Raw genomic sequence first — 72,089 nt, 5'->3', positions numbered from 1 at the left:
CTTTCTTTAGGCCACTGAGGCTGCTGATTGGCCTCAGTGGTCAGATGTGGTTACCTTCCCCCCTCCTTGTACAAACGAGTCATCCTGGACAACCGCTTTAACTTTGTCTTAGTTTTAGACAGTATCAATTAATCTTCCCCAATATGTTTTTGTCCTATATGTGTGAAGTCACCGATTCCTTTACTGTAGGGTGCAGAGAGGACTTCCCTTGGTATAAGCCACAGAACATGCTGTGCCAGACAGCTACAGAGGACACAGAGCATCGGGGACCGGTGTGTGATTTTATTTTTTAATGTAGATTGTGAGCCCCATATAGGGATCACACTGTACATTTTTTTTCCTATCAGTATGTCTTTGTAGAATGGGAGGAAATCCACGCAAACACAGGGAGAACATACAAACTCCTTGCAGATGTTGTTCCTGGTGGATTCGAACCCAGGACTCCAGTGCTGCAAGGCTGCAGTGCTAACCACTGGGCCACCATGTTGCCCCATAGATTTTTTATTTTTTGTTACCTTCCCTAGCCTACCCAAGTACTATAATTCCTGGACATACTCTTTAAGTTTAGTCAAATACTGAAGTATATAAAATCCTTTATATTTATCATGATCAAAGTTATTGCTGATACAATAAAAATATGGCTTGCCAGCCCCGGTATCAATAACTAATGTGATTGTAACTGATCTGCCAATAATATTGGGAGCAGAGTCCATATACAGGTGTCAGCTAAGACATATGCAGTCCTGATATGTGACCTATAATTGCTAAAGTAAGAAAATATTGTGCTGTCACCCAAACGTGCTTTTCCTTCACATCATGCCTTAATGTATTGTCTCTGCTAATATTTTCCTAAGATTAGATGAGGGTGAAAACCCACACTTCAAACGAGATAAGGTTTCCTTACATATGACCTCCTTTGACTTGGCAGTCTGCCATAAGATAACATACGTAGCTGATAATGTACAGTCTTCAGCCTAAAGATCCAGGCACATAGTGGGAAATAAGTTCTGAATTTGTCCAAATTTTGGATCTGTATATGAAAGTCGTGAAAAATCTGCAGCGTATCCCAAGTCATGCAGTTTTTGGGTGTATTTTTTGTGTAATTGATGCAAATTTGCAACATATTTCTCCTTCTTGCATTGTAAAACTTGGTGAAATTTGCAGGGAAAATCCACGTGTTGACTGGCAGACTCTCACTCTTGATTTTTTAACAATGTATGAATAAAGTTTATTTGACTCGCATCCACTTTGCTGTGGCTTTAAACCCTGCAGCATACAATCTATGTGGCATCAGGGTGTATCATTGAAATTCCATGTCTTGGAATTCTAGAAATTCATCAAGATTGGCCACTGGCAGCTCCAATGAAGTCCCTGTTGCTGTTGAAGGACAAGTCAAGGAGTTTCCCCAGGCCATATCACAGTAGTATGAGCAATATGAATGTGGTCTTGTATTGTCCTGTTAAAAAATGGCCATACCACTGGATACACCACCATATCAATGTAACTCCAAGCTGTTAGATTACCTCAAAGGAAGACTAGAAGGAGCTACATTATGTCACCCTACATCATAATCCTAGGAGTAGGAATAGAGTGACATGTCTTGGTGAAGACTTCTTCATGACATTGTTCACATGGTCTCCAGACCAATCTCCAGCTATCATTATGTCTGCGACTAAATCAGGACTCATCACTGAAGAGTATTGGCCTCCATTCCTGCCTCCATTACCGTCTTGCTGTGCACCATCATATCCTTTGAGAGAGGTGACGTGGGGTCAATGGAACAGCTGTTATCGAATCACCTTCTGATGGTTTATGTGCACAATGTTTGATGCCCTAGATTTTGGATATGACCTCTCCAATCACACATCCAATACAGAATGGATCACTATATGTCCTTCTTTCACATGATCTGTCCATGTAGAGGTCCGCCTTTGGTCACGTCTTTGTGTCATTCCAGTTTTTCATTGTTTTCCCAGTCAATGGGACATGCAACATTGAACAGATCTGACATCTTGGTCTAGGTGTGTCGCGATCTCCTGGAGTGATGAACCAACGTCTCTCAGCTTAAGGATTTTGTCCCTCTGTGTTGATAACCGGCACATTGACAAAGACGATCATCCCATAATACTTGATTTTTGAGGTTTTATGTGGCTAAAAAATTCACTTTTAATTAGTTTTTTATGCTCCTCCCACATGCTACAGATTGGAGCTACATCCTCAATTTACGTAATCTTGCAGTTTGTCCTTCGTTGTTCAACAATGTATTTTCTGTCTTAATATGATAAACCTCAAAAAAAAAAATGGAAGAGATCCAATATAAGAATATATCTACCTGCCTTTCCCACATTACGCTGAAACCTTATTACGTTTGTGTTGAGCACTCATGCGGTTCGCTCCCAGCCTGTGACAGTATGCCTCTGTCTTGATCTATATGACCCCCACACATGAACTCTTCATATGTGGTCAGCGCTTCAGGTTAGCAATTGATATCTTTGAATCCAATGCAAAACCGTGAGCACAGTCCGGATTTATCAATTATAGTAATACTAGTAAAACTTGTTTTTTTACATCCCGTGTTGATGTTTTAGTCTTTGCAAGTCAAACCAATTGGTTACATCTATGGAAATAAAAATGGTTGAGTTCTGAAGGCACACATGGAACTCAATGTTGCATTTGTAAGAAGCAAACATATCTAATCTGTTTACATAGTATGCTCTTCTATTGAGCAGGAAACAAGGAACATGTATGGCCTGATGCTTTAGACTGAGGACACAAGGGGTGAGTTGGATTCACTGGTGGAATCACCATCAGATAACCCGTTGTAATGTAAAGTAGTAGTATAGTGGATGGGATTTAAGCAAATAACATGGGGCCTAACTTGTGTTTTATTCCTTTAAATCCCTGCTCTTTTTAGGCATAGGAGTCCAGTGGGCAGTACTATTCAGTGATAGGCAACCTTCCCAGTATGACATACAGAAATACACAGTTAATGTGACCAGCGCCTACTTTTGACGTCAATGTTAAATAACCAATCGCAGAAGGCGCGTGTCATCAGCCATCTGGGTGCACTCATCATTGCGGAAGCCACGATGGATCAAAACAAGTATGCGTTTATTCTTGCGGACCATGTTCACCCCTACATGCAAATTGTTTTTTCTCAGGAGGATGGCATCTACCAGCAAGACAATGCGACGTGTCATAAAGCTCACAGTGTACGTGCGTGGTTCGAGGAGCACCAGGATGAGTTTACCGTACTCCCTTGGCCAGAAAATTCCCCGGACTTGAACCCAATCGAGTATCTGTGGGTCCACCTCGATCGGATTGTTCGCGCCATGGATGCTCAACCGCGTAACCTAGCACAGCTGGCCATGGCACTGGATTCAACATCCCAGTGACTAACATCACAACATCCCCTCTCTTCCTGCACGTCTCGCAGCGGTCCACTCTGCCAAAGGTGGTTAGTCTGGATTTTGACAGGTGGTCACATTAATGTGACTGAACTCTGTAATTGTCACTTACTGAACCACCCACTGGACTCCTAGAATGAACAGGGAATAAAGGGGTTATCCCAGGAGTAATATTGCTTACAAGTTTATTCCCTGCACTGGTTTATTACTATAATACACCCCACAGCCATGTTGTGGAGGGCAGTAGCGGAGACTAGAACTCTCATTCCTCTGCCTCCCTTACAGCCATTCCAACTCTCACTGATATCACTGACTTCCCTCTACTTGAGCCGCAGGTCTGTAGACTGGAGAGTGTCATGGGACCAAGTGTTGGAACGTCAGCTGGGGAGGAGGAGGAATAATAATTTTGGCCTCCCCAGCAGCCTTCTGCTCATCATCTCCTGTTCTATCCCACACTGCCTACCAACAGATATGCATTTTCCATGTCACAGGTTCCCTTTCATACCATGTACTGTACTTAACCCAACGGCATAGACATTTTCAGGTACTAGGAAAAGCCTCTAAATGTGCCCACAGTATAAATACATGAAATTGCAATGCTGAGTGTTAAATACAAGGCAGTTTCCTTTTTTTTTTTTTTTTTTTTTAATATTTGCTTTTTTCCAGGCAGAACTAATCTTGTATATTATGTAAGTTTTATGTTACTGACAAGGTTAAAAGTGCAGGCATCCTCCGCAAGAACCAGGTTTGCAGTTCACCTAAACTTCACAGGAGATGAAAGCAAACATGTAGAGCAGAAAATAGAAGCATGTGGGAGAAATCTCATTGTTAGCCAACTGTATCAAAGGGATTTTTAAAGACCACTCCTCTCTGGAAAATATGCCTGCAAATGAAAGTGCTTCCAATAAAGCTGAGGATATGCTGGTTACAATAACTGAAGCTTCATGCACACGATAATACGCAATTGTGCATAAAAGGACAAACCCATTCATCTGTTCAGGCCTATGCACATAGACATACCTCCTAACCATCCCGGATTCCGCGGGACATTCACGGATTCGGTCTCCTGTACTGTCCTGCAGTCCCGGTCGGCAGGAAGTATGTCCTGGTTTCAACTCATCGGCGTCCAGAGAATGTCGATGAGTTGAATACATAGCTGATTAAACTAGGAGCTGTCACAGCTCAGCTCCTGCTTTAACGCTGCGCTCTGGCTTCTGCATGTGTAGGCGCAATGTGATGACGTTACATCGCGCCTACAAGTCTGAGTGAGACTGCAGAGAGAGCAGCAGGGAGCGTTGGAAGGTAAGTATGAGTGGTTTTTTTGCATTAAACTTAAAAATTAAGGTGGAACATAATGAAGGGGGGATGGCATGATACTGGGGCAGATGAAGGGGGGGGGGAAACAGCATGACACTGGGGGCAGAGATGAGGACATGAAACTGTGGGAAGAGATGGGGGGGACATGAAACTGGGGGCAGAGATAGGGGGGGCATGAAACTGGGGACAAAGATGGAGGGGGGACATTAAACTGGAGGCAGATGAAGGGGTTATATGAAACTGGGGGAGAGATGGAGGGGACATATAATTTACGGGTGACTGTAGGAGGATTATACTGTGTGGGAGCACATGAAAAATGAATGAGAATGGGCAGAGTCAACATAAAAGTGGGCGGTGCTAAATTTGGCGCAGTGCGTTGCACGCACCGCACATTTTGTCCCTCTTTCTGCTCTCAAAAGTTGTGAGGTATGCATAGGCGTAGTTTGTGTCAGGGCCGTAACAAGTCCTATACCTTTACGGATTTGTGGCTAGTTCCAGTCATTTCAATGTATGGCTGAGTGAAAACCACAGATACCAATCTGCACATAAATATGTCTGCATTGCATCAGTCATGGATCCTGTAGAATCCCCTACACTAGTCAGTGCCACAAATGTGAACAAATATAGGACATGCTTCATAATTTGCAGACCCCTTCTATGGCCTAGACACACATCTGCAAAATTTCTATAGACCCGTAGTAATGCATGAATTTGCACTTTTATCTGCAATTGCAGATAACATTATCATTATGTCCATGGGCCTAAGGGTGATCATGCTTAGAACCAACTCTTATGCTAGGTTCACACCTGCGCTCTGGTTTCTGTTCTTTAAGTCTGCTTGGGGACCCGAAAAACAGAAACCCAGCTTGTTTAAAAAGTGGTTATCTGTGGAAATCTGCAGACCCCATAGACTATAATGGTGTCCGCCCGAAAAATGCAGAGAGAAAAGTCCTGCTTGGCGGACGGAATCCCCAAATGGAAACCAAGTGCTAGACTTGAATAGGTCACCTGGATCGAATTGCATCATCGCTTCCATTTTTTTAGTCCGAAAGGTGGAATTTTCGCTTCTCTATATTTTGCTGCAGAGCAACGATCCTCCTGACAGTACTTTGTCATAGCTTTCTACTGACGCTGAGCAGTAAGGCCTACTCTTCCGACAGTGGAGGGGATATCGGTTGCATTAGTTTAATCTCTTGCATCTGGGCACATACTGGCAAAGCTGACAGCCATATGCCCCCACATTATAATGTTTCCCTCCAACTGTCCCACAGTATAAAGTCCCTCTCCGGATGCATCCACAATTTAATGTTCCCTCCAGTTGCCCCCAATTTAATGTCCCTCTCCTGTTTCCCCTAGTTTAATGTTCTCCTCCTGTTGCCCCCACTTTTATGTTCTGCCTCCAACTGCTCCCACAGTTTCATGTCCCCCTCCATCTGCCCCCAGTTTAATGTCCTCCTACAGCTACCCCAAAATTTAATGGCCTTCTCCAGCTGCCACCTGTTTTATACCACCCTTCATCTGCTCCCTCAGTTTCATGTTCCCCTACAGTTGACCACACAACATAATGTCCCCTCCAGCTACCCCCCAAATTTTATATCCTCCTTCATCTGCCCTGACAGTTTCATGTCCCTCTCTAGTCCAGCTGCCCCCCGCAGTTTACAGTCCCCTTCTACCTCCCCCATAATATTATGTCCCTATCTTGGTACCAACCCAACATTTAAAAAAACAAATAAAATAAACACTAATACTCACTCTTCATTGCTCCGCTGCTGCTCTGTCCTGAAGGAATTAGGGAACTGCAGGCGCAATTTGAGTGACATCATCACATTGCGCCTACAACTCCGGAATGGTGAAGCAGGGGGCAGATGGCTCCTGCTTCACCATTGCCAGGCAGATGAGTTAAACCAACTGGGACAGGACCCGGAATCCAGGACTGTCCCGCTGAATCCGGTACAGTTGGAAGGTATGTGTATATTACATAGTGGTAAATGAAATATATATATATTTGAAACTCGTATTTAGAATTGTAACTATTATAACCTGTACATATACAGCATCATTTATGATCATTGTGTATTCTTTTATTATTCAAAAGAAAAATTCATAGAAATTAAGTCCTGCAAAACAAAGCATTGTGCCGATCAAATAAAAATCCAAAGAAATGTAAAATTTTGTTCAGTCCTCAATGTTAAAATTTGCCTAGTCCTCAAAGTGTTAAAATCAGTTATATGTGTGAGCTTTAAGGTAACCCTTCCCTTTAAGGCTGAGTTCCCACACTGCGGAAACACAGCTTTTTTTGCTGCAGATTTGCAGAATGGCTACAAAAGCAGAAATGTGATTACAGCTCTAGGCTATTCTATAAATTGGCAGTACAAGATGAACAATGCAATGTATTTACAAAGTTTCTCAACTTTTGGATATAGATAAGTTCTATGTAAAGTATTAAGTGGTGCCCGGTTGTACAATTTAGGAAACCAAATAAAAGATCCTGTTTACACGTAATATCTGGCAGGAATAAGACGCCGCTAATTGTCCCGTTGGATTAGATTTCATGCCTATTAAAACTCATCCGGGAAGAAAAGTAAATAATTCACATGACGTAGGGCCGAGCTATTTAATAAACCTATGCATTCCACAAGTCACAACCTAAACTTCAGAACGGTGATTAATTGTGACACCATTGTTGCTCTTCCATTGAAAGACTTTCATAGGCTTTCATGGCTGATGTCGTAACTACTGACAGAAAACAGTATAACAATCCCGTGTAGGTGGGTCTCTGGTACAGTCAACAAGTTAATCTGAACTGAATGTATTTTACGTGACGGTAGTTAAGGGTTGGACGCTGATTTTATTGCCTTATTTAAACAGCTGTAGTGTACATTTGGTAATAAGTGGAGCTTTAAGTTAATGTCATGCACACGTACCGCACTCCGCTCCATTGTGATTCTCATGTAAACTCAATGTACATATATAATGTATTTGGCTAGACATACAATACACATGGACGTTCCGTGGAATGACGCAGCGGAACATCTTGACACGGCCAGTCACGTTGCCACACTTTAATCGCCCCACGTTGCGAAAACGCTGCGTTTTAGGCCGGGTTCACATGGGGTATTTTGGACCGGAATTTGATGCGGAGTCCGGTCCAAAAACTGGTAGCTGTGACTGGATGCCGATGCAGTGCACTTTGCTCTGGATTAGACCCAAATAAATGGGCCATAGTCAGGAGGAGGGAGTGTCGCAACATCAGCCTGAAGAATGAGCATCTCGCTTCCTTTTTCTGGCGCGGATTCTGATGCGGAATTCCGCGCAGAAAAAAAGCCTCCCATTGACTTCAATGGGTTCTTTTTTCCGAGTGGTTTTTGAAATCGCAGCATTTCTGCTACTGAATTTTTGAGCCAAAACCAAGAGTGGATTGAGCAGTAGAAGAAGTATAAGAACTTTCTATATATTTCCAATTCCTTTTGTAGCCATTCTTGGCTGTGGCTCAAAAAATGCAACAAAATAAGCCGTTTCCCCAATGTGGGGCCTCAGCCTAAATTAGGTAATTTTCTGATACTATATTACACCTTTCAGTCAGGCTGTTGACAATTAATACCTAGTCAACTGTATACAATTATCCATTAGTACTTGTATGGCTACATGTATTGCCTCTACTTAACTTACTTAGTTACACAGTTGATTTGCAGAAGTCTACAGCGTAACATGGTCTCGGTAAATGACTCAACCAGATGTCACGTGGCCACATTGAGCAGGTAACGCTATGTAAGTAATCAATCACTTGTCCAAGTTCCCCTTGTAGGGCTAGGGATACACGACAAATACTCATTTTTTATACTACCAGTGCAATGTGACTCCACTTACATTAGCAAGGAACTCACAGGGCAACATTGTAATTTTTGGTACCATGGTGGTTGCCTGTAGACCTTCACTAAGGCTGGATTCACACCAGTGCCCGGTTCCGTTGGTGGATTCCACGCCCCATTCCGCTTGAAAAATGCATTTCCACAGTGATTTTTTGCTGCGGCTCTCTAAGTGGGGCCTTAGCCTTAGGCCGGGGCCCCATGGACCAAAAACGCTGCGATTTGCCCGCTGTGGGAAAAATCGCGGCGTTGTACAGTGCAGGCAAAGTGGATGGGATTCATGTTAATCCTATCTCCACTTTGCATAAAAGATCACAGCGCGGACACACTGCGATTTGCAAAGCCGTTGCGGCTTTGCAAATCGCAGCATGTCAATTGTATCTATGGAAACGCCGGCGGCTTCCCCGTAGATATAATGTTAAGAGAAAGTCCGCAGAGGAAAACTCAGTGAACTTTCTCTTAAAAGTGCTGCGGAAAGAACCGCAATGCGTTCACGCAGTGGTTCTTCCCGCAGCGCTTTAGTGCTGCGGATACAGCCTGTGGGGCCTTGGGGGGCATTCACACAGAGTAATGTGGCGCTGATTCTGCCCGATAACTCGCGGCAGGATCAGCGCTGATAAAAAAGACTCCCATTGACTTCAATGGGTTCCGTTTAACGTGCATAACACACTGAAGTCAATGAGAGTCTTGTTATCAGCGCTGATTCTGCCGCGAGTTATTGGGAAGAATCAGTGCCACGTTACTCTGGTGAAGATTTTGGCGAGGAAAAAAATCCACTTCAGGAATTAGGAAATGTTTTTTTCCTCCAGCACAGTGTATGGGCCTTGAAAAAACCACTAGCGGTTTTTGCCAATTCCATGTGGATTTTCCACCTCCCATTGACAGAATTGTTTTTTGCAAGCGGAATCCGCCTGAAGGAAGCTTTTATCCGCTAGCGGGAAAAAAAGCGTGTGGAATAGAGATGAGCGAACACTAAAATGTTCGAGGTTCGAAATTCGATTCGAACAGCCGCTCACTGTTCGAGTGTTCGAATGGGTTTCGAACCCCATTATAGTCTATGGGGAACAGATACTCGTTAAGGGGGAAACCCAAATCCGTGTCTGGAGGGTCACCAAGTCCACTATGACACCCCAGGAAATGATACCAACACCTCTGGAATGACAGTGGGACAGCAGGGGAAGCATGTCTGGGGGCATAAAAGTCACTTTATTTCATGGAAATCCCTGTCAGTTTGCGATTTTCGCAAGCTAACTTTTCCCCATAGAAATGCATTGGCCAGTGCTGATTGGCCAGAGTACGGAATTCGACCAATCAGCGCTGGCTCTGCTGGAGGAGGAGGAGTCTAAGATCGCTCCACACCAGTCTCCATTCAGGTCCGACCTTAGACTCCGCCTCCTTCGGCAGAGCCAGCACTGATTGGCCGAAGGCTGGCCAATGCATTCCTATGCGAATGCGGAGACTTTGCAGTGCTGAGCCAGTTCTGCTCAACTACACATCTGATGCACACTCGGCTCTGCTACATCTGATGCACACTCAGCTCTGCTACATCAGATGATGTACATCTGATGTAGCAGAGCCGAGGGTGCACTAGAACCCCTGTGCAAACTCAGCTCACGCTAATAGAATGCATTCAGCGCTGATTGGCCAGAGTACGGAATTCGACCAATCAGCGCTGGCTCTGCCGGAGGAGGCGGAGTCTAAGGTCGGACCTGAATGGAGACTGGTGTGGAGCGATCTTAGACTCCGCCTCCTCCAGCAGAGCCAGCGCTGATTGGTCGAATTCCGTACTCTGGCCAATCAGCGCTGGCCAATGCATTCTATTAGCCCGATGAAGTAGAGCTGAATGTGTGTGCTTAGCACACACATTCAGCTCTACTTCATCGGGCTAATAGAATGCATTGGCCAATCAGTGCTGGCCAATGCATTCTATTAGCGTGAGCTGAGTTTGCACAGGGGTTCTAGGGCACCCTCGGCTCTGCTACATCAGATGTACATCATCTGATGTAGCAGAGCCGAGTGTGCATCAGATGTAGCAGACCCGAGTGTGCATCAGATGTGTAGTTGAGCAGAACTGGCTCAGCACTGCTAAGTCTCTGCATTCGCATAGGAATGCATTGGCCAGCCTTCGGCCAATCAGCGCTGGCTCTGCCGGAGGAGGCGGAGTCTAAGGTCGGACCTGAATGGAGACAGGTGTGGAGCGATCTTAGACTCCGCCTCCTCCAGCAGAGCCAGCGCTGATTGGTCAAGTTCCGTACTCTGGCCAATCAGCGCTGTCCAATGCATTCTTATTGGAAAAAGTTTATGTCACAAAAATCACAATTACACACCCGATAGAGCCCCAAAAAGTTATTTTTAATAACATTCCCCCCTAAATAAAGGTTATCCCTAGCTATCCCTGCCTGTACAGTCTCTTAGTCACAAAGTTCACATTCTCATATGACCCGGATTTGAAATCCACTATTCGTCTAAAATGGAGGTCACCTGATTTCGGCAGCCAATGACTTTTTCCGATTTTTTTCTATGCCTCCGGTGTCGTAGTTCCTGTCCCACCTCCCCTGCGCTGTTATTGGTGCAAAAAAAGCGCCAGGGAAGGTGGGAGGGGAATCGAATTTTTTTGGAGTTTGCCACGTGATGTTCGATTCGAATCGAACACATCGAACAGCCTGATATCCGATCGAACATGTGTTCGATAGAACACTGTTCGCTCATCTCTAGTGTGGAACCCATAGAACTCTATGGGGAGGTGTTTTTTCCACGTGGATTCTGACACAGATTCAGACCCAAAATCCTCGTCAAAAAACTCTGCATGAATGGACCCTAAGGCTAAGGCCCCACGGGCCATATCCGCAGCACTAAAGCGCTGAGGGAAGAACCGCTGCGTGATTGCATTGCGGTTCTTTCTGCAGTGCTTTTAAGAGAAAGTTCACAGAGTTTTCTTCTGCGGACTTTCTCTTAACATTATATCTAAAGGAAAGCCGCCAGCGTTTCCGTAGACATAATTGACATGCTGCGATTTGCAAAGCTGCAACGGCTTTGCAAATTGCATTGTGTCCGCGCTGCGTTTTTTTTTCCGCAAAGTGGGCATGGGATTCGCATGAATCCCATCCTCTTTGCTTGCACTGTAAAACGCTGCGGCATTTACGTCCCGTGGGGCCCCGGCCTTAAAGGGATTATCTGCCTCAAACAGAGGGATACATTCTATACACAGTTGATGAATGTTCTATTGCTTATTTTTGTTGATTATATGTACCTTGTATTTCAGCCTGTGTGTATATTATACCTACACAAGTATTATTTGCTGTACACGTGGGGTTAGGGTCGTGAGACCATAACAATTAGGGAGCCAGTGAATCAGAGAAGTTCCCCCCCATGCCAATAATTACAGCCTCACAAACCTGTACGGCAGGTTATTTGGAAGGGTCAGGATCAAATTACTCTTTGCAAATTGAAATGAAGTGAAGTGAGAAGACATGTGAGCGACCATGCTGCTTCCCTGATGGATGGATGTGGACAGTAAAGATGAAGAAGGGTTACTGACAAGGCTCAATAAAAATACAAAAAAATAAGAAAAAATATAAATAAATAAAACAGTAAGTGAAAACCTAAAGTTTGGCAATGTGACAAGATAATTGATATCGTTCATACCTATGTTTTCATGTCGTAGCTAGAAAAACAAGCCAAAATGCTGAACCGACGTTGTTTTCTTTTTTTGCCTCTGATAAAGATTTGAATAAAAAATTATCAATGCAATAACAATTCCCCAAAATGGCACCTGACCCTGCAACCCCCCCCCCCCAAAAAAAAAAACCAAAACATGTCCTATGTATTACCCTACACGGAAATATACAAACGTTACGGGGGTCATAATATGGCGACTTTAACAAAATAAATTTTTAAAAATTTTGGGTTTTTGTTAAAGGGTTAAAATGTAAATGAAACCATATAAATTTGGTGTTTCTGGAATTGTACCGAAACATAGAATACAGGTGACATGTCAATTTGGCTATATAAGAAGCCTATAAGAAAGTTGCACAAACGCACTTTATCTTCAATTCCACCCCATTCTGAATTGTTTTCCAGATTACCAGTACTCTGTACAGAATAATAAATGGTATATTTATGAAGAAAAAAATTTCCTTCAAGCTTTAAGCCCTCATATGGCTCTGTGAACAGAAAAATAAAAAAAGTAATGCGGTTTCAAAGGCGGGGAGTTAAATATTAAAATTTCAGTGGGAAGGGTTTAAGGGGGAGAGAAAATTTGGGATTTCATGACCCGTAGTACTTACTACTATGTGTATATTACATTACACCAGATGAAGAGTTCTGACTATTATCTATGTGGTTTTGTTGATAGCAAGTAAGGCTGGGCACACACATTAGAATTTAAATTGCAATCAATCGTACAGAATATTCTAACATTGGTTTAGCAATCCCTCTACACCAAACCCAGCCTTATATATTTCATATATATAAAAATGAGTTTCTGTCTGTCTGTCCATCCTCTATGTGTGACCAAATGACTGGACCGATCTTCACCAAATTTGCCACACAAATACATCAGGTGTACGGAAAGGATTGATACTGAGCCTCAACTGTCTCGGAGGAACCGTTCCTGCGATACAGTATTTCCAAGACAATGACCTGCATTAGCCAATACAAACTTGCAAGTTTTTTACTCATATTCCAACTGCCATACACATGGTCACTCCACATGCGCAATCCAACACTGATATCCAAACTGAGATACACGCATCAGAGGATTAGATACGCAGCTCAGCACACAGTACTGCACACCAGAGGATTAGATATGCGTCTCAGCACACGATACCACACCCCGGAGGATGAGATATGTGGCTCAGCACACAATCCCACACTCCGGAGGATTATATTCGTGGTTCAGCACACAGTCCCACATGCCAGAGGATTAGATACGTGGCTCAGCACACAGTAACACACACCGGAGGATTAGATACGTGGCTTAGCATACAGTCCCACACGCCAGAGGATTAGATACGCGGCTCAGCACACAGTAACACATGCCAGAGGATTAGATACGTGGCTCAGCACACAATCCCACATGCTGTAGAATTAGATACGTGGCTCAGCACACAGTACAACATGCCAGAGGATTAGATACACAGCTCAGCACACAGCACCACACAATGGAGGATTAGATATGCAGCTCAGCACACAATATCATGTCGGAGGATAAGATACACAGCTCAGCACACAGTATCACAAGTCAAAGCTTTACTCCAGGTTTCCATAGCAACTCTGCCATTTTTCTTCACTGCTGTAGGTCAGCTTTAGAGGGGCAGGGTGCTGTGGGTGACACTGTTACACAAGTTCACATAGCTTTACTCAGGTATCACAGATTTTCACTGATATTCAAACTGAGATACATATGATCACATGACGCTAATGGACACACACACAAACGACATACAAAATAGACCAGTGCAAAACTGGGCAATTCTTATGGGGCCAGACACAAACAAAAAATTAAATATTCCTGTGCGAAGCCGGGTCCTCCTGCTAGTTTATTATAAATCATGACAGATATAAAGGTTTTACATTATTTATGTAGTTTAATATGTGTTCTAGGAAAAGGGGGGGGAGACTTGAATTTTTAGAAAATCCAATAATTTTTTAAAAACTTTTTAAAAAGGTATATTTGATAGATCTGGTTAACCATGACCCCTCCACCAGCCACTTGGCAAAAGTAGAGTGAGGAGCGTAAATATTTTCAAAATTGTGCCAAAAAAAGTCACAAAATGCTATTTCACAAATTTTGACACCAAAATTATGAGAGCAAAGCTTGATCATTTGCCGCCATGACAGTTTTAGCTTCAACAATCATGTATTACTACATACAATGACTCTCCTTCCACTTGTGCCATAGTCCAAGTACAGAGTGTTCGAGAATAGCATACAGAAGTCTGTCAGACATAGAGAGAGTGGAATGAAAAAGAAAACAATGGGGTAAGGTCTCTGTATACCTGTATGTAGGTGGATGACCAAGAAACCAGAATATCCAACTCAAAAACCCCAAAGTAACCCTGGCTAACTATAGTAGTGGTAGACTTCCACTACTGGTGGCTACTAGTCTTCATCTAGTCTATAGCACCCCAATCTACTATCATAGAGTGGACTTCACTCAACTCCATATCACCAAAATGCCAATGGTTGACTATGGTTACAGCTTCCCATCTACTACCCAGTCTACTGCTATATAACTCTAAGCAACATATAAGATAATATAATAACATAGCTGAATTGAGGATGAGACTCACTGGCTTGTAACACACAACAAAATGAAAAATCTACTAAAACCCCTTCTCTTAATTGATTTAATAATTAAACCGGCCATCTTAGATAAGTGGATGCACACTGAGCATGTAATGGTATTGTCGAGTTACTCATTCATTAAGAAGACATGGCTTAAAGTCTCCTAACCGTGACGTTCTATACCCTATAATATCGATATTCGGTATTTCAGATTAATACCAATTTTAGTTCAAGGGTTATTCAGGAATGTTGACTGATCGAGTGTGATCTATGGGACCCTGGCGGTTGGGAGAATAGATGCTGTGGTGCCTGAACTGAAGACCCTTCATTTTACTAATCGTGTGAGTTCCAGTTTCGTTGTCCATTAAACATACATTAAAGGGGAATGTGATTGAATAACAAAATAACTATTACTTACCTGGTGACCCCCCCCCCACTCTACCTGCCTTGGTGGTCCCACTGGTCATTGTTAACTATTTTGCAGTGACACACTGACCACGTGCACTGTCCTCAGAGGTCTTGTGCCGTCCGTACAGGCGTCACCACCGGGGACAATGATTGACAACAGACACATGTACATGGTTAACATATCATCAGTGCAGGTCTCTAGGCCAACACCAGTGGACCTCGGAGAAGTAGATCTAAAATGGTAGAGAACTAGTGGGTAATAGTTATATCACATTCCCTTATTAAAGTAATGGAAGCCCCATTTATTTTATGTTAAAGGGATCCTATCATTTAAACACTTTTTGTTCTAGTTGACACGTTGGAATAGCCTTAAGAAAGGCTATTCGTTTCCTACCTTTATCAGTCGCCAAATGAGTTCTTTCGCAGCACTGGAGGCAGGCCCCAGTGCTCAAACAGCACTGGGGGCGTCCCCCATGCTGCCAGAGAACTATCTCCAGCGACGCCTCCATCTTCAACAGCAACCGCCTCATCTGTGTCTTCTTCCGGCTGGGGTCACACTCCGGCGCCTGCGCAGTCTGCTCTGCCATCGGGACGCAGGCAAGAGCTGAGTGCACAGGCCGGCCCGGCGTCCATTTTTTTGGAGGCTGCTGCGCGCGCATGCGCAGTACGCTCCTGTAGTTCTATGGAGAACAGGAGCGTACTGCGCATGAGGGTCAATTATTTAGTGACATACAGTGAAGATAATCTGCCCATGTTATTGGTCTGAACAAGTACCTGGTCACCGGCCCCTTCCCCTCTCTGTATGGTTTGGCACAAGGCCAGTTGACCTCAGAGAGAGGATTTGCTGCTGAGCCTTTGCATGTACTGGTCTTGTTATGAAGACTGTGATGGGAAGTGATGAGCACCTGTTTTTGTGAAGGGAGGTAGCTATAGTTGTGTTCTAGGCCACATAGAAGGACGCCCCCCCTGCTATCTTCTCACCTTAGGTGATTTTTGGTGAAACTTGATTTTACTTTTTGCATGTTTTGGCATTCATATGGATGGGTTGGTCAATCCCCCTTCAGTGAAATACTCTTTATAGGAATCTTCGATACCATTATATACCCACAGTGAATTAGTTCATCATAACCCCTGCTATACAGTGGAGGGGGCTACTGTGCCGATCCTTTTACATGTATAGGTGCAATTTTGGAATACTTTTACAAAACAAAAACCCTTTTGGTAATAACTTTTTGTTTTCATTCCCACTTTCCAAGTCTGATACTTTAATAAATTTTTTGTTAATGGAATTGTATGAGAGCTTATTTTTTTTGCAGGACCTGATGATTTTATTGATGCCATGAAGGGGAACATATCACTTTTTACAATGCTTTTCCGGTGGTTGACGGCACTTTTACTATCTTTTTTTTTAGATTATTTTTAAGTCATTCAGCTTGCGCGTTAAATAACATTACAGTTGTATTGCTCGGGTCCTTATGGATGTGGCAATATCCAATATGTGTGTTATGTTTTTATTTTTCATTATTATTCATGAAATGTTTTTGGATAGAGGATTAATTTGTTAATTTGTTAATACTGTATGAGTTTTCACATTTTATTTTTTTTAAAACATTTAATTTCATTTTTTTTCACACATATTTTTTTTTGGCTTCCTTGGGGAACTTTACTTGCAATCTTCTAATCACTTTTATAATACATTTTACTACCTATGTAGTCCAATGCCTGATACTACCTGTTTCCAGGAGAGAGCCCCTTCCCTCCAAAACCCCTTAGATGCCACAATCGCTATTGGCTGCAGCATCTAATTGGTTAAATGTATGGGTTGTCAATTTGCTGATCCTAGGCGTTAGAAGCAGGTGAGAGGCGGAAGACCCCTATTATTCTGCCGCAACTGGTGTAGAATGTGTGTACATCGATCACTAATGGGTTAAACCGATTTAGCCTACTACGCCCTACAAACACAGCAACTGGGGTATCTAGATCCCTGATGAACATTTACTAATATTTTTTTGCACACTATTGATCATATGGTATAAATAAGATTTATTAACTTTATTCTAAGGATAATTGGGTTCATACCGATACCGGATAAGTATAGTGAGGCAGATTTATGAAGATTATTAATGCCAGGCTTCATAATCGCATCATCAATGAGGAACACCCTCTACCCGGGATGGGGGCACCTGAAGGAAAATCTATGCCTGCTTATATTTGGTGTAGATTTCTGGCATCACTTACACCATTATTCTGGAATAAAATGCATTTTTGTTTTGCCATACTGCAGAAGCCACATAACATTATAAGGGCTTGTTTTTTGCTGGACAAGCAATATCTTTCAAATGTGCACATTTTGGGGTACATATAACTCATTCATTAACTTTTACTATTCTTTACAGAAGGTTAATGGGAAAAAAATGTTCTGCTGACCTTTCAACATGGCTGAATGGGATTATTTGCCTAAATCCATAACATTTACAAAGGGACATGTATGCAACGAATATTAAAATATCTGTACTGTGCAGGGTTGGATTATAATATGTGGGAAATAGATGGTTGCCTGGGACCCAAGGCTAGAAGGGGACCCAACGGCAAGCAACTACCCATTTACCCCCATTATAATCCAATTCCATAATCAGTGGCGTAACTAGGAATGGCGGGGCCCCGTGGCGAACTTTTGACATGGGGCCCCCCCAAACCGACGCCGAAGACCTCAACCGACCCCCTCCTCAGAACTCTATTATGTCCCTTAGTAAGCCCTGCACACAGTATTATGTCCCATAGTGGCCCCTGCACACAGTATTAACCCCAACAGTGTCCCCTGCACACAGTATTAACCCCAATAGTGTCCCCTGCACACAGTATTATCCCCCATAGTGGCCCCTGCACACAGTATTATGTCCCAATAGTGTCCCCTGCACACAGTATTAACCCCAACACAGTAATACCCCCAATAGTGGCCCCTGCACACAGTATTAACCCCAATAGTGGCCCCTGCACACAGTATTAACCCCAATAGTGGCCCCTGCACACAGAATTAACCCCAATAGTGTCCCCTGCACACAGTATTAACCCCAATAGTGTCCCCTGCACACAGTATTAACCCCAATAGTGACCCCTGCACACAGTATTATGTCCCACTGTGGACATCCATAAACAATTATTATACTCTGGGGTCTTTTCAGACCCCAGAGTATAATAATCGGAGACCCGGGGAAATAAAAACATTTTTTAAAAAAACAGTTTCTTACCTGTGCCCGGCTCCTAGGCTGTCGGCTGCCGGCTGCCGCTCTTGTCCTGCATTAATGACGTCGGACGTCACATGACCCAGGAAGCAGACCCGGGTCATGTGACGTCAGAGACGTCAGACACGAATGAGGGAGGCCGGAGGCAGGATCGTGGAGAGGTAAGTAACACTGTTTGTTATGTTCCTTACGTCTCCCGGTCCGCTCATCATTATACTCGGGGGTCTGCAAAGACCCCTGAGTATAATGATAGTGTTTGTGGGGCCCGCGGTGTCACTTGCCGATCCCGGCCCAGCCAGGATCGGCAAGTGAATGGGGCCCGTAACGGACTATTTAAAAAAAAAAAACAACAAAAAAACGCAGCGGTAGCGGCTGTCACCGGGCCCCCTAATGGCCCGGGCCCTGTGGCAGCTGCTACTGCTGCTACCACGGTAGTTACGCCCCTGTCCATAATCAACTGTTTTTGGGTCCGCCAATACAGTGGAATACTGTGATGGGGTACAGGAGACTACAGAAGGTAAGTAGAAGGTAAGCCCCTTGGACCCAGTACAGGTGGTGGGTGACAGAAGGATACTGTCTGTGGTGTCCTCCATGCGGGAGAACAAATCCCACCCCATGTATGAGACCTTGATGGGACTTGGCAGCACTGTAAGTTACCGTCTGCTTCACCCCAAGTGTGAGAAGGAGCTATCGCAGGTCCTTCCTTCCAACCGCGACCAGGCTGTATAATCTACATCAGACCAAGCGAAGATCACTCCGCACAGAGAACTAAATGACTATGAATGTCCTCCTTCTTTCTTCTCTGTTCCTTAGCTGCTATGGACTCCTAGTATATCTTTCTCAGCATTTGTGTGTCTACTACTTGTGTAATATATTACTGTGTATTATCCTGTATCTGTATTACTATGCAGCTGTAACATACTGAAATTTCCCCACTGTGGGACTATTAAAGGATTATCTTATCTTATTTGTTTAGTGAATCTCGCAAAGTTTTGTTCGAACCGAACATGTCTGAACTGCTATTATAATAGTCTGATAATCCCAGAGTATAATAGTTGTTCGTGGATTGCAAACAGCGCCGCACCTCCTATGAGGCGACCTGAATGCCGGGCCCCTGGTGTGTGTGGGGGGGGGGAGGTGGCATTTTTGCTGACCTAAGCCAGTCCAGGACAAGCTGTCCTGGTCTGGTTTAGCGTCACTGTCTCGGCAGCCCGGCACGGAAAGCGAGCGGTGGATTGGGGAGGCCCTGTAGGCACAGCGCTGCTCCACCGGCCTCCCCTGACGCTCAGGTAGAGAGCAGGTCCTCTCCCTGCCTGCTCTCTGCCTGCTAACGCCGCCCGTCCACCACGCCCCCTTCTCTATGCCCCACCCCTTCTGCCCCGTCCCCATGGGGGTGGGGGCGGCTTTCTGTCGTCCGCCTCAGGCGGCATAAAAGCTAGGTTCACCTCTGATTGCAAACCCCAAATATTTCATGTTCAGCTGAACTTGAAATTTTTGGAAAATTTTTAATGAGACATGACATTATACCGTATGAAGGGGCCACTATGGGACATTATACTGTTTGCAGGGACTACTGTGGGACATTATACTGTATATGAGGGGCCACTATGGGACATTATATGGTGTGGAGGGCCACTAAGGGAACTTATACTGTGTGAAGGGCCTGCTATGCCATATCATACTGTGTGGAGGGGACGTTATTAGGTCATTATACTGCGTGGAAGGATCACATTGGGTCATTAACCTCTGTTGAGGGCCAATATAGGATATTACTTTGTCACAGGGATCTTATACATGAATGGGGGAGGCGCATGTTCTAAACAGTCCGGGGACCATGGTACCCTTAATCTGTCCTTGGTACTATGTATAGTGATCCCCAAAAGGCCGTCTGTAAACAATGCAACCCTTAAATTGCTAAATGATAAATTCACATCTGCCATATCCGCAGTGCGAACTGTTACAGTAGGTGGACCTTACACGTCTTGTGTGCAAAAACTTCATTGAATGTCAAGAATTTCCATCCTTATGTAATGGTCTAGACTGTGTTACCCGTGTCATATATTATTCACACCTACTTAATGCTGTAACAATCTTTTCCAAAGAACAGACTGCGATTTCTCCGAAACCTATTCTCTCAAAACACCAAGTCATCCTATAAATCATCCGTCATGAAAGGTAAAGTATTGCATATTATATACTGTAAGTCAAGCAATATAAAAGCCATTTTCTTTTGCAAACAAAACATTGTTCTGCGAAGAATTTTAACATCTCCTCGGCATTATGCTTTCCCCTTTGTACTGACTTTACTGCTAAACCCGACCTGCTGAAAACTAAAGACCGAAGAACAACTTTTATAAACAAAGTAATGTAACCAGTGGGGAGAAAAGTGAGGCCACTAAGCCCCATCTAAATCATTGACAGCAGCTTCATAGGAAGGTAAACAGTAGAAACGCACTCCGCCTCCGTAGGACACATGTAGGTATTGATGTGGATGGTAACACTGTTAATACCGGTATATAATAAGCCCTTTGACCTCTATGAAATTACACACCTTCAACCTGATCGATAAAAAGTGACACCATGTGAGGACTCTTTGATATTCTGCCTTTATAGCTATTTTATACCGTAACCATAATCTAGTTCCGGTTTCTTCCTAAGAATATGTCTACACAAAGCAGATGGGATGACAGTGTATCCAAATCTTTAACCCCATCCTGCTCCGCACCATAATAGTATGCCATAATAGTACGCCATAATAATACGCCATAATAGTGCGCCATAATAGTATGCCATAATACAGTAGTACGCCATAATAGTATACCATAATAGTACGCCATAATAATACACCATAATAGTACGTCATAATACAGTAGTACGCCATAATAGTACGCCATAATAGTACACCATAATAGTATGCCATAATAGTACGTCATAATACAGTAGTACGCCATAATAGTATACCATAATAGTACGCCATAATAATACATCATAATAGTACGTCATAATACAGTAGTACGCCATAATAGTACGCCATAATAGTACACCATAATAGTATGCCATAATAGTACGTCATAATACAGTAGTACGCCATAATAGTACGCCATAATAGTATGCCATAATAGTACGTCATAATACAGTAGTACACCAAAATAGTATGCCATAATAAAGTAGTACGTCATAATAGTACGCCATAATAGTACGCCATAATAGTATGCCATAATAAAGTAGTACGCCATAATAGTACGCCATAATAGTACGCCATAATAGTACGCCATAATAGTATGCCATAATAAAGTAGTACGCCATAATAGTACGCCATAATAAAGTAGTACGCCATAATAGTACGCCATAATAGTACGCCATAATAGTACGCCATAATAGTATGCCATAATAAAGTAGTACGCCATAATAGTACGCCATAATAAAGTAGTACACCATAATAGTACGCCATAATAGTATGCCATAATAAAGTAGTATGCCATAATAATAGCCATAATAGTATGTTATAATACAGTAGTATGCCATAATAGTATGCCATAATAATACACCATAATAGTATTCCATAATAATATGCCATAATAGTATGCCATAATAAAGTAGTACGCCATAATAGTACGCCATAATAATATGCCATAATAAAGTAGTACGCCATAATAGTATGCCATAATAAAGTAGTACGCCATAATAGTACGCCATAATAAAGTAGTACGCCATAATAGTATGTTATAATACAGTAGTATTCATAATAGTATGCCATAATAATACACCATAATAGTATGCCATAATAATACGCCATAATAGTATGCCATAATAAAGTAGTACCCCTTAATAGTACGCCATAATAGTATGCCATAATACAGTAGTACGCCCAGTGGCGTAACTAGGAATGGCGGGGCCCCGTGGTGAACTTTTGACATGGGCCCCCCCCGACCGACGCTGAAGACCTCGACCAACTGACCCCGACCACCGCCGCCACCCCCCCCGCGCATTTCTGCACACACTATATTGGCCCCCATTTTGGCCCCTGCACACAATATTGTGTCCCCATAGAGGTCCCTGCACACAGTATTATCCCCAATAGTGACCCCTGCACACAGTATTATCCCCCATAGTGGCCCCTGCACACAGTATTATGTCCCCATAGTGGCCCCTGCACACAGTATTATGCCCCATAGTGGCCTCAGTACACAGTATTATGCCCCATAGTGGCCCCTGCACACAGTATTATGTCCCCATAGTGGCCCCTGCACACAGTATTATGTCCCCATAGTGGCCCCTGCACACAGTATTATGTCCCCATAATGGCCCCTGCACACAGTATTATGTCCCATAGTGGCCCCTGCACACAGTATTATGCCCCATAGTGGCCTCAGTACACAGTATTATGCCCCATAGCGGCCCCTGCACACAGCATTATGTCCCTATAGTGGCCCCTGCACACAGTATTATGTCCCCATAGTGGCCCCTGCACACAGTATTATGCCCCATAGTGGCCTCAGTACACAGTATTATGCCCCATAGTGGCCCCTGCACACAGTATTATGTCCCCATAGTGGCCCCTGCACACAGTATTATGTCCCCATAGTGGCCCCTGCACACAGTATTATGCCTCATAGTGGCCCCTGCACACAGTATTATGCCCCATAGTGGCCTCAGTACACAGTATTATGTCCCTATAGTGGCCCCTGCACACAGTATTATGTCCCTATAGTGGACACCCATGAACAATTATTATACTCTGGGGTCTTTTCAGACCCCAGAGTATAATAATCGGAGACCCACGGGGGGGATACAAACATAAAAAACTCTCTTACTTACCTTTCTCCCGACTCCCCTCCTCTCCGTCGGCCATTTTCCGGGACGTCATGTGACAGGGCCCTGCGTCGCGGGTCATATGACGTCACGCAAGTAGGCCGAAGCCTGCGCGGAGCCTGGAGAGGTAAGTAACAGTGTTTTTTATGTTTCTTACCTCTCCAGGCCTCCGATCGTTATAATCGGGGGTCCGAAAAGACCCCCGAGTATAACAGTGCTTGTGGGGCCCGTGGTGTCACTTACCAATCCCGGCCCCTGCCAGGATCGGTAAGTATATGGGGCCCGTTACCGGCTGGAGTAATTCCAGCCGGTAACGGCCTATTAAAAAAAACAAAAAAACGCAGCGGTAGCGACTGTCACCGGGCCCCCTAATGTCCCGGGCCCTGTGGCAGCTGCTACTGCTGCTACCACGGTAGTTACGCCACTGAGTACGCCATAATAGTACTGCGCTGTAATGTTGCAAACACAGGAGCTGTGCCTGTGGCATTACATCCAGTACTTAGTTGTATTGCACAGCCGGAGTCCGAGACTAGAAAATGGGATCAGAAGATACCATGAATACAGTGGAATAACCCCTTGGATGCTGTGATTAACAGTGATCACAGTATTCGGGGGGTCCAGGGTCAAAATGGCCCCCCGAGGACATCTTGCAATAAGATTGTGAAGGGTTGGCATGGCAGCTACTGCCTATGCCCATCACACATATTGAGCCTGTGTGCAATTACTTTGTGGACCAGTTAAAAAAAAAAAAAGTTACAAAAAAAATATAAAAAACAAATAAATAATAAAAAGTTTTAAAAAGACACCCTTTAATTGATTAAAAAAAACCCCCTTATAATATAAATGGCCCGCCTGGCAGCAGACACGGTGACGCTAAGCCAGTCCAGGACAGCTTGTCCTGGACTGGCTTAGATCAGCAAAAATGCCGCCTCATGGGAGGTGCAGCGCTGATCCCACAAAAAAAACCCTTCTTCTGTACTGGGGATGGGATAGAGCTGCAATACCATTAAAGGGATACTACCACTAAATCGCATTTTTTTCTGCTTTAGAAAGGCTATTTGTCTCTTACCTTTAGACGTGGTCTCCGCGGTGCTGTTCCTTAGAAATACCGGTTTTAACCGGTATGCAAATGAGTCCTCCGCAGCAATGGGGTTGGGCCCCAGCGCTCAAACGGCGATAGGGGTGTCCCCACTGCTGCCAGAGAGCTCACTCCAGCGACGCCTCCATCTTCAGCTGCAACCCCGCCTCTTCTGTCTTCCATGTCGGTCCAGCCTACAACGTCTGTGCAGTATGCTCCTGTATTGTACTACAAGAGCAAGTGCGGCCTCCCAAAAATGGCTGGCGGCCATTTTTGGGAGGCCGCTCTTGCTCTTGCAGTTCAATACAGGAGTGTACTGTGGCCGGCGGCCATTTTTGGGAGGCCGCTCTTGCTCTTGTAGTACAATACAGGAGTGTACTGCACAGGCGTCGTAGGCTGGACCGACATGGAAGACAGAAGAGGCGGGGTTGCAGCTGAAGATGGAGGCGTTGCTGGAGAGAGCTCTCTGGCAGCAGTGGGGACGCCCCTATTGCTGTTTGAGCGCTGGGGCCCGCCCCCATTGCTGCGGAGAACTCATTTGCATACCGGTTAAAACCGGTATTTCTAAGGAACGGCGCCGCGCAGACCACGTCTAAAGGTAAGAGACTAGAGATGAGCGAGTACTGTTCGGATCAGCCGATCCAAACAGCACGCTCGCATAGAAATGAATGGACGTAGCCGGCACGCGGGGGGTTAAGTGGCCGGCCACCGTCAAAGCGGAAGTTCCAGGTGCATCCATTCATTTCTATGCTGTGTGCTGTTCGGATCGGCTGATCCGAACAGTACTCGCTCATCTCTAGAAGAGACGAATAGCCTTTCTAAAGGCTATTCCGACGTCTAAAGCAGAAAAAAAAGCGATTTAGTGGTTGAATCCCTTTAAGTAAACAGTACAGTAAAGTTTTGTATGCATTTAGATTATCTGATTAAGACTAATTAAGACTAAGGTCCCACGTTGCGGAAATAAAGCTTTTTTTGTTGCAGATTTTGCTGTGGTTTTTGAGCCAAAGCCAGGAGTGGATTGAGCAGAAGGGAGAAGTATAAGAACTTCCTATATATTTACCATTCCTTTTGCAACCATTCTTGGCTTTGCCTCAAAAAAACACAGCAAAATCTGCAGCAAAAATACCTGAGTCCTTAACATTGTTTTGCCCATTTCTTCCGATATATCAAAAAATGAGCGTTTTGAACAAATTAACAACAGTACTTACCTGTTCATAAACTTTTTTTACTTTTCTTTTCAAAGTAGGTAAGGTCCACATCTGCGCCGGAGTCTCTGTAGAAGAAGCAGAAGCTGCAGAAAATCAGCAGAGAAATTGTGTCAATATAAAAACGTCGGAAACACAACAGACACTCGCATGGACCACAACACATTTGTGAACCTCAATCACTGTTAAATATTTTATGGAAATGATAACACTTTCTGTATAACGAGGGGTAGAGGAGGCTCCACAATACATCTATCCTTGTACGGCTCTGCTGTCTTGGCAAAACAACTGCTGCCCCCTAGTGGATATATCTATATATATGGATACGTATATAAATACACTGCTAAAAAAAATAAATAACACCTCCTAGATATAACACCTCCTAGATCTGAATGAAAGAAATCTTCTCATTGAATACTTTGTTCTGTACAAAGTTGAATGTGATGACAACAAAATCACACAAAAATCATCAAAGGAAATCAAATTTATTAACCAATGGAGGCCTGGATTTGGAGTCACCGCTGAAATTAAAGTGGAAAAACACACTACAGGCTGATCCAACTTTGATGTAATGTCCTTATAACATGTCAGTATGCGGCTCAGTGGTGTGTGTGGCCTCCACATGCCTGTATGACCTCTCTACAACCCCTGGACATGCTCCTGATGAGGTTGTGGATGGTCTCCTGAGGGATCTCCTCCCAAACCTGGACTAAAGCATCTGCCAACTCCTGGACAGTCTGCGGAATCGCTGGCGGTTTCTGTATAGGTATGATAGGAGCACAAAATCCGCAGAAGAGAAGTCTATGGACTGTCTGTGAAAAGCGATGCATAAAAAAGTGATGCGTTTCCATGATCTCTTACACAGTTTTTTTTGCGGGTCTGCGGCTCACTACATGGTGCGTTAGCCTGAAGGGGTTTTCTGGCTCCAAGTTGAGTTTTCATACTGTTGACCTATCCACAGGGTCCTGACCCCACACAGATCACCTGTTGTAACAGTCTCTGAGTGCTGGAAACTGTCAGCGGACAGGCAGCTCCGCTCCTAATAGAAGCAGTGCAGCGCCCCCTCCACTGCATAGTGGTGCTTTTGAGGAACTGCAACAATTTCTAGCACCACAAAGAAATGAGCTGTGTGGATTTTGAGTGTCGGACCCCCGTGTGTCAAATATTGATGACCTATCCTATGGATAAGTTATCAGTATGAAAACTAGAGCTGTAGATAGAGGATATGTGTGAGTAGTAGATCCTGACCACATTAAGGCTAAGGCCCCATGTAGCGGGCCGCAGCAAAAAAGACCTACAGGAAAAATCGCAGAGGCTGAGGGCAACACGGTAGCTCAGTAGTTAGCGCTGCAGCTTTGCAGTGCTGGAGTACTGGGTTTGAATCCCACCAGGAACAACATCTGCAAGGAGTTTGTATGTTCTCCCCGTGTTTGCATGGATTTCCTCCCATTCTACAAAAAGACATACTGATAGGAAAAAAATGTACATTGTCATCCCTATATGGGGCTCACAATCTACATAAAAAAAGGAAAAACCGCAGGGGTAAAGCATCGCAGTTTTTCCCACAGCTCTTTACGGAGGACGTCTGCAGAGGTTTCTTCTGTGGACTTTCTGCTTCAATTATACCTACAGGGAAACCGCAGTTTCCGTAGGTGTAATTGACGTAATGCGAATTCCAAAAACGCAAGTTTTCTCTTCACTATGTGGATGGGATTTGCTAGAAATTGACGGAGAAAGAAGTTCTGCACTGAGGACTTTTCTCTCAGCTGGGTTTGGTATAAAAACAACGTAACCACCATCTGCGAGGTCCAGCTCTCATTCAGATCCGCCGGAGACCCGAACAAAACTGAGTTTTATGCAGATGTGAAGCTAGCCTAATAGTTCATAATTACTAATTATTTTCGGAAAATGAGAAACAATATGGCGGCAGATCCAGTTGTCTGTTTACAATTTAAAAAGGTTGACAATTGCTCTATTGTCTGATTTAAAGAGGACCTTTCACCATATCTGGGCACAGGCAGTTCTATATACTGCCAGAAAGCTGACAGTGCGCTGAATTCAGCGCACTGTCGGCTTTCCCGATCTGTGCCCGGTGTAAAGCGCTATTGGTCCCGGTACCGTAGCGCTTTACAGTCAGAAGGGCGTTTCTGACCATTAGCCAGAGACGTCCTTCTGCCTCGCGGCGCCAATCGCGCTGTGCTGTGGAGCCGGGAGGAACGCCCCCTCCCTCCCTGATAATGCTCGTCTACGGACAAGCTGTGTGAGCAGAGGGAGGGGGCGTTCCTCCCGGCTCCACAGCACAGTGTGATAGGCGACGCGAGGCAGAAGGACGTCTCTGGCTAATGGTCAGAAACGCCCTTCTGACCATAGAAGAGCTACGGTACCGGGCCGTAAGCTCTTCACACCGGGCACAGATCGGGAAAGCCGACAGTGCACTGAATTCAGCGCACTGTCAGCTTTCTGGCAGTATATAACACTGCCTGTGCCCAGATATGGTGAAAGGTCCTCTTTAAGGCGGATTTAGACCTGCACCTGTGTCCGCTTTAGGCAATCCAGCTGTTTCCGTCTTCTGCCCCAAGAAACTGGACAGGGGACGGAAACCCGGCAGTCAGTTAAACCCATTAAAATGAATGTGAACAGTGAAAGTCAGCGCCCGTGAGTGTTTTGTACCTGTCCGCAGCAAAACCCGACATGTAGGTTTTTTCTGTCTGTTTGAAAAGTCAGACATCTTTAGGAACGGACAGTTAAGGACAGGCACGGAGTGTAAAACAACGCACCCGATCTCCATTTAAATGAATGCCAAATGTCACGGACACAGCTAGTGTCCGCTGCTAATGTCCGTGCAAGATTTTGAACGGACATTAGCAGTGGACACTACCTGTCGGACACCGACTGTAGTGTGAACGCCCCCTAATACTTTAATACTGCAGTGTATTGTATGAGCGATCAGACCCCCTAGGGTTCACGGTCCCTAAAGGGTCTGAGGCCCGGTTCACATCTGCTTTTGGGCCATTCTGTTCCCCTCTCTGCAAGCAGCACTTTTCTCTCTGCATTTTTCATATGGAAACCGAGCAGAAACCACACGGGTCCCATTATAGTCTAGGAGGTCAGTATGTTTCCTTAGGAAATGACTTTTTATGCGGATTAGGTTTCCAAGCGGACTCCCCGAACAGAAACTCATGCGCATCTGTGACCCAGGCCTGAAAAGTTAAAAAAAAATTAAAATTAAACCATTTTAAAAAGCATAAACCCCCACAAAATCTAAGTTCAAATCCCCACTTTCCCTAGATCACATATCAAAATAAAAAAAAATAAAAAAAACAAGCTCAAAAATGCCTAAATTATTAAAATGTAAAAATATTCATCAGGTGAACAAACATCAGAACTTCCTCAAAATGGTATCAATACCAACGCTATCTTATCCCGCATAAAAAGACGCCATCCCCAGCTCCGTACATATAAATATAAAAAAGTTACAGGTCTTACAATATGGCGTCGCAAAGAAATTTTTGTATTTTTTAAAAGGTATGAAAACATTAAAAATACTCTATAAATTTGGCATCGCTGTGATCGTACCGACCCACAGAATATGTCGTTTTTACCACATAGCAAATGACGTAAAAATGAAATCCATTTGAAATTAACGGAAGTAGTTTTTTCCCCCCAATTTCACCTCATTTTGATTTTTTTTCCAGCTTCCCAGTACATTGTACAGGATATAAAATGGCACCATTATAAAGTACAGTTTGTCTCGCAAACAAAAAGATGGCTCTTGGAATGGGGAGAGAGAAAAACGTATATGCAAAAACAAAAATTAACTCGGTCCTGAGGGGTTAAGCTAATTATTCCATATGCAATTAATATATGTAGTAGTATTTATTAAAAAAAATCATTTTTATTAAAAAAAATATATAACTTATTCACTATAGCATAAGTGTTCAGCTGACACAACTTTATTGAGCACTTCGGCTACAAAATTTCTGACATGAGGGAATTTGTCCGGCCACTCACTCTGTATAGTTCATATCTGACGTCACTATGGCCCCTCCCATCAGTAACTGTTATGATCTATACAGATTCCAAGCAGCAGCGAGACCGCAGAACAGAACTCAGGACTCCCGCGTCACGTGACCCGTCCGCCGCGTAACGACCGAGGCCCCGCCCCCTTGTGCCTGTTCGCGCGATTCTTTGCCGCCACTCACCCACACCACCCGGCAGTTGGCGCTGACGGTTCAACGGTCATGTGACTGTGCAGTCGGCGCCGACTCTGTGCCCATGGCAACTAGGAGGATTGGCTGCAGAAGTTGCAGTGGCGGAGTTGACTTCCTTGTCTATGGCTGTAGAGATGTTACTGAAGTGCCTGATAGTGTTACAGTCATACACTGAATAAAAAGGGAACTTTCTGCTACTTTTCAGTTTTTATTAAAGGAATGGGTCACCTATGAGCGCATGTTTACAGATGTGATGGAGGCTGCATTGAAAGTGTCACACAATCCTATGTCAGTAAAGTGACTGAGACCATCATAGAAAACTGACAGACCCCAGGTCCATTAGCATACCTCCCAACTTTTGAAGAACCGAAAGAGGGACAAAATGTGCCCCGCCCACTTTTGTGTTGACCCCGCCCATTCTCATTAATTTTTCATGTGCCCGCACACAGTATAATCCTCCTACAGTCACCCGTAAATTATATGTCCCCCCTCTATCTCTCCCCCAGTTTCATATAACCCCTTCATCTGCCCCCAGATTCATGCCCTCTCCATCTCTGCCCCCAGATTCATGTCCCCTCCATCTCTGCCCCCAGATTCATGTCCCCTCCATCTCTGTCCCCAGATTCATGTCCCCACATCTCTGCCCCCAGATTCATGCCCTCTCCATCTCTGCCCCCAGATTCATGTCTCCCATCTCTGCCCCCAGATTCATGTCCCCTCCATCTCTGCCCCCAGATTCATGTCCCCTCCATCTCTGCCCCCAGATTCATGTCCCTCCATCTCTGCCCCAGATTCATGTCCCCTCCATCTCTGCCCCCAGATTCATGTCCCCACATCTCTGCCCCCAGATTCATGTCCCCACATCTCTGCCCCCAGTGTCATGCCGTCCTCTCCTTCATCTGCCCCCAGTTTCACGTTCCACCTCCACATTACACTTACCTTCTCCTTCGTTCCCCCGCTGCTCTCTGCGCGCCTCTCTCTGTCTCTCTCACTGGCGCACAGTTGTAGATGCGATGTGACGTCATCACATCGTGTCTACAAGCCAGTAGGCGGCGCTCAGCGGTGAAGCAAGGAGCTGACCTGTGTCAGCTCCTTGCTTTAGCCGCGTATGTGTTCAACTCAGATCTGCGTCCTCTGGACACAGATCTGAGTTGAAATGGGGACATACCTCCCTCCAACCGGGACCGCGGGACATGTCACCGGAATCGTGAATGTCCCGCGGAAATCGGAACGGTTGGGAGGTTTCCATTAGGTCTATCATGTATCGGATCCTTTTGTGCCTTTTAGCGCCATTGTCCCCACTATACTTGTGTAGTATAGCTAACTCCATGGTTTACACTGTCCCAACATGGCTGCTGAGGGCATATGCCCAAACCTATCCAGCTGCGACCTCCATTGGCACTGCACAAGCAACAGTTCACATGATGGGTAGGTCTGGTCACATCGGCAGCCATGTTGGGACCACCAGTACACTGTGTAAATAGTGACGATACCAGAATTGACATACTTTGGATTAAAGGGGTTTTCCAGTCCAAAATAATTGTGTTCCTACTGATAACTACACGATAGGTCATCAGTCTGTGATCTTTCGGGGTCTGACATCTGGACCCAACCCATATCAGTTGTCCTAGCAGCCCCGGGTGACGCAACACTCCTATATAATAGTAATATATAATAATAATAATAATAATACATTTTATTTATATAGCGCCAACATATTCCGCAGCGCTGTACAATTTGTAGAGTTCAAATACAGACAGAAAGATACATTACAAAGAAAGTAATTTTTACACAACGGGACTGAGGGTCCTGCTCGCAAGAGCTTACAATCCATAGTATATAGTATTATATATTTTATATATATATATATAGCTATATAGTAATAGCAGTGGCGTTGCAGTTCACCAGAACTACGGCTATGCAGTGGATGTGGCTGCCAGAGACTGCTGGAATAGACAATATGTGCGCGGTCTGGGTGTCAGACACCGACTGATCACATGCTGATGGCCTATCCTATGGATAGTTCATCTGTATGAAAAATTGAATTGGGGCTGGAAAACCCCTTTAAAAAATCCACAATAGCCTCACAGTCTGATGGAAAGTTTTCTGATACTTGCAGAAGGAATAGTAACTGTTATGCTAGGTATATGCTAGCGTTCGGGTTTACGTTTTTCGGGACCCAAAAAACAGAAACCCAAAATGTTCAAAAATCGCTTACCCGCGGACCCCATAGACTATAAGGGCTAGTTCACACAGAGTTTTTTGGCAGTGGATTATGACATGGAATTCGCCTCAAAATCCACCTACCAAAACGGCTGGCATTGACTTCAATGGGAGCCGCTTGCTTATTTTTTCCGCTAGCTAGTGGCAGAAAAAAGAAGCGAGATGCCCTATCTTGCCGCGGATTCCGCAGCTGACTCAGCCTCAGCAGCCACGTCACAAGACTCCCTCCCGATTAGGCCCATTCATTTGTGTCTATTCTGGAGCGAAAGGCCCTGATGGGATGCTGGTGCACTGCATTGGTATTCCGTTGTGGCTAGCCACGCGGTTTGTTCACACGAGGAATCCATTTTCCGCTGTGTGAACATACCCTAACGGGGTCTGCCAGGTTTCCGCCTGAAATACGCGGAGAGAAAAGTCCTGCTCGTGTGCCACAATATCATCCCTCTCATTGATAAATTCCCCCTGATGAATTTTGCAAACACCATTCAGATTCATGGAACTGATTTTTAGTTGCAGAAATTTCTGTCAAGTGTTAATAAACAATAAAATCTGAACTGTAGGTGAAATTCCATATATATTCTGTCCAGATATATTCTGCAGCATGTGGATAAGATTTCTTAAATAAATCTCAAATAAAACTTTGCTACTATAAAAATGATGGTGCACAGATGAACGATCAAGAACACTTGTCTATAGTAATCGATTCCTGTTCTCATTTATCAATAACCAAGAAAAAACAAGAAAAAATACAGTTATTTTCCTCTGCGTCTCTTTTTTCACATCACATGACAGATTGTCACCCAGCAAAACTTAAAGAAGACCTTTCATGGTGTGGGGCACAGGCAGTTCTATATACTGCTGGAAAGCCGACAGTGCGCTTTACAGTCAGAAGGGCGTTCCCCATTCCTCACAGGAGCACCTACCGCGCTGTACAGTGTGAGCGGGGAGGAACGCCCCCTCCCCTCCTGATAATACTTGTCTATGGACGAGCACTGTGAGCAGCGGGAGGGGGCTTTCCTCCCCGCTCACACTGTACAGTGCAATAGGCGCTGCTGTGGAGAAGGACGTTTCTGACTGAGTGTCAGGAACGCCCTTCTGACTGTAAAGAGCTACGGTACCTGGACCAATAGCGCTTTAGCCAGGGCACAGATCAGGAAAGCCGACAGTGCGCTGAATTCACTGTCGGCTTTCCAGCAGTATATAAAATGCGCCCCAAACCATGAAAGGTCCTCTTTAAAGGGTTTACCCAGTAATAACACTCATTCCCTAGGGGGTCTGACTGCTGAGACACAAACAATTATGAGAATGGAGGCCACGAGTGCCCCACGTGAATGCAGGGATGGCTCTTTTTTTTGTTCCACTTTTTGAGCAAAAATCCTATTAGCACAAAAAAAAAAAAAAATTGGAACAATTTATGCCTTGTACATCATAATAAATCCTGCATTTAGCAACATAAGGATCCAGAAATTCATAAGGATTTTGAAAAAACTCATAATAGAGGACTGAAACATCACTGAATATGGGCTAATACACACAAAATTATCTTCATTACAATTTTATCTACAAGCCTTGGATCATGGTTTTGTTGCTGACACCTGCTGCCTTGTATTTTCTTTTGGGCAATAGTTAATAAGTAGATAGATAGATAGATAGATAGGAGATAGATAGGAGATAGATAGATAGATAGATAGATAGATAGATAGATAGGAGATAGATAGATAGATAGATAGATAGATAGATAGATAGATAGATAGATAGATAGATAGATAGGAGATAGATAGATAAACAGATAGATAGATAGATAGATGATAGATAGATAGATAGATAGATGATAGATAGATAGATGTGTAAATAAATAAATAAATAAATATATATAGAAAAAGCAGCACCGTGCACACAGCACAAAGGTACCTTTGTGCTTTATGCAGGGTGCTGCTACATTTTCTATATTTATACATTGCCATGGTAGTTAGCACCTGTTCATATTGGGATTGGGAAGTGCTGTCCCAATTCTCTTTTGTGTACGTATATAAATAGATAGATAGATAGATAGATAGATGTGTAGGTAGGTAGATAGATAGATAGATAGATTAGATAGATAGGAGATAGATAGATAGATAGATAGATAGATAGATAGATAGATAGATAGATAGATAGATGTGTAGGTAGATAGATAGATAGATAGATAGATAGATAGATAGATAGATAGATAGATAGATAGATAGATAGATAGATAGATAGATAGATAGATAGATAGATAGATAGATGTGTAGGTAGGTAGATAGATAGATAGATAGATAGATAGATAGATAGATAGATAGATAGATAGATAGATGTGTAGATAGATAGATAGATAGATAGATAGATAGATAGATGTATAAACAGATATTACCGAGCCATCAAGTATTTGCCATTTTGCCTACCAGAAACTAAATTAAAAGTGATCAAAATATCAGACAAATCCTACATTTATTAATAACAATAGTGTACTCTACCTTTTCAAAGGGCAGTGCCCACTACTGAGAAAAAGTCCCAAACCATCTCCTGTACATGACTGATACCAGTATGTGTAAGATAATGGTCACCACATTTAATATTTTTGTTGATTGAGTTTTGTTAAAGGTGATATATATATATATATATATATATATATATATATATATATATATATATATTATATAATATTTGGTATTGCGGATTGTACCTTGTCATTTTGGCTGCATAGTAAACAGTAAACTGTAAAACCAATGTCCATAAGAAAGTGGCTGAAGTATTCCTGGGATATTACAGGGCGCACGAAGGGGAATTTGTTCTGCAAAAAAATAAGCCCCGTGATTGGACAAATAGTTTTTTTAAAAAAACGTCTGGTTTTAGGAATCTGGGGAGTAAAAAACGGGAGGGAAGGGGTTAACAATCACATTACCGCACCCTGTAATAACCGCACATGGGTAAGTTTTGGGTAACTATGGCACCGGTTTGCCGCTCCCTCCACCCGCCTATCTGCACCATCTCCCGCGGGTGCTGCTCCTTTATCAGTTGCCACCATCAGCCGCAGACTGGCGCTCTAATAACCGCGGCTGTGACCCTGAGCAGCAGTATACACACAGCCTGCGGCTTCTCCATACACACCTCCAGCAGGGAATCCCTGCCGTGACGTCACCAGAGCTTCCCGCTGCAGTAGCCGCCCCCGGCTCTAGAGGGATTCCCTGCCGTGACGTCACTCATAGAACGTTTCCGAAGTCGTCCACCAATCAGAGCGCAGCACAGGTGATTCCCGCTCCATCCGCCGCCCGGGCTCCGCTTTATAGAGGAGACTGGTCCCCGGGGAGCATCACAGGCTGCAGCAGCGGCTACAACAGCAAGGAGACATGGACTGGAAGCTGGAGAGACTGGCCTGCCCCAGGATTAAGACGGATGAGCATGTCATGTGGGTAAGGGGCTTGTGCCAGGCTTCAGTCTATGTAGAAGGAGTTTGGAGGGGTAAGAATTATTGACCTTGTCTGTTTTCTTCAGGAAAGTATTATGAAGAGACTTGGGAGAGACTTCAGAGGGAGCAAGAAACCGACTTTACAGAAAGCGAAGGTCAGTGCAGGGCAGTGGTCACCTAGGGGTTAAAGAGGTCTCCCCGTGAACTTTAGAACCGTATTTAAATGTGTAGAGAATTCAAAGTTAAACATTTTTTGCAATTACAAATAATTAAAAATTTTGCAGAGTTCGAAAGATTTCCAGCATCTCTATCTGATCACGGCAGACAATGTCACCAGAGATGGTCAGAAGAAATCTCTAAGGCTGAGACTCCGCGTTAGATTTTTTCCATTCCTTTTGTAGCCATTCTTGGCTTTTGCTCCAAAAACTGCAACAAAAAAAGCTGCGTTTCTGCAACGTGGGGCCTTAGCCTAAAACTTGCAACATTTTTAATTATTTATAGTTGCAAAAATGTTAACTTACAATTCTCTCTCTCTTTCTATATGTTCATGGGAAACCCCTTTAATACTGACTGCCCGTCACCCCTCTTCACTCACACTTAGGCACATGTCATACAGGTTATGTCCGCCGGTGACAGCTGTGCAAAAGGTTGTATAAAAAGGAAAAGTAACTTTGCAAATATACTGTATCATTATTTATCTGCAGAGCTGAAATCTCCCAGCATGCCTGCAGGCTCAGTGACACATTCTGTGTACAGTCATCTCATCTTGGAAAAACTATTTCCGTGTATTATTAAACATGACCTTAACTATTAGGCTTTGTTCACACTTATCAGATTTGACCCTGTTTTTGTCGCAGATTCCGTGTGAAATCTGCATCAGATCTAAAGACTTTCTGTATTCCATTTGAGTAAGGTTTCTGCAAACTTGTTGGCATGTAACAGAAACTTTATATACACTCATATACTATATAGTAATAATGCATGCACAGTTAGGCCTGGTTCACATCTGCGTTTGGTATTCTGTTCGGGGAGTCCGCTTGGGGAACAGAATACCCAACGAATTAAAAAGCGGTGAGCAATGAAAGCACACAGACTTCATAGACTATAATGGGGTCTGTGTGTTTTCTGCACGCAACATGCGGAGAGAAAAGTACGGTAATTCGTGAACTACTTTCCTCTCCGCATGACTCATGTGGACACCGCGCAGAAAACACATGGACCCCATTATAATCTATGGGGTCTGTGCATTTTCATTGCTCACCGCTTTTTAATGCATTGGGTATTCCGTTCGGGGAGGATTCCCAAGAGGACTCCCCGAACAGAATACCGAATGCAGATGTGAACCAGGCATCAGGGGATATAGCCTGCACATATTTAGACTAACGCCCCTCATAGTGGGCTGCAGCAGAAAAGGGAAAACCGTGGTGAAAACGCATTGTGGTTTTTCCCGCAGAGTTTTTTTTTACAGAAATTGCTCAGACATTTTGCTTCCATTAGGGAAACCACCAGCATTTCCGTATGTACAGTATAACTGATATGCTGCGATTTCCAAAAACGCAACAGTTTCGGTAATCGTAGCGTTTCCACTTCATGTATTTTTCTGCAATGTGTGGATGGAATTGCTGTAAAACAAATGGGTTCCCGTCCTTAAAGGGGTATTAAGTAACTCACTGGAATCTCTACCGATCACAAGGCTTGGGGTGTAAATCAGCGGCAGGTCAGAAATGAGCGCAACGGTCCATTCATTTCAAAGGGAACTGCTGGAAACATTCTCATTTTAGGCATGAGTAAAAGGTTTTCTAATGATAGTCAGATCTCTACGCCATGAAGACTCTGCCCATGGCCAGTGTTATGTGACGTGTATTGTATATGGTGGAGCGGTGAGGCAGTGCATTGCTAGCTGGCTGTTGTGATCTGATAACACAGCTGCTAGATGCCCTCCACACTGATGCATCGCACAACTTCATCTGGAAGGGTAAGAGCGCCACCTAGTGGATCTACTTAAATACACATTGTTCAGCCCGACAACTTGCTGACCTGTGTCCCATCGCTATCCCTGTTTCAGGTAGGCAGTGTGTTTTTAGCTGGCTGCTTGTTGTAGTATTCAGCAGTCGCTGATACGCTGCCACCAGCAACAGAGACAATACATCGCTTATAGTATATACCATTACCATGACTATTGTGTATACAGTGTGTGCGGATGGAAGGCAGTGTAATGTTAGCTGGTTTGCAGTTACTACGCCAGGTAACTTGCATCTGCCCCCTTTCTGCATGCGCCATCACCCGGAGAATCTAATATGTTATGTTACAATTCTTTTACTTAGTATACGGTGCAGACACAATAATATATTATACGTAAAAGAGTAAGATAAGATAAGATAATCCTTTAATAGTCCCATATTGGGGAAATTTCAGATAAGGATAAGGCTGAATGAAAAAGCGCTGCAGGAGAAACCGTGGCGGAAACACATTGCTCAGTTTACCGCCATTATGCAAGATCCTCAACGCCGCCATACTCCAACGACAAGCTTAGAAACAAGGGAAAGAATATAGGAGGGACAGAAAACGGACGTGAACCTTCCCTTATTGACCATAAGTAAGAATGGTGGACTACGACTCTAGGATCGGACTGTCCAGGGGTTATTGTACATTGTATGATCTCTATTGTTACATTGTATGTTTTACCAATTCTTATAACTTGACTTCTTTAGTTTGCGCGTCCTGTGTGTTGTATCTGTGATGGCGCAGACGTTTTGTCCATGGTCTCACAGACAACCCCGGAAACGCAGACTGAATGTAGTCCATTGTATGTGCGGTGATTAGGCAGTGTATTGTTAGTTAGCTGTGGTGTCAGTATCAGCTACTACGTACACTACCACATCAGCGCATGTCATTGTCACCGGGAGTAAGTATAGGCTGGTGTGCAGTTGACTACAATTACTATTATTGCTACTATTGATGTAAAGGAGGTGACTGCTGTAAAGAAAATCCCTACAGAATGGTCAAGTGTCATTCAATTATTGGGCTTAGTGGTCAGAATGAAATACTGTTCCTATATTTCCTACTGAGTTATAATCTGCACCCAGAGCTGTATTCACAATTCTGCCTGTGTCTGAATAATACAGTATATTACTGTAGGGTATACTATACGTCCCAGAATTAATGAACTATAAATGAATGTATTGCCAATTCTTTAGTTATTAAAACTAAATAGTGAAGTTTTATCATTTTTTCGTAATCTGTTTTTTATTTTTTGACCGTACATATTTTATTCTATTTTATGTACATGATTATGGGGCGGCCATCTTGCCTGAGCTTCTTCTCTGTTCTGTTAACGGCATTTAGTGACATGCTTTACAGCAGTCATAGGCAGCAATATTACAGTCTATAGGAGAGTTTTCGAGACAGGCATGGAGGGGGAGTTGATAAAATGTGATATAATCAATTGTCAAAGTGGTCTCTTTGAAACAACCTCGCCATATTGAGACATGGTACACCTTCTGACCGCCATGTCTTTTCAGTAGTGCATGCAGTGATGAATACTGCTATTTATAGAGGTGTGAGATTCTATTGTAATGTTTGTAGAGATTTATCTTCTATTGCAATATCATTAGTTTTGTCTGTGATGTACACAGTCCAGTCACATTAATGTGACCACCTGTCAAAATCCAGAATAGCCCCCTTTGGCAGAGCGGACCGCTGCGAGACGTGCAGGAAGAGAGGGGATGTTGTGATGATGGTCACTGGGATGTTGAGCCATGCCGACTCCAGTGCTGTGGCCTGCTGCGCTAGGTTACGCGGTTGAGCATCCATGGCACGAACAACCCGATTGAGGTGGTCCCACGGATACTCGATTGGGTTCAAGTCCGGGGGAATTTGCTGGCCAAGGGAGTACGGTAAACTCATCCTGGTGCTCCTTGACCCACGCACGTACACTGCGAGCTTTATGACACATCACATTGTCCTGCTAGTAGATGCCATCATCCTGAGGAAAAACAATTCACATGTAGGGGTGAACATGGTCCACAAGGATAGACGCATACTTGTGTTGATCCATCGTGCCTTCCACAATGATGAGTGCACCCAGATGGCTGATGACACGCGCCTTCTGCGATTGGTTATTTAACGTTGACGTCAATAGTAGGCGGTGATCACATTAATATCACTGGACTGTGTAAATGAGGTGACTGCTGAAAAGAAAAGCTCTACAGAATTGTCAAGTGTCCTTCGATTATTAGGCTTAGTGGCCAGAATTAAAATGACAGCATATAATACATTATGTATATAATGTAATATAATGTATATAATGATGAAATTTAAAATTTTTTTTTATATATATAAAAATTTATTTATGTCTGATCACCTTTCTGGGCCTCTGCTCATTTTATTTTGGGGTCTGGTGAGATGCTACTGGGAAATTTTATTTCTGCTGAATTATGAATGCAGCTCTGGAGTATAACTCATGAGCCAACAGAATGCCTAAGCCATTGTTTCCAGTGGAGATAAACAGTAGAGATAAGCCGTGTCAATGGCACCTAGCATCTACAGAGGCCAACAATAATGCTGTATTCATATCTAATGTTTTTCCTTCCATTGAAGGTATACATGAATTTTGTAAAATTGGATAGCCCCTTTAAAACACATAAATGTCTTCAGAAGCCTATATGTCCAAAACCCAGCCCCCTATCAAACGGATAGACAGTGATTAGAGCAGGAAACAGCGCTGTTCTCTGTGTAGTGGCTAGACCAGGTTACTGCAGATCAGTGCCTATCAGCAGGCAGCTGTGCGGCAGTGACTTGGTTCAGCCACTATACAGAGAACAGCGCTGTCTGCTTCCTGCTCCATTCTCTGGCATCTCCCATATTACAACTCTCTGAGGTCAAAAGAAACCGCATAAACACTTCTAAACAACTCTGTATTACTCAGCAAAGAAATAACAATAAAATAAAAACATCTTTTAAATTCTGTCATACACTATATTGGTCCTCCAAACCACTCAGCATTTAATAAGTGGATTACTTAAAGGGAGTGTCCCCAGAACCCATCATATAACCCCAGCTCCACAGATAGATAGGGTTAGGGGCACCTGAATCAATCCGCGTCGCTGCCCCACTGTTCGCTAGTGGTATGGTTTTGGTACTACAACAGCGCTCCACATCCACCTCTACAGCTTGTACAGGGAGCGAACTCCTGACACGTAAACAATACGTAGATCTGCAGGGGTTTCAGGTGTCGGACCCCTGCAGATCTAATATTGATCACCTACCCTGAGGATAGGCCATCTTTAACAGAAAGTGGATAACCCCTTTAAGATCATAAGAATGGACAAATTTCACCATAAGTGATCATCACCATGCTGGAAAGAATTTGGCCACGTTTGAATTTTTTGTCCAATATTCAGATGAAGGATATTACTTTGAAAGAACGTTCCCAGAAAGATTGTCCGTCCTTTGCCCTCTGTCATTGAACATGTGCGACCAGTTGGAATGACTGGAACAGTCCATGTGGTCTAAAAAGTGTATGGCAGCATTTGCAAAAAGATTATTTATTAGATGATGGCTCATTCAATGGTGGATCCGTTTTTCAGCCTACTTTTAATGTAATGTGTACGACCCCCTGAGGCCCAATTCACATCTGTGTTAGGGGAGTCCGCTTGGGGAACAGAAACTTAGATGCATTAAAAAGCAGTTACCTCCAGGAAACTTGCCGACTCCATAGACAATAATGGGGTCCGTGTGGTTTCCGCTCGGTTTCTGCACGAAACGTGGAGAGAAAACTGCTGCTAGCAGGACTTTTCATGCAGCGAGGGGAACGGAATGGCCCAAACGCAGATGTGGACTGGACCTTATACGTGCAGATACAGCTACAAACATATACTTACAATGGTAGCCTGCTGTACAGAAAAAGTGCACGTGCCATTTTAATGTTATGAGCTCATAGACTGTTACCATTGTACAAGTCATATTTAAAGGGGTTGTCCAGCCCCAAATCATTTTTTCATACTGATGACCTATGCACAGGATAGGTCACCAGCATGTGATCTGTGGTGGGCCGACACCTGGACCCCGCACAGATCAGCTGTTGCACCAGCTGCTAGTGGACAGGGAGCACATGCAGCACTTGTAGTTAGCACTATGCAGAGGAAACAGCTATTGCCCCACTCCTATTACTAGTATAGAAGCTGTTCTACATGTGCAGCCTGTCTAGGAACAACTGCTTAGGCCTCGTTCACATCTGTGTTGGTAATCCGTTTGGGGGAGTCCGCATGGGGACCCCCTAGAATGGACTACTGAGCGCATTAGCAAGCGGTGTACTGTGAAATCACATGGACCTCATATACTATTATGGGGTCCGTGTGCTTTCCGCATGGTCTCTGCACGAGTCATGCGGACAGGAAAGTAGATCAGGAACTACTTTCCTGTCCGCATGTTCTGTGCGGAGACCGTGCGCAAAGCACATGGACCCTATCATAGGCTATGGGGTGCATGTGCTTTCACTGCACAGCGCTTGCCATTGCATTCAGTAGTCCGTTTTGAGGGGTCCTCATGGGGACTCCCCTGAATGGATTACCAAAGCAGATGTGAACATAGCCTAAGCCTCAAGGGTTCTGTTATTTTCTCTGGTAGTCTGATGGACGAGTCCAGCCATGGCTACATCTTTATACATACAGTACTGTGCAAACATTTTAGTTAGATGTGGAAAAAAATTCTACTAAGGGGGCTTTCACACTTGCACCCGTGTCCGCCCTGTGTCATTCCGCTGGGTTTCCGTCCTAAGCCCCAGCGAAATTGGACAGGGGACGGCTTCTCGGTGGTCAGCTTTAAAACCCATTCATTTGAATGGGTTTTAAAAGCAAACTGCCGGTGTCCGCCTGCAGCCTCTACGTGGGGAAACTGTTTTTTTTTTTTTGGCCGGACACAAAGTCAGACATGCAGGAGTTTGTATCCGGCCAAGAAAAACGTCTAGTCTCATGGAATGAAACAGGGGGGACATGGGTCCAATATTTGGTGTGACCTGAGAAGGAGTCCTGGAAGTGATGATATGGCCCCAAAATTGTCCTGATCTCAATATCATCCAGTCCATCTGAGATTATATGAAGAGACAGACGGATTGGATCAAGCCTACATCCATAGAAGATCTGGGCTTAGTTCTCCAAGATGGCGGCGGGAACAACCTCTCTGCTATGTTCTGCCAAGAACTGCCTGCAAGTACCGAGAAGAACTGATGGAAGGCAAAGGGCAAAGGTCACACCGAATATTGATGGGATTTACATTTCTCTTTTCTTCATTCGCTTTATTTTGCCGAAAAAAAACTATTAACCCTTCTATTTCTGAAAGCATTCTCACTTTGCAGCATTTTTTCCCACCCCTGCCTGAATATTTGCACAGTTCCGTACATGTGACTAAGTTCTGCAGATTCATCCGGTACAATAAAATTTCGAGACTGTTCCCGCATTATCATTTATAACCATTGTTATAATTTCGACAGGCAATGCCAATACATAGGTAACAGGTCCTCTGTCAATGTTTAGACTTCTCCGTCACATCCCATTTCTTAACCAGTATTTTTGGTATCTTTGGACTGAATCTCAAAAAATATAAAAACTAATTTTTCAAAGAGTTGCAAAATATCAAAATGTAAAAAAAAAAATTCTAAAATTTAGACCCAACAGATATTCTTGCTGTGCACAGTCCAGCCCTGAGATTTCTTGTAACTTCAAAGATCTTCTTTCTTCTTTTTGATGATTTCTCGGACCATAGAGGCCACGTCATTTTTTATATTTGCCACGGGTTCCTCAGGTTTCCAAAATTTTATGACTTGACCCTGGGGGTTAACCAGATATTTCCAAAAGTTCCATCGTGGCTCTTTCTTCGTCGAATCTAAATACAAATATAGAGATTAGATAGGTCACGGGTTCCATCTAAGTAAAATAATAGCAAATTTAAATACAAAATAAAAATATATACACAAATTTTAATCATGTCTTACATTAAACATGTTTTTAAAGAATTTTTGGTGTTTTTTTTAATCTATTTTTATGTTATCAACGTTTTTTAAAACATTTCTAAAAAATCTTTTCTGACCCTGACCACTAAGCCAAATAATATGCTGAGATTTCCTGTTTCCCGTAGAAGATTATTTTGCAGCAGTCACCTCATGTATCAGCCTACTGATGATTGCTGTGATAAGTAGGCCAAAAAAAATAATCTATCTTGTATATGTAGATAAGATATAGAATCCACCAGTCACAATAGGTGATTTTATAGCTTATCGGAAACCCCCCTCCCATGCAATGACCTCTACACAGGTCGCACCTAGAAAACTACCATGAAAGCCAATAGGGTTCTGCTCCGGACCCTTGTGTCCATGGCGCATAGTCCATCTTCTTCAGGAACAAGAAAGTCACAAACTATTTTAGGCTTAGTGGCAAGAGTTGGAATTGCATGTGGTGTACTACTTAACGTTAGATAACCCTAGTAGAACAAATTTAATTCTATGTTGAGATTCAGGAGGCGGACTAGTCAGTGACTAGTCTATGACTGTGAATACAGAGACAGCTGTCAATCACTGATAGCTCCGCCTCCTGGACTTCTCATCATAGAAAGAATGGGGATTTCAATGGATGACTGACAGGTTATACTGTATCTTTGCCCACAAATTTACATATCCATCTTCTCAGCTCCTCCTGCTCTATAATGTGCTATCTAAAAACTGAATATCATTTGCCATGTGACACTTTCCCTTTAAGAATCGCTGCCTCCATTGCTATGATATTATTTTGTCAATATACAGATGAGCTCTTTGGAGCAACATGGGTGTTGCCAGTTACCTCTTTGGAGCGATGGTAATGCTATTAGGGCTAATTCACATGGGGATAGTGACCACGTATTTTGGTCCTAATTTTGATGCGGGAAGCCACATCAGAATAGGACCAAAATGCGCCTGCTACGACTTTTGCGGTTTCCCACTCTGCAGTAGGCCCAAATGAATGGGCCTAGTCCGGAGGGTGCTGTCGCGAGGCGGATGCCGGGGCTGACTCAGTCGCGGAATCCGTCTGAAGAAAGGGCAGCTTGCTTCTTCTTTCCGTGAGCAGGAACCTATCGCTCACGGAGAAAAGAAAGCTAGGGGTCTACCTAGACCTCCATTGTGAGCGGGCGGACTCTGAGGTGGATTCGGCGTCAAAATCCGCCCCCTCTTGCCCTGTGTGAACGAGCCCTAACTACTTCATGGGGTTCTTTTGTATGTTGACAAAACAGCAATATGTTGGCAATGGTGTCAGTGATTTACAAGGGGAAAAAACCCAGATTGATTCAGGAGACCCTAACCTATCTATGTGCAGGACTGGGATGGTATCCTGGGGTCTGGGGTCAGACTCTCTTTATAAAACCATATCTATGATGTAATAGATTGATATAAAAGTTGTATCTTGCCATGGGCTGTCAGGATCAGAATGGTCAGTGCCCATGCGCTAGATTCAGACTAGTGTTCAGGTCTAAGTCATTTGGGGTCACGTGGGGACCTTAATATTATTTGGGGTAGAGAGAATGATGAAAGCATGTAAACCAGTTTCTTGGCACAAATGTCACCAGAATTCTGTTGCCTATATATTAGTTTATCTGCCCCATTGTTCCGAATTCTTCCAGGCAATAATACTTGTCCCACATAATAAGATACGGCCCCCCTTTCCCTCCCCCCATTGTCATACCTATAAACCATTATCCACTTACCTACAAGGAACCGGAATGCAGGTTCTGCTTCGGTGCCCAAAATTTTTATCTTGCTGAATATGGGAAATGTCACCCCATAGTTTCCTTTAGCGAAGGCTGCTATTTCCCGGTTCGAATTTGGCTCCGATTCCCCAAATTGGTTGCAGGGGAAAGCGAGGACATTAAAGTGGGCCGGCCCATACTCCCTCTGTAATTCTTGCAGCCCTTTGTAGTTTGCATCTGTGTGCTGACAGGCGCTCGCCACGTTTACAACCAGAGACGCCTACAGGGGAAAAGAGAGCAAAAATCCATTGTGATGGCTATAACCGCAGGCAGTATATACAACCCAAACCCCAGTACTAGTGCCCCATGTCATCTGCAGAGAAAGACCATGTCCGGGACCGTCCATTGTATGGATCCAAAGTATTGACATAAGTGTAGGTCATAAGGATCCATAATATAGATTCCATAGCAAGAGTTAACTATACTATCGATTTAGTAGAACTACATCTCTCCCCTGCCTGACACTAAATGACTCCATAGGGGACAGATATACTTAGGGTCTATCTCTCGGAAATGACAATGGGTTAAATAGTTGCAATAAAGTTAACGTGACATCCCAAAAGTCTATACATACACAGCAGTGTGATCCATGCAGATCTACGAGCTGTTACTTACTTTGCCTCTGTATTTGTTCAGCCATACCGTCCCCCCCTTGGAATCCTTCACTGCATACGAGTAGAAGTCTTTCCCTCTGGGTCTGAAGAATTTCAACTGTAAAATAAATAAAGCGGCCGTGCAAACAACCATAGAGAAGAAGACGAGAAATACTTTAGCCTTTGGGGAAGAGCATTTTAAGGGGTAAGGAGGAGGCAGAGTCTCCATTTTGGAGATTTTTGCAGGGAAGTTTCAGCAAGTCCCTGGAATGTAGCTTGGGGAGGAGCAGAGTCTGTAACTGGAAACCAGATGCGATGTCAGCCCATTGGAAGATGGAGGAGGATCTGAGACTGTGCAGAGGGGGCATGTGTCAGTAAGGCACTTGTAAAGCACCCTTTATTGTAGTGCCACTTGGAATGGAAAGCGCTTGGTATTTTTGATATTTAGTATTTTTTTTTTTTTTTTGCATTTGATAATGCATTTGTTACAATATACCGGTAGTTCTTTACACACTATAGTACCTATAGTTCCTTTTCCAGTACATAGTACTGGATCAACTTGGTTCTGTTCAGTTCGACTGTACATAGAATCCACTTCATGTAGCTGGTTGTCATCTAAGTGATGACCAAACAGCAGGGCAGTTTTTGGACACCTATCTATCTATCTATCTATCTATCTATCTATCTATCTATCTATCTATCTATCTATCTATCTATCTATCTATCCATCTTAGTCTACTACCACTTTAGCTCACTTGGTATCTAGCCTAAAGTAGATATTTAAAAATTTCCTGTTCCCAGATACTTTGCATGGAAAAGAGACAGCTAGCACATTGACCCCTTCATTTCCATTACCCCAAACACATGACCTTGTATGGGGCCATAAACCTGGGGCAAAACTCAGACTAGCTCCACAGTCCGTGCTCACTGACCTCACAGGCGACCCTTGGATGTCATCCATCTGCTGGCTGGGTTCACCTTAGCATCCGTGTCTGATGCTAATGTCCGCAGAAGATTTTAGCATCGGACACTAGCTGTGTCTGTTCACAATTTGCATTGTTTTAAATGGGACACCATGTAGTTTCCGTGGGTGTCTCCGTTTGCAAAGATGTCCGACTTTTCAACCGGACAGCAAAATCCTACATGTAAGATTTTGCTGTCTGCTTGAAAAATCGGACATCTTTGCAAACGGACACTTAATGACACCCACGGACACTACATGGTGTCCCATTTAAAACAATGCAAATTGTGAACGGACACAGCTAGTGTCCGATGCTAAAATCTTCCGCGGACATTAGTATCGGACACTAGCTGTCAGACACCGACGCTAGTGTGAACGCCCCCCAATGGGGCTGCAATCATGCATCAGTGTCACAATATAGAAATAATGCACACAGTGATGTCACAGTACAGGGATAATACAGACAGTGATGTCACAGTACAGGGATAATAAACACAGTGATGTCACAGTACAGGGATAATACACACAGTGATGTCACAGTACAGGGATAATACACACAGTGATGTCACAGTACAGGGATAATATGCACAGTGATGTCACAGTACATGATAATACACACAGTGATGTCACAGTACAGGGATAATACACACAGTGATGTCACAGTACAGGGATAATATGCACAGTGATGTCACATTACATGATAATACACACAGTGATGTCACAGTACAGAGATAATACACACAGTGATGTCACAGTACAGGATAATACACACAGTGATGTCACAGTACAGAGATAATACACACAGTGATGTCACAGTACAGGATAATACACACAGTGATGTCACAGTACAGGGATAATACACACAGTGATGTCACAGTACAGGGATAATACACACAGTGATGTCACAGTACAGGGATAATACACACAGTGATGTCACAGTACAGGGATAATACACACAGTGATATCACAGTACAGAGATAATACACACAGTGATGTCACAGTACAGGATAATACACACAGTGATGTCACAGTACAGAGATAATACACACAGTGATGTCACAGTACAGGGATGATACACACAGTGATGTCACAGTACAGGGATAATATACACACAGTGATGTCACAGTACAAGGATAATATACACAATGATGTCACAGTACAGGGATAATACACACAGTGATGTCACAGTACAGAGATAATACACACAGTGATGTCACAGTACAGGGATAATATACACAGTGATGTCACAGTACAGAGATAATACACACAGTGATGTCACAGTACAGAGATAATACACACAGTGATGTCACAGTACAGGGATAATATACACAGTGATGTCACAGTACAGAGATAATACACACAGTGATGTCACAGTACAGAGATAATACACACAGTGATGTCACAGTACAGAGATAATACACACAGTGATGTCACAGTACAGGGATAATGCACACGGTGATGTTATATGGAGATAATGTACACAGTGATGTCACAGCAGGATAGTTATATGTATACAGTGATGTCATAGCATGGAAATAATGCACATAATGATGTCAAAGTACAGGGATGGTACACATACTATAGTTTTGTCACAGCACAGTATGCATACTTCCCAACTTTCAAAGGGCAGAAAGAGAGACAAAATGTGTGGCGCGCTATGTGCTCCATGGCAAATTTAGCTCTGCACTCTTCTACGTTAACTACATCCATTTTCTTTATTCCCACACAAAGTCCAATCCTCCTACAGTCACCCTAACATTATATGCCCCACATTATAATGTCCCCCTCCAATTACCCCACAGTATGAAGTGCCCTCTCCGCATGCCCCAGTTTAAACTGGGGCAAATATAGGGGGACATTAAACTGGGGGCAAGTAGAGGAAGATATGTCCCCCTTCAGCTACACCCACGGTTTAAAATCCTCCTCCTGTTGCCCCCAGTTTAATGTCAGCCTCCATCTACCCCACCTTCCCCCCGGTTTACTGTCCACTCCTCCATCTGTCCCCAGTTTAATGTCCCATCGTCTGCCACCAGCTTAATGCCCCCTTCATCTGTCCCCAAGTTTAATGTCCCCCTTCATCTTCCATCAATTTAATGTCCACCCCTTCATTTGCCATCAGCTTAAGCGAGTAGAGAGAGTAGAGAAAACTATTTTAAAGGGAGGACCATTATAGCAACAATTCCCACTTGTCCTTTGCTTCTATATACACCTTTGCTGCTTTAAATAGGTTTTCTCACTACTAACCTTTCATAGCATTTATATAGTAGTCTGACATGTCACCAATGCTAATAGTGTCCTGTCCGATCCTTTTTGCCATTATATTTTGTAATGTAAACTCATAAATTGTATTATTAAGTTATCAGAAAAAATACTATATCTCCTTTGCTTTATTATTTCCTTTTCTTGAACCTTAAGGGGGTGCTCTGCATTACACGTTTCCTAATTACTACGGTCATTTGACAATAAACAATGTATCTGAATGTTGGTGTGTCCGGTCATCAACTATAATCTATGAGGTACCTGGCAGCAAGTCTTCAATTTCCCTGCAGCGCCACCTCAGGGGATAATAAGTATTACACAGTGTCCATATTAAACAATGGTTTTTTTGTGTAATGCAGGACAGGACAGGTCCTCCAGAGTAAGAGGTTCCCTCTGTAACCAAGGAATTAGGATCCTGACCAGAGGGCCCCTTCTATATCATCTCAGATCTCCTTGATAAGATATATAGAATAAGTTATCCGTACTGGAAAACTCGCTTTGTGTTATTAGTCCTCAATGTAATTTGCAATGTCTCCCTTCCCTTAGACACCAGACAGAAAGATTTCATACTCAAGATTCAAGAGAAGCATTTTAAGAAGACGCACAAGAAAGATTCCAGCAGCTAGTAGTCCAATTTCCTCTAGAGGGCAGTATTGTCATAGACAATGTCCAGAACAGTCCTTGACTAATCCATCATCTGAGTTGTCCCTGACTTCATCTGATGAATATTGGCGAACACCAGAAAAGTTGGTATTATTTCCATGTAAGTGAAAGTATATACTTAAAGGAATATTCCATTTTTAATGACTTTTATGATGTCACCTCTGCCTACTTTGCTTTATTCCTCTTCTACAGATTTTCATGATGTTGAATTCTCTGCTCAGACAGAGCACTGAACTCAAACCCTTGTTAGGTTCCTTTTATAGAGCAATGCATTGTGGGAGATTACACTACTGAGCGGTGTAGCTGAAAGACAGTAAAACACTTACCGTTAGCTGCAGCAACATGTCTGTCTCTGCTTCTCTCTCCCTTGATAATGGGATCTGTCAAGTGTCCATTCTTTCAAATGGAAACTGCTGGATGAAAAAAGAACAGATTTGCAGCACTTTTTTGACTTTAGTCCCGCCTCCAGTGCACCAACTATCTAATTTGCATAAGATAGCAAAGTTGTCCAACTCTAAAACTCTGCAACATGGTGGAGGCAGTTGTGTTTGGGGAGATGATAGACTCCTTTGGATATAGTGGAGCACACTTGGTGCAAGGTTCTTTCTTGTGCCAAACTTGTGCCACAACCCCAATTCTGCACCTCATGTGCCACATTGAGTAAATATGGGTGGAGCAGGACAGGCCCCCTTATAGTAACCAGGGGATCAGTATAGGTCTTTAATAAGGGTGAGGGTCTCCATTCCCTTACACATCATGATATACTGACAGAGGGAACTATCGAGCCCCTAGGAGTCTGACATGTAATATATCTGGCATTGCCATTGTGTTTGCTTTTTCTGTTCCTTTAATGAAAAAAATGTGAGTATTAGTGGAAATGTGAACGCAGCCTTACCCTGTAAAAAATTCTTCAGGTTTTGAACTTACAGTCTACAACTATTTTGCAGACCCCGCAGATGTATCCAATGTAGATATTCTTGACTCCACTTCCAACCTGTCAGAAGATGTTATACCGCAGACCGTCTCTAAGAAATCCATCAGAAAGTGTCTAATTCAGAAAAAAATTCAATTTATCCAACCTCAAGTAAGTCATCGGAATAATGTCATCATTATAATCCAATAGTGAAATAAAAAAGAAATATATCAAAAATAGTTTACCGAAGTGGGAGTGGAGGGTGGGCGGTACCGCATTGTTCCACTTTTTACAAATGTACGTGGAACGGGACAGAGACCAAGGCGAGCTGGGTGAGGATGCCTCGGCCTGACAGATTTGCCATAACACATGGTGTGAGTTATATCTGACCTCTACACCATTTGCTGATGGGAGTACCCCTGAGTTATTAAGAAGCTGGAACTTATTAATAGTTCAGGGACATCTCGCCCCAGTCAGGGGTTTGATTAAAACTGGCAGACAGAATGTCAGTCTTAATAAATAAATCCCCATCTCAGTGTGTCCGATTACTGTGTACAGCATATACATTGAATTCAATATTAAATCAGTATGCAATACGCTCCTGAGCGCCCTCTAGTGGTGACTGCAGGGAGCAAGAATTTTTTGCTTGACTTTGCTTATATTACACCTTCATTTTCAGCCCAATCCTTTTGTTCTGAAGCGAAATAAGCTCCTGCCAGAGCTGCTCCTGCCCCCTTCTGAGGGGACATGCATGCTTATCAAGACATACATGTCTATGTAAGGGTCAAAATTCTAGCCACTGTCTCACTGGCATTTGCAGAAATTAATGCGAACGTTGCAGAAACAACTCCATTAAAATGTATGGAATAATTTTCATGTGCCGAAATTTCAGAAACAAATCTGCCACATGTGAACTAAGGGCTTATTCACACATGTGATATCTGTATAAATGTGGGTGTGAAAATAGGTTTGGTTAAGATAAGATAATTCTTTAATAGTCCCACCATGGGGGAATTCAGTGTGTTATAGCAACATGGATAATACAGTAATATATTACTAGAAATAACACATACAAGCTCATAGCAGACAGAAAAGGATACTAGGAGTCATCGCAAAGAAAAGAAGACTTCAGGATCATTTAGTTCTCTATACAGATTGATCTTCACTTAGCCTGATGTTGATTATATAGCCGGACCGCAGTTGGGAGGAAGGATCTCCGATAGCTCCTTCTCACACTTGGGGTGAAACAGTCGGTCACTGACAATACTGCCCAGTGCTATCACGGTCTCAAACATGGGATGGGAGTTGTTCTCCCACTTGGAGCTCACCACGGACAGTATCCTCCTGTCACCCACCACCTGAACTGGGCCAAGGGGGCTCCCCAGGACAGAACGGTCCCTTCTAACCAGCCTGTCAAGTCTATTTCTGTCCCTGGCTGGTATGCTACTCCCCTAGCAGGCCACTCCAAAGAAGATGGCTGGTGATACCACAGAGTTGAAAAAGGCCCCAAGAAGTGGCCCTTGGACGCCAAAGGCCCTCAGCCTCCTGAGCAGGTAGAGACTGCTGTGGCCCTTTCTGTGCAGTGCACCCAGGTGATCAGCCCAGTCCAGCTTATTATTGAGGAGCACACCCAGGTACTTATAGCTGTTGACTCAAAGCCTGTCCCCTGAATCTCCACCGGATTCGGGTTGTGCCTCTGCTTACTAAAGTCCACCACTATCTCCTTGGTTACCTAAAATTAATCCTCAGGTGGTTCCCCTGGCTTCATTCTACAAAATCCCATTGGTACCATTCTACAAAAGTCTCTGTACTCCCCGTTATCTCTGTGATGAGGCCTACTATTGCAGAGGCATTGGAGTACTTCTGTAAGTAACAGCTAGATGAGTTGTGCCTAAAGTCTGCTCTGTACCTTGTGGTGCCCCCGTACTACAGATCACAGTGTCAGACACACAGTCCTGGGCTCTCACATACTGAGGTCGGTTTGTGAGGTAGTCTAGGATCCAGTTGGACCGGTGAAGGTCCACTCCAACAAGGTCCAGCTTGTCTCTCAGTATCTTTGGCTGAATGGTGTTAAAAGCACCAGAGAACTCAAAGAACATTATACCATGGTTGTGCAGCTGTTCGTACACCAGATTTATCATGTGCAACTTTTTAAAAAGTTGCAAAAATTGTTGCAATTTCATTCAATTAAGAGGGAGGCATAGAAAGTGAAGTAATATCTCATATAGAAGTTTTTGACTTAGATATGTTCCAAACTTATCAACATCTGATAAATTTGGTGCAAATTGCTGCAACGCAGACTCCAGCAGAACTAACTTCAAAAATTCTCGCCATTATAAATATCCCCAATGTCTACCACATGCCATTTTTTTCTTAATTGTTTCATTTGCAGATATTTTTTACTTCTGTTGAAGAGCGTACAACTGGACCATCTAAGCACCATAACTCTACAATGCAGATATGCAAGAAAGACTCATGTACATACAGAGGTGAGAAAAAGCTAGAAGATGGAAATTATTTCACCTTCTTGGATATTTACTGCTTAGTAACTGGCCCACATGGGACATGGGACATGGAGAGGTAATATAGGGGGAGCTGCCGAAGGCTAGGTTCACACTAGCGTCGGTTGTCCATCATTCTGGTCTGTTGGCGGGTCAGAACGATGGAGAAGTGGTTCGCTAAAATAATGGTCACATGCGGAGCCCAACAGTCCATCGGGTGTCCATTGTTTTTATACTGAAAGCAGTGGACAAAAAGTTTTGTTGAAATTAATGGGGAGGCAAATCTTTAGTGGGGGAATTCTGCTGCAAAAATTACACTGTGTGAACTTACCTATATCATAATCCTTCTAAGGGTCCATTCACACTAAGTTTTGATTTTGACGCTGAATCTGCGTCAGAATCCACGTGGAAAAAAAGCCTCCCGTTGACTTCAATCGGTTCCAAAAAGGATATTCCGCAGTGATTTGCAGATTTTGTCAGTCACTGTCACATATAGGGCTCACAATCAGTCTGTCTTTGGAGTTTGGGAAGAAACCAGACTACCAAGAGGAAACCCACACAAACACGATTGCTTACCTATTTCCATATCCACTAAATCCTATCCACAACTCCGGTATTGCACATCGTATCGGTTTAGCTACCGGTGATTCCACCTCCACCATGGCTAACCCAATGCAAACTCATGTTCTGTATCCTCAGTAGGGAAGTCAGGAAGTGGGTTGTTTTTGTGACCATATCTAAAGATAAAACAGATATCGAGAATAGTTTTCTGTTCCTGATCTGATCTGGCTTTATCTTCTGGTTTCTTCTTTTGTGACATGTCCATCATATTCTCTACTGCACAGAAAAACAAGTGTCACAAGTGTGTGTGTTAGGAACCTGATGCAGCAATAATAACTGTGAGTCTTGGGCAACTGGAATCCCCAGGCACCGAGGCAAAAACAGTTCTGAGTGTGATACGCTCTCCTAACTGGAGCAGAACCAGATCCCGGAGTTCTTCACCAGAGCCACTGATGGTGGAGTTGAACTTGGTAAAATCAGGGGCCCAGATACGCAGCCACCCAGAGAGAGCGCCACACACCCAGCGAGCCCCAAGTAAGAAGGATTCAGAAAAACTGAGAGCAGGTCAGAAAGGAGAAACAGTGGTACAGGGCAAGCAGGTAATCTAGAGGTCAAAGTAGGTTCCAGGGGAAGCCAAAGCGTAGTCAATCAAGAATCAAAGAAGCTTTATTGGCATGTCCGAATAGATATTTGGCATTGCCAAAGCAATTAAAGTGGCGGGGAAGAGTTGGGGTTGGGGGGGGGGTGGAGAATGGTGGGTATGGGCGTGGGTGGGTAGGGTGATTTAGGGTATAATAGTCTTTGGGGTCTTATCTTCCCCTTAGTTGGTGTCAAGTGGACACATATTGGGCAGCAATCTCCACAGTCGACTCCTCTTCTCCCAGTAGGATGTAGAATTTCCTCTTATCATCCAATCAAGCCAAGTCGGTAACAGGAGGTCACGTGGTAGCAGAAGGAAAAGGCAGAAGAGTAGTCAGGAACGCCGGGTCTTACACAGGAGGTAGCAGAGTAGCCAAAACAGGATCCAAATAGGGGAGATCAGGAGAAAGCCAAAGGTCATGCACAGGAGGTCATGCACAAGAAAGAGATGTCTGTAAAGCAAGCCGGGTCATACACATGTAGAGGGGGTGATCAGGAACAGCAGTGTGTTACGGTTCTGTGTATATATATAAATAATTTTTTAAACTACAGAACCTCTTAGCTTCAAGACACTACAGCGAGGTCAACAGGCCCAATGGTGGGCGGCTGTATGTCTAAACTCAATGTGAATTGCTGCAAAGACACTGCAGCGTGAAAATCAATGTGAACTACTGCAAAGACACTGCAGCGTGGACTCAATGTGAACTACTGCAAGACTCTGCAGCCTGGACTAAATGTGAACTACTGCAAGACGCTGCAGCCTGAACTAAATGTGAACTACTGCAAGACACTGCAGCCTGAACTCAATGTGAACAGTGTGTACTGTGCGACACTCCATGTGAACAAGGTGCATATAAAATCCTGCCAGTTTAGCTACTGGCCAGGTGCACCAGTACAAGTGAAACACACACGGCTGCCAAGGATTAACACTCACCCCAGGCCAGCAAACACACACACTTACCCCTGCGACAGCTAGGGGCCACCATGGAAGGTTAGAACATTCTCCTGCACACAGCTTGGAGTTACCAGGGGAGTTTGCATGGTTCTGCACACAGCTTGGAGCCATCAAACACCCATGCTCCCGCACACAGCTAGGAGCCATACATGAAGTCAGACAGTAACACATAGGCTATCTCAGAGACCATACCTGCTGCAGATCTACAAGCTGGAACGGCGTCTACCGCTCCTAGCCCTGGTGTAGAGCTGACAGTTCAGGGCTTACAGGTCCTAACTAACAGCACCCAGATTGAAGCAGAGAAACCCCACATAGAAGCCTAGTCTGACAACCTGCCTGAATACTGGAGCCTGTCCCTGACTACTGTCATTCACTCCGTGGACTTTGAGGAAATTTTAGACAAAGTGCGAGCCCTCGGCGGGCGTCGGCTCACACTATTTAAAGGGAAGTCCCCGCCCAATAGTGGCGGAGCTCATGCTCAATAGGGGTGAAATGGCACTTAGCTTGTGAGCAACTCCAATACGTCTGAGCATGCTCAGTAAGGTGAAAGCTGGATGGTTAGACTGACCCGCAGGTGGCGCTGTGCGCTATGATAGCAATCTGTGGGACCCAATCCTAACACAGGGACAGGAGTACAAGGCAGGGTGAATCGCAGGAAGCTGATGCCGTAAAATGAATAATACCGATCCTGGAATTGGAAGGTCCCATCACTAGAGGTAGACCAGAACCCCCGCAGAGTCAATCGGAGGTTCCGGCACTCCTGCACAAGGGCCTGGAAGTGCCACTATGGCACGGAACACAGAGCGGACCGGAGCCTCCGCCCGGCCCACCCTAACAGTGTAATTCAGAGTTCCAATCAGAGGCAGCCACTGTCAGAGCTCAAAATCACACCCCTTGTCTACTCCTGCCTGACACCAACCTTATGACAGTGCAGAGCCTAAATACCATATCAGACACCAAAACTAACTTCATTGATTGTTCAGGAATGGTTGGGGCTAGAGAAAAAATTCCAGCTGTGCCAGAATTAGTGGATCAACAGCTATTAAATGTTATAAAGAATTGGATTTCTTGGAGGTGGTGAAAGGTCGTCCTTAAATACTACGTATAACAGATTTCCAGTGCTGTAAAACCTGTAGCGGATGACTCCTTTATATCTTTAGTGGTTACATAACTCTGTATCTCTGCAGGTTGTCAACAAGGCGAGAAATGTATTCCGTTTGAAACCTCTTCTCATACTAGTTTGTTGCAACCTGATGTGAAAATCCATTTGTCCGGGCTTCGGAATGATTACTGTAAGTTCCTGTAAGTTGTGCTTAATTATTACGTATTTTTTTCAGTATTATATCATTACAAGACTTATTAATGGAATGGATTGTAAGATTGTAGAAAATACAGAACATTTAATGATGCTTTTAAATGAGGTTGTAAGCCGATGGCTGGTCAGGTAATGGAGGGGGTGTACATCTCACCCAGACTACTCAGGTGGGTGAGATGAGAAAACTCCAGGAATGTTTGTTCTCAGCAGACAACTTTCATCTGCTGAGCATTATGGTAAATGCTCAGTACTGGGCTGGATTTTTAGGAATGGCAGGTAGGATTGGTAGTGGGACCTGTCATTCTACCCCCCTCCAGTCCACACTTTGAGGATGTTTCGGCAGCAACTCAGCTACAGAGAGTCTCCTTGTCAAGGAGGCTTAAAAAGTCAGCTCCAGCAGTAACACTTTGGCAGAGTTTGGCTGGAGAGCTGACAGAGAGGTCATATTTTTGGAGCTGTGTCCTGAATGATTCTACTGGCTTTTTGGATTTTTGTTATCCTAGGTGAGGTAACCTATTCTGTGTTTAGTTAGCGCCTAGCCGGGCAGGTATTTATTTTTGTATTATTTCCTTTTGTTGCTGCACTACTTTTTTGAGTGAAAATAAACTCTACCTTTGTTTTGGACTAAAGAAACTGGACTTGTGTGTCTATGCCACCCCACCTAGCAACCCCAGACCCTGACAGTGTATAGATATTCATGTTGTAGATTGTTCTTTACTATTTTGTATTTATACCATTCCGAAGGGTTTGTGATTTTTGTTATGTACAATGAATGGGAATTTATAGAAAGAGAAGTTACTACAGTTGATCTGCAGGGGTCCCAACATTCAGACCCCTACCAATCTAAAATTGCTGGCTTATGTTGATGATAGACTAGAAATTTTGAAAGTTGGAAAACTCCTTTAAACATGCTTTACTACGACTACTCTAGCACATACATATTACATATATGTAAATATATGTCTTTTGGTTTTAGATCTAAACCTGTTAGACTGGAATTCAGAAAATTTGGTTGCTCTGGGACTTAAATCTGCTGTGTATTTTTGGAATACGGAAAACAACAGCATAGCCCAAACTATTCTTTTACATTCACCATCAACGTATGTTTCATCAGTATCATGGATAAGTGCGGGGTCGTATCTGGCTGTCGGAACAAGCAATGGAGAAGTCCAGGTACTTTATTCAGAAACTGTAGTTTGAGGATGAAAGTGTGGTTTTAACTATTTCTGTAAGACATATAATTAATTATGGAGGTTTGCCTGAACTTAGATCTTGTAAAATTTTCCAAAATTTGCTGCATTTCTGATACATAGCGTTGCATCAAGTTCTAGAAAATCCCAGGAAAAGTCTAAGAAAAATACCAAAAAGAGGCATGAGGAAAAGGGTGGGGGTTGTTGCAAGAGGAAGTGGTTTAAGTGCACCATAATTGCACCAAAATTTTGGTAGATGATTTTGTTCCAAAATAGCCTAACCAATAGTTGATATCAAGTTGGTAAAAAGTATCACACAGGCATCAAATTTATAATCCAGCATAAACCAAAATATAAACAATTAGGCAGGACTACTCTAGGGTCACACCTGCACTTGGGTTTCCAGAACCCAATGGAAGCCCAATCCGCTTAAAATAACAGTTTCCCACGGAACTGCAGACCCCATATAGTCTATAATGGAGTCCGCCGGGTTTCTGCCCAAAAATGTGGAGAGAAAAGTCCTACGCATTTTTCAAGCGGATTTGCGGATGGAATCCCCAAATGGAATTTAAGCATTGGTGGGAACCTAGCTTGTGTAAGGCCCCATTCTGATACTGATTTTGGTGTCTTCCACCCCAAAAATCAATGGCAGATTTCGTCTTGATTCTGCCTCCCTCTGCAGAATGCAGCGTGTGTCTGTTCCTGAAATTAGTGGTCACATGCTTGCATATTTGGAGGATTTCCGCTGCATGTGAACATATACTGTACATGCCAAGAGTCTCAATAATAGGGGTAACATGTGGCTCAGTGGTTAGCCTTGCAGTGCTGGGGTCCTGGGTTTGAATCCTGCCAGGAACAACATCTGCAAGGAGTTTGTATGGATTTCCTCCCATACTACAAAGACATACTGTGCGGTCTACATAAAAAAAGAGTCTTGATGTTACTGGAATGTTCCCAAAAATTGGATCACAAAAGGGGCAGAATTTATGCAAATATGGACTTCCTGGCCAGTTTATAGGCTTAAATCTCCCAATTTTGCTCAAGTATGACATGGCCGTATGGTTTCAATATGCAGTGAAAAAGTTGACTTTTCTTATCTTTCAGCTCTGGGACATTGAAGCACAGAAGAGGCTCAGGAATATGCTAGGACACATGTCTGTAGTGGGAGCTCTAAGCTGGAATCAACACATTGTAAGCAGGTAAGGAGTGGAAATATATAACTCCCAGCGTTCAGAGGAATAAAATATGTGGTGCACAAAGTATAACATCTCACCAGTGACCCTCTTACAATATAATGACCCCCACAGTTCCGTCCTTTGGACCCCCTACAATATAATGCTCCATCATCATGGCCCATCACCCAGCAGAATGTCCCACTTCATGGCACCACACTATAATCCCCCTTATTGTGGCCCCCTATATAATATAATTCACTCTCATAGTGGTCCCAACACTATAATCCCTCTTATTGTGGCCCCCACACGATAATGCTTCCTCATTTCGGTCCAGTTTGAACCTGAGATGGCTTCATTCCCTGTACAAAATACATTACTGCCCATGTGTAATTGTGAGCCAGCCGGATAATACACTACCTGTGAACAAAGGTGATAAGGGAGTAGGCAGGGTGACCCTGGGGTCAGGTACTGGTTCTGATCATATGAACTGGGATTGGATACATCCCGATTCATCATTTAAAAAGTCCCGGAGCATCTAAGTTAAAAAAAGACTCCCTGGAAACTCCAGAGGCAGGCGTTGCTGCCAGTATTCTCAGGGCTTAGAGGAAGTGACATCACATCCGTCATTCACATGGCTATGCCACAGGGCTGAAGCATGGCCATGTGACCAATCGACATGATGACACTTCCTGTGAAGAAGAAATCAGCCATGTTTTTGTAGTTCTCCACAACCCCTTTAAACAATGCAAGGTTGCCCTGTCTTTGAAGTGCCGGTCATGATATTATTTTTACCAGTGCACCCCATATGATAAATCTTTATATGAATGATCTCTGTGCTTGCATCTGTGAAATCCTTTTTGTTTTGTCTAGTGGCTCTAGGCTCGGTCATATACACCATCATGATGTCCGCATGGCACAACATCACACTGGATCTCTATGTCACAAGCAAGGCATTTGTAGTCTAAAGTGGTCACCATCGGAAAAACACTTGGCTAGTGGATCCAGTGATGGTCTTCTCAATATCTGGCCCTATGATCCAGGATCTACCAGGGTTTGCACACCACTACAGAGTATGGTGCACTCCACATCTGTCAAGGTGAGATATACCAGGTGGAGAGAATTAAAGAACTGTGTATGGTTCGTCACTCAATGTGACATTGTCTTTACTATTTGCTTTCCTCTAAAGGAGCAAAACTGTGGAACTAGGAACTTAATACATTAACAATTTGGCTGTATGTTAATGATACATGACTATGAACCTTGTGTTCTCTGGAAGATAAACCACCACGAGAGGAATCTGGTTGATCTGGTTGCAGCTTTCTCCCCTCTCCCATTCGGTATCCATGCACCATCACCCAAACAAGCATTTGCAGACAGCTGCTATATCCAAAGTGTATGGCTGTACAACCTGGAAATACATTTTGTACAGCAGTAGAGAATGTAGCCCACAGATGTTGTAGCTGGGCCTGTAGATCTTGCACTCTCATAGTTTGCTGAAACTCAATTTATCTGTCAACCAGGCAGTCAATGGAAATTTTCTAATCTGGCAGAGATATTCCTGGGAAACTCTTACTGTGTGTGGGTGAGCATTATCGTGCTGAAAAAAGCCAGGTGGAAGCCCTGCCAGCAGGATGTGCTGTACATATGACTGAGGTGATATTGTCCCCCGTATCACTACCAGGGGTGACCAACTGTTGTATGTGTTGGATCCCCAGACCACATTGCAGTTTGGGGCAGTGTGTCACTCCACAGCAAAGGCACAATTGAAGCGCTCACCACAAGGCCTCCATATGTGAACCCAACTATGGTCTGATTCCAAACAGATCCTCAACTTGTTACTAACTAAAGACCATATGGTTCCGGTTCATAGCAGTCCAAGATTCTTGTTCAGGATACCACATTGGCTGGGTTATCTGGCTGGACTTTCTAGAGCCTGTTCCTTATGTGTGTGTGACCTCACCTAACCAATACTTTCACCATCTACCAACAGGTAGGTCAGAATGACCTAGATGGTGGACAATTTGTCAAAATTACCACCCTGCCTCTCCCAGTCCACTGATGTGCCCTTTTGAAAGTCTGTGAAGTGGGCAAAACTATTTTGTCCATCCCACCAGGAACAACACCTGCAAGGAGTTTGTATGTCCTCCCCGTGTTTGCGTGGCTTTCCTCCCATTCTACAAAGACATACTGATAGGAGACAAAAAAATATACATTGTGATCCCTATATGTGGGCTCAGAATCTACATAAAAAATAAAAAAAATACTTTGTCGATTGTAGAGGCATGTCTAACAATCACCGATCTCTAATCACGAGATACCCTACCCAAAAGTAGCCTCTGAGAACCGTTTTATAGGTCAACACTTTTATGCATTCTTGTGGCAAGACTGAATGTATACAGGCCACACCTTCAATCATTTATGAATATATGTTCAATACATAAGTGTATGTAAGTTTTGCAATATTCTGACATTTCTGGGTGCATTACTTTTTTGGCATTGAGTGTATTTATTAGGGTTTTTACACACTGATTTGGTTTGTCTTCTTCAGGCTATGAACTGGTGTCCATGGCTTTCACATACTCTTGCTGTAGGAGGTGGAATGAGCGATGGCCACATACGTATTTGGGATACAAATAATGGAAAACTCACAAATTCAACAAATACAAACTCACAGGTAAAAAGTCAATTTTAAGACATGTATGTCCTGATAAACAGATTGATAAGATCTCGGACCTCTGACATCATGCCAGTGGCATTACCATCTATACTATATGGTCAACAGTATGTGGATGCCTCCAAATTACACCTACCAGGTTCAGTTCAGGAATCTGTGTGGCCAGTCAAGTTTTCCACACCAGACTACCCCAATCATGTCTGGGGTACAGTCATAATGCAACTGGGTCTTCCCCAAACTGTTCCCACAAACTTGGAAGCACCCAATTGTCCAAAATACCTTGGTATGCTGAAGCCAACCCTTGAGAAAAAAACGCTTTAAAGGCTACATTTGCCATGAGGCGAGATGAGTATCTCACCTCAGGCGGCAGATTATTGAGTCACTGAAGGGGAAGTGTTGACAGTATTTGTTGGGTGAACTCGCCAAGAAGTTTCCTTCAGACCGAACACGTCCAAAATTAAACTGCTTTCATACTCCGGGGTCTATTGATTGAAGATAAGGATGGGCAAATCTCTAAAGAGTTATTTAATTTCAGTTTGTTCAGCCCAAAGATTTGATTTGGGACGAGCAACTTTTGATAAGACTGGATGAGACTATGGAGTATAATAAGTTCACTTTTCGTTCACGGGTGTCAAACCCCCAAAGTTTCAGGTTCTTCATCTGGTCTACAGATCAATGCATTAGGTCTGCAAATATTAATAGCAGATGCCTGAATGCAGGAGCAGGAATCTAAAGACTTGTTGAATAATGCCATTTAACCATCTTCACTCCAAATCGTTGCCGCACCTCTGGCAGGTTTCCACGGCACCCCAGTTAGGAATAACAGATCTACCCTAAACGAGAGGTATTGTCTATGACAGGGGTCGGCAACCCCTCGCACGCGTGCCAAGACTGGCACATGAGGCATATTCTGCTGGCACGGCAGGCAGCCCGCAACTTTCATACACTAAATTGAGAGAGAGCGTCCTTTCAGTGCTCTGCTATAGAGCTGAGGGGTAGGACACGCCCCTTCTATCTCTGCCCACCAATCAGAGGTGAGCCTCTCACTGCACAGGATAAGGGCTCCCTGGACCTGCTGCTACATGTGAGGAGGAGCTCCTGCCCTCTGCAGCCCTGAGGAGGAGAGGAAGCTGAGTAAAGTGAAAGCAAACACAACACCAGGTTAGTAACTATTCTTATGAATGGCAGGCATTTGGGGTTATTACTTTAGTTTTAGTAACTCCATGTGCCTCACATTAATAACAGTTAACCCCATCATGTCCCTCATATTAACCCCTGTGTGGCTCACATAAGGGTTACTGATGTGTGAGACATATGGGGGTAATAATAAAGGACCTATATAATGAAGATGTTCACTTATTACCTCCATATGTCTCACATATCAGTGTCCCTTATGTAAAGCACACAGGGGGTTAATGTGAGGGACATGATGGGGTTAACCTGCAATGCACATGACCAGACTCTTTATCTACAACTGTGGATAAAAGTACAGACCAATATATTTCAATTGACCCTTATATACTGCCATTCTTTTTGTGGCTGTGTATCTGAGCAAAATTGAAGAGCTGAAAACTATGGAGAAGGTCCTATATGTGTCCTATACATCCCCTCTATGTGTCCTATACATCCCCTATTTTTTTTTTAACATATAGGTCAGTGAAAACCACATCCGTGCCATTTGTATGCAGGAGGCGTAAGGCTGAGGCCCCACGTTGCAGAAATGCAGCGTTTTTGTTGCTGATTTTGCTGCGGTTTATTTCAACCAAAGCTAAGAATGGCTACAGAAGGAATGGGAAATATATAGGCAGCTTCTTATACGTCTCCCTTCTGCTCAATCCACTCCTGGCTTAGGCTCAGAAAAACGCAGCAAAATATGTAACAAAAAAAGCTGCGTTCCCTGTGCCTCAGCCTTAGGCTAAAGCCCCACGTTGCAGAAACAGTTTTTTTTCGTTGCAGATTTTGCTGTTGTTTTTTAACCGAAGACAGGAGTAGATTGAGCAGGAGGGAGACATATAAGAAGCTTCCTATATATTTTCCGTTCCTTTTCTAGCCATTCTTGGCTTTGACGGAAAAGAAAAAACGCAGCTAAATCTGCAATAAAAAAGCTGCATTTTTATAATGTGGGGCCTGAGTCTTAGTGTGAGTCTATTGGGTGGTGACACTGTAACTAGATGCAATTATAGCCAAATCCAGCTCCTGGGCACCAGTGCGGCCACTTTGTTGAAAGTGTGACACCCATTAATTTCTGGCTGGGGTTTTGCTGTTACTGCACCGCCAGGAACTAAAAGTGACTGAAATTAATCTGCGTTTCACTTAGGGAGCGTTCACACTACCGTCTGTGTCCAACAGCTAGTGTCTGCTGCTAATGTCTGTTCAAAATCTTGAGCAGACATTAGCAGCGGACACTAGCTGTCGGACACAGACGGTAGTGTGAACGTTCCCTTACAGAATACTGAAGTTACTAACAGCCGAGGACTGGATGGAGCATCCAGGTACATTGTGTGTCTCCCCCTACAGGTATGACCTCACTCTGCTCCCAGTCACATACATTACCACTAATTGTGGGTTACGCATGTACTTACCTTGCTTCTAATGGAAAAGAACATGTGTATCCAGGCAAATAGTGGTAAGCGCATGTGGCTTGGATCACAGTATGACAGCACCCCTGTGCTATATGACTTTAGTGTAGGTGTCGTCAGCCTTACAATTATTGCCCGGCACTCCGAGGACCTCTTCTTTGATTTTTTAATTTAAATCGGCACGCCGAACAAAAAAGGTTGCCTACCCCTGGTCTATGAAGTACCCAATTCCTCTTCTATAATAGCAATCATTATTTTATGATACCAAGTTCTATCATCTTTTACTGTTTGGTGTTTCTGGATAATCCAACGTTTCATTTTTTTTGCATCTTTTCCACATATTTTTCGGATCAGATCTGCTCCATCCTTTGGCTGCCGGATACAAAAGAGATTGTCACTGGTCATGGATCTCCCAGAAACCAAATGTCTATTTGGCAATATCCATCTTTAGGGAAAGTTACTGATGTTTATGGTGAGTAGGACATTGTTTTGTAAAAAATAAGGTCAGGCTAAGTTCATATGTCTCGGAGTCTCTGTTGGAGACTCTGTCGCAGAGTCTGATGAAAATTGGCAGAGGAAAAAGTCCTGCACGGAAGACTTTTTCTTCTGCTGCTTTTAGATTAGTAATGAAGGACACCCGTGGACCCCATTATAGGAGGGGGGACCCAAAAGTTTCCAGAATGAGGCTGCTGTGCGTGCAGTTTTCGTAGTACGCGACTCTGCAGCTAGTTATTTGTTCAACCTTCTCAGTCAGTGAGCCAAGCGGTGTTGATGTGGAAGGTTTGTCTACCCGCAGTGAATTTTCTTGCAAGAGCTGTTTTGGACAGCCATCGCTCGTCAAGTGAAGTCCAATGTGAAGACAATGGCCATTTGTTTTTTCGATGCAAAAGGGATTGTGCACTCGGAATTCTTTCCAACAGGTCAGACCGTCAACCAGGTTTTCTACTTGGGGGTTCTCAAGAGGTTGCGCAAGAGTGTGCGGCGAAAAAGGCCCGAAATGTGGCAGTCTGGTGATTGGTTTTTCCACCACAACAATGCCCCAGCCCACACCGCCATCTCGGTGACCACTTTCATGGCAAGAAACGGCATGGCTGTCTTGCCCCACCCACCCTATTCACCCGATATGGCTCCCAGTGACTTTTTTTTATTCCCACGAATGAACCTCAAGGGGAAGCATTTCGCCGATGTGGAGAAGGATGAAGAGGAAAACGACGGAGGCGCTTGCACACATCAAAGTAGATGAGTTTAAAAAATGTTTGGAACAATGGCAGACGAGATTTGACAAGTGTATTGCCGCTAAAGGAGAGGACTTTGAAGGAGATTGACGGAATTTTGTACACAAAAATAAATACAAGCTTCAAAAACAACTTTTCTGGAAAATTTTGGGTCCCCCCTCATAGTCTGTGAAACAGTTGTTTTTCTGGTCCACCTCTCCATTGGTCGTGTTCCCCTGGTATATCTCAAGAACAAAGAATCAAAATCAAGGATGTTGAAATCCAATATCCAAAATCCCCTCCAGTTGGGAGATCTCCATGTACATGAGATCATTGACCCATTTTGTTGGTTTGACTTATTTATTGGTATGGCCAGCTTTATGGTTAAATATTTTTTTTCCCTATAAATTGATATAAAGAACATTATAACTACCTTCACAGTTCCTGTAGGGGTCTTTCCTTAACTTTCTTGGTTGTTAATTGTCTTGTCATTCATTCATTCATTGACGGGAACCCATCAGGACAATTTGGGGCACTAAACCTTCCACAGTTCTTATAGACTGGGGATTTAGTGCCCCAAATAGCCATGTTGTAATGCCATCAGTGCCTGTGTTAAAAATGAAAAACCTTTATATACTCCTGTACTCCAGGCGCCAGCGCAGTTCTTTAGTGAAGCCAAGGGAGTACAACTTGGCTTCAGTGCGCAGGCGCAAAGACCACCAGAGATGTCATCGGACTCATCTCTAAGTATAAAGGTTTTTTTGTTTGTTTTTTTTAGTGTGGTAATGGATGGCATTTTCATAGATCTATTTTGGACACTAAGAACATGTGACCCAAATCCACAAGACAAGTTCCCTTTAACCCTTTCCCACGGTAGGCATTTTTCGATTTTCGTTTTTGACCCCCTGCCTTCCCTACTCCATAACTTTTCTGTTTTTCCATTCACAGCCCCAAAAAGGGGCATTAATAGAATCTCATGGTTTTCAATATCATTGCTATGCTGAAGACACTCAACTATATCTCTCTGGACCAGACATTACCTCTCTGCTGGCCACAGTGTCTAGTGGCCATAGAAAATGAAAGAAAATTCATAATGGGGTAGAATTGGAGAAAAAATGTTTTTCTCGGCTTTCTTATAGGCTTAGTTTTTACGGCAATCACTGAGCAGCCAAAATGGCGTCACCTGTATTATATATCATGCATTATTAGAAGGGGTTAAAGATGTTATGCCAATATGACTATCTTCTGGGCTGCCATTGAAATAAATGGGAGTGCGTTGCATCTGTGTCCTCCAGGGGTTTGGGGTGTGTAGTTGTGTATTAAGGTTTACATGTGGCATGATGCTTGTTATATTGTACATTAACAGGGCACAGAGGACGAGTCCTGCATCTTGCATTAAGTCCAGATAAGAAGAGATTCTTTTCAGCGGCAGCAAATGAAACGTCTTATATATGGAAATACAGGAAATAAAGAGGAAACTGAAGAACAGACAATGATCGCAACGCATGGGACATTTGCATTGTTTGGAGCTCATTCTGCTTAGACAAACAATTTGTTTCTAGGTTTGTAATGGAACTTATCATATGATTCATGAACAATAGCAAAACCTGGCCAGGGACAGTTGGGTTTTCTTGGGGTGACCAGGGACAATTATTCGGAGAGACCTTCCATCTGCACATTCACTTTCATTGCACATTTTGGTATATTTTTGCAAAAAAAATATCTCATAAGAGATATCTTCTTGTGACAATCCACTATTATGTCAGAGCCTAAAACTAGTAGATGGTTCTGTGACTCTCCTGTGGCCCTGACCAGCCCGCGTCAGGCTCCACCAGATGATTTTGGGGGTCTACCCTCCATTAATACGTTGCTCAGTTTCTACTGTAAGAACTTGACGCTTGTGATGAAAATCATCTCCAAATGGACATGAATGGCTAAGCTAAATGTAAAGGAATAGCTTACATTTGAGTATTGACCATTACATCTATTGTATCCCACATGGGGCTGTCACGGAATGAGAACAATGGACATTAAGTGACTGATGAAGATGGCGCCCCCTCTGTTGAGTGTCCATCTGCATTCACCCGATGTAAGAACTTTCTTCTATCATGCTTATTCCTATTCTGCATGCATCCGCCCCCTCTTGCCCCGTGTGTATATATCTGATAGACTACTAGGGGCTTCTTCAGCTACCCCGGGTACTTGATCACATAATAATCTGGTATCAGCATTATGGAGCAGTATCAGATTTACTCAGGAGAGGATGGATGAATAAATTAAAAACTTTGAGTAAAATAATGTGGGTTGAAGGATATTTTCTAGAAACCCTATTTTATTGGAAGCTTGTTTTAGGTGATAAAAATACCCGTAGTTATTAAAACTAGAAGAATAATTAATATTATTTATTGTGTTATTTATTTCTGCTTATTTCTAATAATTTATATATTCAGTATGTTGTACGTGTCGTTACTATTGTCTGTAGAAGAAGCTATTTATTGTATATATTTTGGTCTATTTATTTATATCTATTGTTAGTTTTATATTTCGTTACTATGGTTTATAGAAGAAAAATCGTACCGACCCACAAAATAAAGGTTACATGTTACTTATGCTGTATGGAAAAAATTTTTGATAGTTAAAACGCGATGTCAGAACGGAGGAGAAATTCCATAATGGGTGTAGTTACTAAAATGGGGTCACTTTTTGGGGGTTTCCAGCATATTGATACTTTAAGGGCTCTCTAAATTCAACACGACACCTGAAAACTATTCCAGCAAAATCTGCCCTCCAAAAGCCAAACAGCTCTGTTTCCATTCTGAACCCTGCCATGTTCCCATAAAGCAGATTATGACCACAAATGGGGTATTGCCGTGTATAACACATTACACATTGTGTAACAAACCGTGGGGTGTTTTTTCTTCTTTAACCTCTTGTGACAATTTAAACTTTGGGGATAAAGTGACTTTAAGTAATTTTTAATTTGCACATCCCAAAGTTAATAAAATCTGTGAAATGACTGTGGGGTCACAATGCTCACTATACGCCTTGATAAATTCTGTGAGGGGTGTAGTTTCTAAAATTGTAGGTTTCCATTGTACTGGTACTTTAGGGGCTCTGCAAATGTGACATGGCACTTGAAAACTATTCCAGCAAAATCACTCCTTCCTTTCCGTGCGCTGCCGTTCACCCAAACACCAGTTTACACCCACATGTGGGGTATTTCTATGTTCGGGGGAAATTGAATATCAATCTGTGAAATGCATTTTCTCCTTTAACCCTTTGTGAATGTATTAATTGTAAGGGTAAATGAATTTATTACTGAAAAAAATGAAACTTCTAAATTTTACCTTCATATTGTTTTAATACCCATGAAATGCTTAAAGGGTTAACAAACATCCCAAACACTGTTTTGAATTATTTGAGGGGTGAAGTTTGGAAAATGGGGTGATTTATGGGAGATTTCTAATATATAGGCCTTTATAATCCCATTCAGAACTGAAGTGGTCCCTAAAAATCTAATTTTCTTGTAAATCTGGAAAGTCGCTGTTACACTTGTAAGCCTTGTAATGTCCAAAGTAAATTAAAGGACAATTAATAGATGATATATATAAAGCAGAGATATAAAGCAGAGATATGGTAGATGATATTTATTCATGTATTTGGGTGGTATGACTATCTGTCTGAAAAGCAGAGAATTTGTATTTACCTGATATACAATGTGTCACGAAAAAACAATCTCTAAATCACTTGTGTAAGTTATAGTGTCTCAAAGTTATTGCCCTATAAAGTGACACACGTCAATTTTGAAAAATGAGGCCGTGTCCTTAAGGGGTTAATGTTCGTTACTCTCATCTTGTAACGGATGAGAGCAATGGACATTAACAATCGTAGTGTGAACCCCCCCTTATAACTAATGTGTGGGATAATAGGAATTGCATTCCTCTGTATATTCAGCATCACCACAGTTCCCTACTTTTATCTTTGGGTCATTGTTTACCCCTTAGGAGATATTAGGGATGTTTTTGTAGATTTGATTATTTTAATTGATTTTAGTAAAAGTTATGTTTTAGAAACTTCGCTTTTGATCCGTGATAGAAGAAAAAAAAAGTTTCTTATCTTATAATTATCATAAATTTGATCTACATGAGGCATATGGGTGAAGTTATCTGTGGTGGAACATTTGTGGTTTAGCAGAAAATACTCATATGGTGAAATGATATCATTAAGACATGAAATAGATAAGACAAGAAGAAATTGGGCAATATACAGTATATATATATATATATATATATATATATACACACACACACACACATGGACAAAGGACAAAATTGTTGGTCGCCCTAGTTTAATGAGAGATAAACTCACAATGGTCACAGAAATAACTTGAATCTGACAAAATTAATAATGAATAAAAATTCTATGAAAATGAACAAATGAAAGTCAGACTTTGCTTTTCGCTTCAACAGAATTTTTTTTTTTTTTAAATAAACCTCATGAAACAGGTCTGGACAGAAATGATGGTGCCCATTGCTTAATATTTTGTTGCACAACCTTTTGAGGCAGTCGCTACGATCAGATGATTCCTGTAACGGTCAATGAGACTTCTGCCCCTCTCAGCAGGTATTTTGGCCCCTCATGAGCAAACTGCTCCAGTTGTCAACGCTGATGTGCGTTGCCAAAATGTGATTTTTGTCTCATCTGTCCATAGGACATTCTCCCAGAAGCTTTGTGGCTTGTCAACATGTAATTGGTCATTATTACTTTTGTCAGATTCAAGTTATTTCTGTGACCATTGTTGGTTTTCTTTCATTAAACGAGGGATACCAACAATTTTGCCCACGTTTGTATATATGTAATATATAAATATATATGCACACACATTATAAGCACAGTAACAAGTGAAGTGTATACAAACAATTAAACCTAGAAGTATCCTTTCTAACCCCGCCATACACATCCTCAAGCCTCATGACTTGGCCAAGCATGCATGTGTTCTGAATAGGGAGAAAGTCATAACCAGACAAAAGAACATAAGAATTGGATATACTATAATCCAGCGTTCTTTCGCTCAATTGGGGGAAGTCAGGACTCCTACATACACATCTGATGGTTAGGCGATCCCTAATATTTATGTGGCCACCAGATTTATAATACTATTTATTTATGAGAAATGATAGAAAATTGAAATAAAAGTTCACAGTATTTTATTAAAATCAACATATTGTGGTGATATAAAAAATAAATAAATGAAAGCAATTCAATCAGGTCACTGGCAGCAGGACAGGGTGACAATATGGTGCTCATACAGCTGGCAATGCTACTTTTTATACTCTTACATCCAGCCATCACTGAGCCGCTGACCAGACACTATGATAAGTCACCTGGAGCTCCATTGGCAGAGAAAGACCCTACAGCAATGCCCCAAATCAGTGCCCGACCTGATTGTGGCCATTGACCTTCCTAACAGCTCAGTCGGAGCTGATAAAGGCATCATTTTCCCGATGGATCTTACTTCTTCTCGCTGCCATTTTGGGGTGAAGCCTACTAAGGGCTCGTTCACATTTGCATCCGGTCTCCATTCTGCAGGTTTCCGTTTCCTGCACAAAACAGAGGCAGGAGACGGAAACATGCAGGACTCTTTTATACCCATTCATTTGAATGGGTGAGAAAGCTGTCCGGCCGTGAGCGGCGGTGAGCGTTTTATGCTCTCCGCCGCGAAACCGGGTTTTATAATCCGGACACAGAGTCGGACATGCCGTACTCTGTGTCCGGATTAAAAAAAAACAGTTTCGAGGTGGAGAGCATAAAACGCTCACCACCGCTCATGCCCGGACCCGGTCTGTGGTTTCCGTCTTCTTGCATGCAGAAGATGGAAATCACAGAACGGAGACCCAAACGCAGGTGTGAACCTAGCGTAAAGGCTCTCAGGCTTGTCATATTGGTATTTCTCAATACATTAGTGAACAGAATTAGTGAACAGACACCCCCCCGCGGTCTGAAAATAAAAGAGAAAAAAAAAGTATAAAAAAATAGATATAACAAACTCAAAAAGAATTATTAAACTGTAACCTTTTTTCCCTAGAACACATAATACATAATCCCACACATAAAGTATAAGGTATCTCTGAGTCTGAAAACGTTCGGTCTACAAACCTCTTAAAAAAGACACGATAGCGGGGAGCTTTTTTGCCTCTCAATGCAGAATCAGAAGGCTCTATGCAGGGGCGAAACTTGAAGCGGTGCAGAGAGTGGCTGCTACATTGTAACAAATCACTGCAGTGAGACAGTCTATAAAGAAAATTGTGATGTCTTACTTAGGGTATGTTCACACTGTCGTTATTATTATGCTTACGTATATAGCGCCATCATATTCTGCAGCACTTTACAGACATTGACAGTCACTGTCCTATATAGGGCTCACAATCTACATTCCCTATCAGTATGTCTTTGATGTATGGGAGGAAACCGGAGTACCCGGAGGAAACCCACGCAAACACGGGGAGAACATACAAACTCCATGCTGATGTTGTCCTGGGCGGGATTTGAACCCAGGACTCCAGTCAGTTACTGTCATCCATCACATGGTGAGAGCAATGGTTATTAACAGTTATACAGTATCATCATCACTTGATGGACACT

The 72,089-nt window shown here is 43.2% G+C and overlaps 2 protein-coding genes across 3 annotated transcripts; one reads left to right on the top strand and one right to left on the bottom strand.

Annotated features, from left to right (window-relative positions):
* Positions 1-35,425: 35,425 nt before the first annotated feature.
* On the top strand, positions 35,426-66,917 carry CDC20B (cell division cycle 20B). Its single transcript, XM_075269448.1, has 12 exons — positions 35,426-35,488; positions 35,571-35,639; positions 49,615-49,831; positions 50,679-50,815; positions 53,037-53,133; positions 56,488-56,592; positions 57,592-57,788; positions 58,910-59,004; positions 59,851-60,076; positions 61,529-61,654; positions 64,588-64,705; positions 66,814-66,917. Exons 1-12 carry the CDS (start codon positions 35,426-35,428, stop codon positions 66,915-66,917), a joined length of 1,554 nt encoding a protein of 517 aa, XP_075125549.1.
* GPX8 (glutathione peroxidase 8 (putative)) lies at positions 42,654-46,093 on the bottom strand. 2 transcript variants are annotated; one of them, XM_075262389.1, is made up of 3 exons: positions 45,871-46,093; positions 45,214-45,475; positions 42,654-43,365 (listed from the first exon to the last, which is right to left on the bottom strand). In XM_075262389.1, the coding sequence occupies exons 1-3, from the start codon at positions 46,075-46,077 to the stop codon at positions 43,202-43,204; spliced, it is 633 nt and encodes a 210-aa protein (XP_075118490.1). In that variant the 5' UTR covers positions 46,078-46,093; the 3' UTR covers positions 42,654-43,201. The 2 variants fall into 2 exon arrangements, with proteins under 2 accessions (XP_075118490.1, XP_075118491.1); XM_075262390.1 differs by lacking the exon at positions 45,214-45,475 and having other exon boundaries at positions 43,221-43,365.
* Positions 66,918-72,089: the final 5,172 nt, after the last annotated feature.

The sequence above is a fragment of the Leptodactylus fuscus genome, chromosome 1 (genome assembly GCF_031893055.1).
Source record: "Leptodactylus fuscus isolate aLepFus1 chromosome 1, aLepFus1.hap2, whole genome shotgun sequence".
NCBI classification, from domain to species: domain Eukaryota; kingdom Metazoa; phylum Chordata; class Amphibia; order Anura; family Leptodactylidae; genus Leptodactylus; species Leptodactylus fuscus.
Note: the sequence above shows the minus strand (reverse complement) of the source record. Positions and strands in the feature narration are given on the sequence as shown.

Coding starts and splice junctions, on each gene's coding strand:
- CDC20B (XM_075269448.1), top strand. CDS start 35,426: ATGGACTGGAAGCTGGAGAGACTGGCCTGCCCCAGGATTAAGACGGAT. Junction 56,593..57,591: donor CGGGCTTCGGAATGATTACT/GTAAGTTCCTGT, acceptor TTTTGGTTTTAG/ATCTAAACCTGTTAGACTGG. Junction 60,077..61,528: donor TGCACTCCACATCTGTCAAG/GTGAGATATACC, acceptor TGTCTTCTTCAG/GCTATGAACTGGTGTCCATG.
- GPX8 (XM_075262389.1), bottom strand. CDS start 46,077: ATGGAGACTCTGCCTCCTCCTTACCCCTTAAAATGCTCTTCCCCAAAG. Junction 45,476..45,870: donor TGAACAAATACAGAGGCAAA/GTAAGTAACAGC, acceptor TTTCCCCTGTAG/GCGTCTCTGGTTGTAAACGT. Junction 43,366..45,213: donor TGCATTCCGGTTCCTTGTAG/GTAAGTGGATAA, acceptor ATTTGTATTTAG/ATTCGACGAAGAAAGAGCCA.